Genomic DNA, 72,089 nt, shown 5'->3' with positions numbered 1-72,089 from the left:
AAACTCTTATTTTCATTCAAAAATTCAATATTTATACATTAAAAACGTCTACTGATGTAATGGGTACCTTGGTTGAGGTATTTTCATTCAAAGATTCAATCTTTAGTCATTAACACACTCTTCGGGTCTTCATAGGGAACTCGAATAAGTTAAACTCAATGCCATCATTTTCTTTCGTAGATTAAATCTTTATACATTAAAAAGTTCAAGGGAGATAATAGGTACCGTGAATGAGGTAATCACTTTCAAAGGTTCATCTTTACTCTTTAAAACACAGTTCTTGATGTCAAAGGAAACTCGAAAAAGTTGAACACAAAACACTAATGTTCTTCCAAAGATTCAATCTTTATAACTTAAAAAAGGTCTAGTGACATAATGGGTACCTTGATTGAGGTATTTTCATTCAAATATGCAATATTTTACTCATTAAAACATTCATCGTGACGTCAAAGGGAACTCGAATAGGTTTAACTCAAAACTCGTATTTTCTTTCAAAGATTTAATATTTATACATGAAAATGGTCTAGTGACATAATAGGTACCTTGATTGATGTATTTTCATTCAAAGATTCAATATTTTACTCATTAAAACACTCATTGTGACGTCAAAGGGAACTCGAATTGGTTTAACTCAAAACTCTCATTTTCTTTCAAAGATTTAATCTTTATGCATTAAAATGGTCTAGTGACAAAATAAGCACCTTTATTGAGGTATTTTTATTAAAATTTTCAATCGTTACTCATTAAAACACTCTTCGTAACATCAAAGGGAACTCGAATAAGTTTAAATAAAAACTCTTAAAAAATCTAGTGACATAATAGGTACCTTTATTGTGCTAATTTCATTCAAAGATTCAATCTGTACTCCTTAGAACACTCTTTGTGACTTTAAAGTGAATTTGAATAAGTTTAACTCAAGACTCTCATTATCTTTCAAAGATCTAATCTTTATACATTACCTTGATTGAGGTATTTTCATTCAAAGATTCAATCTTTAGTCATTAAAACACTCGACGTGACTTCATAGGGAACTCGAATAGGTTAAACTCAAAACTATCATTTTCTTTCAAAGATTTAATCTTTGTATATTAAAACGGTCTAGTGACATAGTAGGTACCTTTACTGAGATAATTTCATTCGAAGATTCAATTTTACTCATTGAAACACTCCCCGTGAGGTTAGGGCGAACTCGAATAAGTTTAACTAAAAACTCTCATTTTCTATCAAAGATTTAGTCTTTATACATTAAAATGCTCTAATGACAAAATAGGTACCTTAATTGAGGCATTTTCATCCAAGAATTCAATCTTTACTCATTAAAACACCATTCGGGACGTCAAAGGGAACATGAATAAGTAAAAGTCAAATCTCTCATTTTATTTCAAAGATTCAATCTTTATACATTAAAAACGTCTAGTGATATAATGGGTACCTTGATTGAAGTATTTTCGTTCAAATATTCAATCTTTAGTTGTTAAAACACTCTTCGGCACTTCATTGTGAACTCGAATAAGTTAAACTCAAAAACTCTCATTTTCTTTCAAAGATTCAATCTTTATAGATTAAAAAGGTCTATTAACATAATATGTACATTGATTTAGATAATTTCATTCAAAGATTCAATCTTTACTCTTTAAAACACTCATCGTGATGTCCAAGGGAACTCGAATAAGTTTAACTCAAAACACTCATTTTCTTTCAAAGATTTAATCTTTATACATTAAAATGGTCTAGTGACATAATAGGTACCCTTATTAAGTTAATTTCATTCAAAGATTCAATCTTACTCATTAACATACTCTTCGGGACGTCAAAGGGAACTCTAATAAGTTTACCTAAAAACTCTCATTTTCTTTCAAAGATTCAATCCTTAGTCATTAAAATACTCTTCGACACTTCATTGGGAAGTCGGATAAGTTAAACTCAAAACTCACATTTTCTTTCAAAGATTCAATCTTTAAACTTTGAAGAGATCTATTGACGTATAACAGGTACCTTGATTGAGGTAATTTCATTCAAAGATTCAATCTTTACTCATTAAAACACTTTTCGTGATGTCCTATGGAACTCGAATAAGTTTAACTCAAAAAGCTCATTTTCTTTCAAAGATTTAATTTTTATACATTAAAATGGTCAAGTGACATAGTAGGTACCTTTATTAAGTTAATTGCATTCAAATATCCAATCCTTAGTCATTAAAACACTCTACGCGACTTCATAGGGAATTCGAATAGGTTAAACTCAAAACTATCGTTTTCTTTCAAAGATTTAATCTTTAATATTAAAACGGTCTAGTGACATAGTAGGTACCTTGATTGAGATAATTTCATTCAAAGATTCAATTTTACTAACTGAAACACTCTTCGTGACGTCAATGGGAACTCGAATAAGTTTAACTCAAAACTCTCAATTTCTATCAAAGATTTAATCTTTTTACAGTAAAATGCTCTAGTGAGAAAATAGATACCTTAATTGAGACATTTTCATTAAAAATGATTCAATCTTTACTCATTAAAACACCCTTCGGGTTGTCAAATGGAACTTGAGTAAGTTTAAGTCGAAACTCTCATTTTATTTCAAAGATTCAATCTTTATAAATTAAAAACGTATAGTGACATAATCGGTACTTTGATTGAAGTATTTTCATTCAAAGATTCAATCCTCAGTTATTAAAACACTCTTTGACACTTCATTGGGAACTCGAATAAGTTAAACTCAAAACTCTTATTTTCTTCCAAAGATTCAATCTTTTTACATTAAAAAGGTTTATTAACATAATAGGTACCTTGATTGAGGTAATTTCATTCAAATATTCAATCTTTACTCATTAGAACACTTATCGTGATGTCTAAGGAAACTCGAATAAGTTTAACTCAAAACACTCATTTTATTTCAAAGATTTAATCTTTATACATTAAAATGGTCTAGTGATATAATAGGTACCTTTATTGAGTTAATTTCATTCAAAGATTCAATCTTACTCATTAACATACTCTTCGAGACGTCAAAGGGAACTCGTATAAGTTTAACTCAAAACTCTCACTTTCTTTCAAAGATTCAATCTTTATACATTAAAAAGGTCTAGTGACACAATCGATACCTTTATTGAGGAGATTTCATTCAAGGATTCTATCTTTACTCCTTAAAACACTCTTCGTAATGTGAAAGGGAACTCAAATAGGTTTAACTCAAAACTCGTATTTTCTTTCAAAGATTTAATCTTTATACATGAAAATGGTCTAGTGACATAATAGGTACCTTGATTGATGTATTTTCATTAAAAGATTCAATCTTTAGTCATTAAAACACTCTTCGGGTTTTCATAGGGAACTCGAATAAGTTAAACTCAATACCATCATTTTCTTTCGTAGATTAAATCTTTATATATTAAAAAGTTCAAGGGAGATAATAGGTACCGTGAATGAGGTAATCACTTTCAAAGATTCATCTTTACTCTTTAAAACATAGTTCGTGATGTCAAAGGAAACTCGAATAAATTGAGCACAAAACACTAATGTTCTTCCAAATATTGAATCTTTATAACTTAAAAAAGGTCTAGTGACATAATGGGTACCTTGATTGAGGTATTTTCATTCAAATATGCAATATTTTACTCATTAAAACATTCATCGTGACGTCAAAGGGAACTCGAATAGGTTTAACTCAAAACTCGTATTTTCTTTCAAAGATTTAATCTTTAAACATGAAAATGGTCTAGTGATATAATTGGTACCTTGATTGATGTATTTTCATTCAAAGATTCAATATTTTACTCATTAAAACACTCATCGTGACGTCAAAGGGAACTCGAATTGGTTTAACTCAAAACTCCCATTTTCTTTCAAAGATTTAATCTTTATGCGTTAAAATGGTCTAGTGACATAATAGTCACCTTTATTGAGGTATTTTTATTCAAATTTTCAATCGTTACTCATTAAAACACTCTTCGTAACGTCAAAGGGAACTCGAATAAGTTTAAATAAAAACTCTTAGAAAGATCTAGTGACATAATAGGTTCCTTTATTGTGCTAATTTCATTCAAAGATTCAATCTTTACTCCTTAGAACATTCTTTGTGACTTTAAAGTGAATTCGAATAAGTTTAACTCAAGACTCTCATTATCTTTCAAAGATTTAATCTTTTTACAATACATTGTTTGAGGTATTTTCATTCAAAGATTCAATCTTTAGTCATTAAAACACTCTACGTGATTTCATAGGGAACTCGAATAGGTTAAATTCAAAACTATCATTTTCTTTCAAAGATTTAATCTTTATATATTAAAACGGTCTAGTGACATAGTAGGTACCTTTATTGAGATAATTTCATTCAAAGATTCAATTTTACTCGTTGAAACACTCCCCGTGACGTCAGGGCGAACCCGAATAGGTTTAACTAAAAACTCTCATTTTCTATCAAAGATTTAATCTTTATACATTAAAATGCTCTAGTGACAAAATAGGTACCTTAATTGAATAAGTATAAGTCGACACTCTCATTTTATTTCAAAGATTCAATCTTTATACATTAAAAACGTCTAGTGACATAATGGGTACCTTGATTGAAGTATTTTCGTTCAAAGATTCAATCTTTAGTTTTTAAAACACTCTTCGGCACTTCATTGGGAACTCGAATAAGTTAAACTCAAAACTCTTATTTTCTTCCAAAGATTCATTCTTTTTACATTAAAAAGGTTTATTAACATAATAGGTACCTTGATTGAGGTAATTTCATTCAAAGATTCAATCTTTACTCATTAGAACACTCATCGTGATGTCTAAGGGAACTCGAATAAGTTTAACTCAAAACACTCATATTATTTCAAAGATTTAATCTTTATACATTAAAATGATCTAGTGACATAATAGGTACCTTTATTGAGTTAATTTCATTCAAAGATTCAATCTTACTCATTAACATACTCTTCGGGACGTCAAAGGGAACTCGAATAAGTTTAACTCAAAACTCTCATTTTCTTTCAAAGATTCAATCTTTATACATTAAAAAGGTCTAGTGACACAACCGATACCTTTATTGAGGAGATTTGATTCAAGGATTCTATCTTTACTCCTTAAAACACTCTTCGTGATGTGAAACGTAACTCGAATAAGTTTAACTCAAAACTCTCATTTTATTTTAAAGTTTAAATCTTTATATGTTTAAAAGGTCTAGTGACATAATAGATACCATTATTGAGGTATTTTCATTCAAAGATTCAATCTTTATACGTTAAAACATGCTACGCGACTTCATAGGGAACTCGAATAAGTTAAACTCAAAACTCACATTAAAGTATCTTTAGTCATTAAAAAACTCTTCGCGACTGCAGAGGGAACTCGAATAAATTAAACTCAAAACTCATATTTTCTTTCAAAGATGAAATCTTTATAAATTAAAAAGGCCAAGTGAAATAATGGGTATCTTGATTCAGGTAATTTCATTCATAGTTTCAATCTTTACTCATTAAAGTACTCTTCGTGACGTCAACGGGAACTCGAATAAGTTTAACTCAAAACTCTAAATTTCTTTCAAAGATACAATCTTTATACATTAAAGACATCTAGTGCAGTAATGGGTACCTTGATAAAGGTATTTTTATTCAAAGATTCAATCTTTAGTCATTAAAACACTCTTCGGGACTTCATAGGGAACTCGAATAAGTTAAACTCAAAACTCTCATTTTCTTAATCTTTATACATTAAAAAGGTCCAGTGACATACCAGGTATCGTGAATAAGGTAATTTCATTCAAAGATTCATCTTTACTCATATTTAAACACTTTTCGTGATGTCAAAGGAAACTCGAATAAGTAGATACCATGATTGAGGTATTTTCATTCAAAGATTCAATCTTTATCCATTAAAACACGCTACACGACTTCGTAGGGAACTCGAATAAGTTAAACTCAAAACTCTAATTTTCTTTAAAAGATTCAATCTTTATACGTTAAAAAGGTCATGTGACTTAATAGGTACTTGGATTGAGGTAATTTCATTTAAAGATTCCTTGTTTACTCATTAAAACAATCTTTGTGATGTCAACGGTAATTCTAATATGTTTAATACAAAACTCTCATTTTCTTTCAAAGATTTAATCGTTATACATTAAAATGGTCTAGTGAAATAATGGGTACTTTGATTGAGGTATTTTCGTACAAAGATTCAATCTTTAGGGAACTGGCATAAGTTAAACTCAAAACTCTCATTTTCTTTCGTAGATTCAAACTTTAAACATTAAAAAGGTCTAGTGACATAATAGGTACCGTGAATGAGGTAATTTCATTCAAAGATTCATCTTTACTCATTAAAACACTCTTCGTGATGTCAATGGGAATTCGAATAAGTTGCACCCAAAACACTCATTTTCCTCCAAAGATTCAATCTTTATACATTAAAAAAGGTCTAGTGACATAATGCGTACCTAGATTGAGGTATTTTCATTCAACGATGCAATATTTTACTCATTAAAACACTCATCGTGACGTCAAAGGGAACTCGAATAGGTTTAACTCAAAACTCTCATTTTCTTTCAAAAATTTAATCTTTATACATTAAAATGGTCTAGTGACATAATAGGTACCTTTATTAAGTTAATTTAATTCAAAGATTCAATCTTACTCATTAGCATACTCTTCGGGACGTCAAAGGGAACTCGAATAAGTTGAACTCAAAACTCTCATTTTCTTTCAAAGTTTCAATCTTTATACATTAAAAAGGCCAAGTGACACAATCGGTACCTTTATTGAGGAGATTTCACTCAAAGATTGTATCTTTACTCCTTAAAACACTCTTCGTGATGTCAAAGATAACTCGAATTAGTTTAACTTAAAACTCTCATTTTATTTGAAAGATTTAATCTTTATACGTTAGAAAGGTCTAGTGAAATAATACATACCATGATTGAGGTATTTTCATTCAAAGATTCAATCTTTATCCATTAAAACACGCTACGCGACTTCGTAGGGAACTCGAATAAGTTAAACTCTAAACTCTTATTTTCTTTAAAAGACTCAATCTTTATACATTAAAAAGATCAAGTGACTTAATAGGTACCTGGATTGAGGTAATTTCATTCCAAAATTCAATCTTTACTTATTAAAACACTCTTCGTGACGTCAAAGGGAACTCGAATAAGTTTAACTCAAAACTCTCATTTTCTTTCAGAGATTTGATCTTTATACATTAAAATGGTCTTGTGACCTAATCGGTACTTTGATTGAGGTATTTTCGTTCAAAGATTCAATCTTTTGTCATTAAAATACTCTTCGCGACTGCATAGGGAACTCAAATAAGTTAAATACAAAACTCATATTTTCTTTTAAAGATGCAATCTTTATAAGTTAAAAAAGGCCAAGTGACATAATAGGTATCTTGATTCAGGTAATTTCATTCAAAGATTCAATCTTTACTCATTAAACTATTCTTCGTGACGTCGAAGGAAACACGAATCAGTTTAACACAAAACTCTTATTTTCTTTCAAAGATTCAATATTTAGACATTAAGAACGTCTATTGATGTAATGGGTACCTTGATTGAAGTATTTTCATTCAAAGATTCAATCTTTAGTCATTAAAACACTCTTCGGGTCTTCATAGGGAACTCGAACAAGTTAAACTCAATACCATCATTTTCTTTCGTAAATTAAATCTTTATACAATAAAAAGTTCAAGGGAGATAATAGGTACCGTGAATGAGGTAATCACTTTCAAAGATTCATCTTTACTCTTTAAAACACAGTTCGTGATGTCAAAGGAAACTCGAATAAGTTGAACACAAAACACTAATGTTCTTCCAAAGATTCAATCTTTATAACTTAAAAAAGGTCTAGTGACATAATGGGTACTTTGATTGAGGTATTTTCATTCAAATATACAATATTTTACTCATTAAAGCATTCATCGTGACGTCAAAGGGAACTCGAGTAGGTTTCACTCAAAACTCGTATTTTCTTTCAAAGATTTAATCTTTATACATGAAAATAGTCTAGTGACATAATAGTTACCTTGATTGATGTATTTTCATTCAAAGATTGAATATTTTACTCATTAAAACACTCATCGTGAGGTCAAAGGGAACTCAAATTGGTTTAACTCAAAACTCTCATTTTCCTTCAAAGATTTAATCTTTATGTGTTAAAATGGACTAGTGACATAATAGGCACCTTTATTGAGGTATTTTTATTCAAATTTTCAATCGTTACTCATTAAAACACTCTTTGTAACGTCAAAGGAAACTCGAATAAGTTTAACTAAAAACTCTTAAAAAGATCTAGTGACATAATAGGTACCTTTATTCTGCTAATTTCATTCAAAGATTCAATCTTTACTCCTTAGAACACTCTTTGTGACTTTAAAGTGAATTTGAATAAGTTTAACTCAAGACTCTCATTATCTTTCAAAGATTTAATCTTTATACATTACCTTTATTGAGGTATTTTCATTCAAAGATTCAATCTTTAGTCCATAAAACACTGTACGCGACTTCATAGGGAACTCGAATAGGTTAAACTCAAAACTATCATTTTCTTTCAAAGATTTAATCTTTATATATTAAAATGGTCTAGTGACATAGTAGGTACCTTTATTGAGATAATTTCATTCAAAGATTCAATTTTACTCATTGAAACACTCCCCGTGACGTCAAGGCGAACTCGAATAAGTTTAACTAAAAACTCTCATTTTCTATCAAAGATTTAATCTTTATACATTAAAATGCTCTAGTGACAACATAGGTACCTTAATTGAGGCATTTTCATCCAAGGATTCAATCTTTACTCATTAAAACACCCTTCGGGACGTCAAAGGGAACTTGAATAAGTATAAGTCGAAACTCTCATTTTATTTCAAAGATACAATCTCTATACATTAAAAACGTCTAGTGACATAATGGGTACCTTGATTGAAGTATTTTCGTTCAAAGATTCAATCTTTACTTGTTAAAACACTCTTCGGCACATCATTGGGAACTCGAATAAGTTAAACTCAAAAACTCTCATTTTCTTTCAAAGATTCAATCTTTATAGATTAAAAAGGTCTATTAACATAATATGTAAATTGATTGAGATAATTTCATTCAAAGATTCAATCTTTGCTCATTAAAACACTCATCGTGATGTCCAATGGAACTCGAATAAGTTTAACTCAAAACACTCATTTTCTTTCAAAGATTTAATCTTTATACATTAAAATGGTCTAGTGACATAACAGGTACCCTTATTAAGTTAATTTCATTTAAAGATTCAATCTTACTCATTAACATACTCTTCGGGACGTCAAAGGGAACTCTAATAAGTTTACCTAAAAACTCTCATTTTCTTTCAAAGATTCAATCCTTAATCATTAAAACACTCTTCGACACTTCATTGAGAAGTCGGATAAGTTAAACTCCAAACTCACATTTTCTTTCAAAGATTCAATCTTTAAACTTTAAAAAGGTCTATTGACATGTAATAGGTACCTTGATTGAGGTAATTTCATTCAAAGATTCAATCTTTACTCATTAAAACACTCATCGTGACGTCAAAGGGAACTCAAATAGGTTTAACTCAAAACTCTCATTTTCTTTCAATGATTTAATCTTTATACATTAAAATGGTCAAATGACATAGTAGGTACCTTTATTAAGTAAATTTCATTCAAATATTCAATCCTTAGTCATTAAAATACTCTACGCGACTTCGTAGGGAATTCGAATAGGTTAAACTCAAAACTATCATTTTCTTTCAAAGATTTAATCTTTATATATTAAAACAGTCTAGTGACATAGTAGGTACCTTGATTGAGATATTTTCATTCAAAGATTCAATTTTACTAAGTGAAACACTCTTCGTGACGTCTATGGGAACTCGAATAAATTAAACTCAAAACTCACATTTTCTTTCAAAGATGCAATCTTTATAAATTAAAAAGGCCAAGTAACATAATGGGTAGCTTGATTCAAGTAATTTCATTCAAAGTTTCAATCTTTACTCATTAAAGTACTCTTCGTGACGTCAACGGGAACTCGAATAAGTTTAACTCAAAACTCTAATTTTCTTTCAAAGATACAATCTTTATACATTAAAAACATTTACTGTTGTAATGGGTGCCTTGATAGAGGTATTTTTATTCAAAGATTCAATCTTTAGTCATTAAAACACTCTTCGGGACTTCATAGGGAACTCGAATAAGTTAAATTCAAAACTCTCATTTTCTCAATCTTTATACATTAAAAAGGTCCAGTGACATAACAGGTATTGTGAATGAGGTAATTTCATTCAAAGATTCATCTTTACTCAAATTAAAACACTCTTCGTGATGTCGAAGGAAACTCGAATAAGTAGATACCATGATTGAGGTATTTTCATTCAAAGATTCAATCTTTATCCATTAAAACACGCTACGCGACTTCATAAGGAACTCGAATAAGTTAAACTCAAAACTCTAATTTTCTTTAAAAGATTCAATCTTGATACGTTAAAAAGGTCAAGTGACTTAATAGGTACTTAGATTGAGGTAATTTCATTCCAAAATTCAATCTTCACTCAATAAAACACTCTTCAGGACTTCAAAGGAAACTCAAATAAGTTGAACTAAAAATCTCGTCTTCTTTCAAAAATTCAATCTTTATGCATTAAAAAGGTCAAGTGATATAATTTGTACCTAGATTGAGGTATTTTGATTCAAAGATTCATTCTTTAGTCATTAAAACACTCTTCACGACTTCATAGGGAAATCGAATAAGTTAAACTCAAAATTCTTATTTTGTTTAAAGGATTCAATCTTTATTCATTAAAAAGATCTAGTGACATAATACGTTCCTTGATTGAGGTAATTTCATTCAAAGATTCCTTGTTTACTCATTAAAACACTCTTTGTGATGTCAACGGTAATTCGAATATGTTTAACACAAAACTCTCATTTTCTTTCAAAGATTTAATCGTTATACATTAAAATGGTCTAGTGACATAATAGGTACTTTGATTGAGGTATTTTCGTACAAAGATTCAATCTTTAGTCATTAACACACTCTTCACGACCGCTTAGGAAAATCGAATAACTTAAACTAAAAACTCACATATTCTTTCGAAGATGAAATCTTTATAAATTAAAAAGATCAACTGACATAATAGGTATCTTAATTCCGGTAAGTTCATTCAAAGATTCAATCTTTACTCACTAAAGTACTCTTATTGACGTCAAAGGAAACTTGAATAAGTTTAACTCAAAACTCTTATTTTCTTTTAAAAATTCAATCTTTATACGTTAAAAACGTCTAGTGATATAAAGGTACCTAGATTGAGGTATTTTCTTTCAAAGATTCAATCTTTAGTCATTAAAACACTCTTCGGGACTTCATAGGGAACTGGCATAAGTTAAACTCAAAACTCTCATTTTCTTTCGTAGATTCAAAGTTTAAACATTAAAAAAGTCTAGTGACATAATAGGTACCGTGAATGAGGTAATTTCATTCAAAGATTCATCTTTACTCATTAAAACACTCATCGTGACGTCAAAGGGAACTCGAATTGGTTTAACTCAAAACTCTCATTTTCTTTCAAAGATTTAATCTTTATGCGTTAAAATGGTCTAGTGACATAATAGGCACCTTTATTGAGGTATTTTTATTCAAATTTTCAATCGTTACTCTTTAAAACACTCTTCGTAACGTCAAAGGAAACTCGAATAAGTTTAAATAAAAACTCTTAAAAAGATCTAGTGACATAATAGGTACCTTTATTGTGCTAATTTCATTCAAAGATTCAATCTTTACTCCTTAGATCACTCTTTGTGACTTTAAAGTGAATTCGAATAAGTTTAACTCAAGACTCTCATTATCTTTCAAAGATCTAATCTTTATATATTACCATGATTGAGGTATTTTCATTTAAAGATTCAATCTTTAGTCATTAAAACACTCTACGCGACTTCATAGGGAACTCGAATAGGTTAGACTCAAAACTAACATTTTCTTTCAAAGATTTAATCTTTGTATATTAAAACGGTCTAGTGACATAGTAGGTACCTTTATTGAGATAATTTCATTCAAAGATTCAATTTTACTCACTGAAACACTCCCCGTGACGTAAGGGCGAACTCGAATAAGTTTAACTAAAAACTCTCATTTTCTATCAAAGATTTAATCTTTATACATTAAAATGCTCTAGTGACAAAACAGGTACCTTAATTGAGGCATTTTCATCCAAGGATTCAATCTTTACTCATTAAAACACCCTTCGGGACGTCAAAGGGAACATGAATAAGTATAAGTCTAAACTCCCATTTTATTTCAAAGATTCAATTTTTATACATTAAAAACGTATAGTGACATAATGGGTACCTAGATTGAAGTATTTTCGTTCAAAGATTCAATCTTTAGTTGTTAAAACACTCTTCGGCACTTCATTGGGAACTCGAATAAGTTAAACTCAAAAACTCTCATTTTCTTTCAAAGATTCAATCTTTATAGATTAAAAAGGTCTATTAACATAATATGTACATTGATTGAGATAATTTCATTCAAAGATTCAATCTTTACTCTTTAAAACACTCATCGTGATGTCCAAGGGAACTCGAATAAGTTTAACTCAAAACACTCATTTTCTTTCAAAGATTTAATCTTTATACATTAAAATGGTCTAGTGACATAACAGGTACCCTTATTAAGTTAATTTCATTCAAAGATTCAATCTTACTCATTAACATACTCTTCGGGACGTCAAAGGGAACTCTAATAAGTTTACCTAAAAACTCTCATTTTCTTTCAAAGATTCAATCCTTAGTCATTAAAACACTCTTCGACAGTTCATTGCGAAGTCGGATAAGTTAAACTCAAAACTCACATTTTCTTTCAAAGATTCACTCTTTAAACTTTAAAAAGATCTATTGACATATAATAGGTACCTTGATTGAGGTAATTTCATTCAAAGATTCAATCTTTACTCATTAAAACACTCGTCGAGATGTCCAATGGAACTCGAATAAGTTTAACTCAAAAAGCTCATTTTCTTTCAAAGATTTAATCTTTATACATTAAAATGGTCAAGTGACATAGTAAGTACCTTTATTAAGTTAATTTCGTTCAAATATTCAATCCTTAGTCATTAAAACACTCTACGCGACTTCATAGGGAATTCGAATAGGTTAAACTCAAAACTATCATTTTCTTTCAAAGATTTAATCTTTATATATTAAAACGGTCTAGTGACATAGTAGGTACCTTGATTGAGATAATTTCATTCAAAGATTCAATTTTACTAACTGAAATACTCTTCGTGACGTCAATGGGAACTCGAATAAGTTTAACTCAAAACTCTCAATTTCTATCAAAGATTTAATCTTTTTACAGTAAAATGCTCTAGTGTGAAAATAGGTACCATAATTGAGACATTTTCATCGAATGATTCAATCTTTACTCATTAAAACACCCTTCGGGTTGTCAAATGGAACTTGAATAAGTATAAGTCGAAACTCTCATTTTATTTCTAAGATTCAATCTTTATACATTAAAAACGTATTGTGACATAATGGGTACTTTGATTGAAGTATTTTCATTCAAAGATTCAATCCTTAGTCATTAAAACACTCTTCGACACTTCATTGGGAACTCGAATAAGTTAAACTCAAAACTCTTATTTTCTTCCAAAGATTCAATCTTTTTACATTAAAAAGGTTTATTAACATAATATGTACCTTGATTGAGGTAATTTCATTCAAAGATTCAATCTTTACTCATTAGAACACCCATCGTGATGTCTTAGGAAACTCGAATAAGTTTAACTCAAAACACTCATTTTATTTCAAAGATTTAATCTTTATACATTAAAATGGTCTAGTGACATAATAGGTAACTTTATTGAGTTAATTTCATTCAAAGATTCAATCTTACTCATTAACATACTCTTAGGGACGTCAAAGGGAACTCGAATAAATTTAACTCAAAACTCTCATATTCTTTCAAAGATTCAATCTTTATACATTAAAAAGGTCTAGTGACACAATCGATACCTTTATTGAGGAGATTTCATTCAAGGATTCTATCTTTACTCCTTAAAACACTCTTCGTGATGTGAAAGGGAACTCGAATAGGTTTAACTCAAAACTCGTATTTTCTTTCAAAGATTTAATCTTTATACATGAAAATGGTCTAATGACATAATAGGTACCTTGATTGATGTATTTTCATTCAAAGATTCAATATTTTACTCATTAAAACACTCATCGTGATGTCAAAGGGAACTCGAATTAGTTTAACTCAAAACTCTCATTTTCTTTCAAAGATTTAATCTTTATGCATTAAAATGGTCTAGTGACATAATAGGCACCTTTATTGAGGTATTTTTATTCAAATTTTCAATCCTTACTCATTAAAACACTCTTCGTAACGTCAAAGGGAACTCGAATAAGTTTAAATAAAAACTCTTAAAAAGATCTAGTGACATAATAGGTACCTTTATTGTGCTAATTTCATTCAAAGATTCAATCTTTACTCCTTAGAACACTCTTTGTGACTTTAAAGTGAATTCGAATAAGTTGAACTGAAGACTCTCATTATCTTTCAAAGATTTAATCTTTATAATTTACCTTGATTGAAGTATTTTCATTCAAAGATTCAATCTTTAGTCATTAAAACACTCTACGCGACTTCATAGGGAACTCGGATAGGTTAAACTCAAAACTATCATTTTCTTTCAAAGATTTAATCTTTATATATTAAAACGGTCTATTGACATAGTAGGTACCTTTGTTGAGATAATTTCATTTAAAGATTCAATTTTACTCATTGAAACATTTCCCGTGACGTCAGGGCGAACTTGAATAAGTTTAACTAAAAACTCTCATTTTCTATCAAAGATTTAATCTTTATACATTAAAATGCTCTAGTGACAAAATAGGTACCTTAATTGAGGCATTTTCATCCAATGATTCAATCTTTACTCATTAAAACACCCTTCGGGACGTCAAAGGGAACTTGAATAAGTATAAGTCGAAACTCTCATTTTATTTCAAAGATTCAATCTTTATACATTAAAAACGTCTACTGACAAAATGGGTACCTTGATTGAAGTATTTTCGTTCAAAGATTCAATCTTTAGTTGTTAAAACACTCTTTGGCACTTCATTGGGAACTTGAATAAGTTAAACTCAAAACTCTTATTTTCTTCCAAAGATTCAGTCTTTTTACATTTAAAAGGTTTATTAACATAATAGGTACCTTGATTGAGGTAATTTCATTCAAAGATTTAATCTTTACTCATTAGAACACTTATCGTGAGGTCTAAGGGAACTCGAATCAGTTTAACTCAAAACACTCATTTTATTTTAAAGATTTAATCTTTATACATTAAAATGGTCTAGTGACATAATAGGTACCTTTATTGAGTTAATTTCATTCAAAGATTCAATCTTACTCATTAACATACTCTTCGGAACGTCAAAGGGAACTCGAATAAGTTTAACTCAAAACTCTCATTTTCTTTCAACGATTCAATCTTTATACATTAAAAAGGTCTAGTGACATAATCGATACCTTTATTGAGGAGATTTCATTCAAGGATTCTATCTTTACTCCTTAAAACACTCTTCGTGATGTGAAAGGTAACTCGAATAAGTTTAACTCAAAACTCTCATTTTATTTTAAAGCTTAAATCTTTATATGTTTAAAAGGTCTAGTGACATAATAGATACCATGATTGAGGTATTTTCATTCAAAGATTCAATCTTTATCCATTAAAACACACTACGCGACTTTGTAGGGAACTCGAATAAGTTAAACTCAAAACTCACATTAAAGTATCTTTAGTCATTAAAAAACTCTTCGCGACTGCAGAGGGAACTCGAATAAATTAAACTCAAAACTCACATTTTCTTTCAAAGATGCAATCTTTATAAATTTAAAAGGCCAAGTGACATAATGGGTGTCTTGATTCAGGTAATTTCATTCAAAGTTTCAATCTTTACTCATTAAAGTACTCTTCGTGACGTCAACGGGAACTCGAATAAGTTTAACTCAAAACTCTAATTTTCTTTCAAAGATACAATCTTTATACATTAAAAACATCTACTGCTGTAATGGGTACCTTGATAAAGGTATGCTTATTCAAAGATTCAATCTTTAGTCATTAAAACACTCTTCGGGACTTCATACGGAACTCGAATAAGTTAAACTTAAAACTCTCATTTTCTCAATCTTTATACATTAAAAAGGTCTAGTGACATAACAGGTATCGTGAATGAGGTAATTTCATTCAAAGATTCATCTTTACTCATATTAAAACACTCTTCGTGATGTCAAAGGAAACTCGAATAAGTAGATACCATGATTGAGGTATTTTCATTCAAAGATTCAATCTTTATCCATTAAAACACGCTACGCGTCTTTGTAGGGAACTCGAATAAGTTAAACTCAAAACTCTAATTCTCTTTAAAAGATTCTATCTTTATACGTTAGAAAGGTCAAGTGACTTAATAGGTACTTGGATTGAGGTAATTTCATTCCAAAATTCAATCTTTACTCAATAAAACACTCTTCTTGGCTTCAAAGGAAACTCGAATAAGTTGAACTCAAAACTCTCATCTTCTTTCAAAGATTCAATCTTTATGCATTAAAAAGGTCAAGTGACATAATTGGTACCTAGATTGAGGTATTTTGATTCAAAGATTCATTCTTTAGTCATTAAAACACTCTTCATGACTTCATAGGGAAATCGAATAAGTTAAACTCAAAATTCTTATTTTGTTTAAATGATTCAATCTTTATTCATTAAAAAGATCTAGTGACATAATAGGTTCCTTGATTGAGGTAATTTCATTTAAAGATTCCTTGTTTACTCATTAAAACACTCTTTGTGATGTCAGTGGTAATTCTAATATGTTTAACACAAAACTCTCATTTTCTTTCAAAGATTTAATCGTTATACATTAAAATGGTCTAGTGACATAATAGGTACTTTGATTGAGGTATTTTCGTACAAAGATTCAATCTTTAGTCATTAAAACACTCTTCGCGACCGCTTAGGAAAATCGAATAACTTAAACTAAAAACTCACATATTCTTTCGAAGATGCAATCTTTATAAATTAAAAAGATCAACTGGCATAATAGGTATCTTAATTCTGGTAAGTTCATTCAAAGATTCAATCTTTACTCACTAAAGTACTCTTCGTGACGTCAAAGGAAACTGGAATAAGTTTAACTCAAAACTCTTATTTTCTTTCAAAGATTCAATCTTTATACGTTAAAAACGTCTAGTGATATAAAGGTACCTAGATTGAGGTATTTTCTTTCAAAGATTCAATCTTTAGTCATTAAAACACTCTTCGGGACTTCATAGGGAACTGGCATAAGTTAAACTCAAAACTCTCATTTTGACGTTAAAGGGAACTCGAATAGGTTTAACCCAAAACTCTCATTTTGTTTCAAAGATTTAATCTTTATACATTAAAATGGTCTTGTGACATACTAGGTACCTTTATTAAGTTAATTTCATTCAAAGATTCAATCTTACTTATTAGCATAGTCTTCGGGATGTCAAAGGGAACTCGAATAAGTTGAACTCAAAACCCTCATTTTCTTTCAAAGATTCAATCTTTATACATTAAAAAGGCCAAGTGACACAATCGGTACCTTTATTGGGGAGATTTCACTCAAACATTGTATCTTTACTCCTTAAAACACTCTTCGTGATGTCAAAGATAACTCGAATTAGTTTAACTTAAAACTCTCATTTTATTTGAAAGATTTAATCTTTATACGTTAAAAAGGTCTTGTGAAATAATACATACCATGATTGAGGTATTTTCATTCAAAGATTCAATCTTTATCCCTTAAAATACGGTATGTGACTTTGTAGGGAACTCGAATAAGTTAAACTCAACACTCTCATTTTCTTTAAAATATTCCATCTTTATATATTAAAAAGGTCAAGTGACTTAATAGGTACCTAGATTAAGGTAATTTCATTCCAAAATTCAATCTTTACCTATTAAAACACTCTTCGTGACGTCAAAGGGAACTCGAATAAGTTTAACTCAAAACTCTCATTTTCTTTCAGAGATTTGATCTTTATACATTAAAATGGTCTTGTGACCTAATCGGTACTTTGATTGAGGTATTTTCGTTCAAAGATTCAATCTTTAGTCATTAAAATACTCTTCACGACTGCATAGGGAACTCAAATAAGTTAAATACAAAACTCATATTTTCTTTAAAAGATGCAATCTTTATAAATTAAAAAAGGCCAAGTGACATAATAGGTATCTTGATTCAGGTAATTTCATTCAAAGATTCAATCTTTACTCATTAAAGTATTCTTCGTGACGTCAAAGGAAACACGAATCAGTTTAACGCAAAACTCTTATTTTCATTCAAAAATTCATTATTTATACATTAAAAACGTCTACTGATGTAATGGGTACCTTGGTTGAGGTATTTTCATTCAAAGATTCAATCTTTAGTCATTAAAACACTCTTCGGGTCTTCATAGGGAACTCGAATAAGTTAAACTCAATACCATCATTTTCTTTCGTAGATTAAATCTTTATACATTAAAAATTTCAAGGGAGATAATAGGTACCGTGAATAAGGTAATCACTTTCAAAGATTCATCTTTACTCTTTAAAACACAGTTCATGATGTCAAAGGAAACTCGAATAAGTTGAACACAAAACACTAATGTTCTTCCAAAGATTCAATCTTTATAACTTAAAAAAGGTCTAGTGACATAATGGGTACCTTGATTGAGGTATTTTCATTCAAATATGCAATATTTTACTCATTAAAACATTCATCGTGACGTCAAAGGGAACTCGAATAGGTTTAACTCAAAACTCGTATTTTCTTTCATAGATTTAATCTTTATACATGAAAATGTTCTAGTGACATAATAAGCACCTTTATTGAGGTATTTTTATTCAAATTTTCAATCGTTACTCATTAAAACACTCTTCGTAACGTCAAAGGGAACTCGAATAAGTTTAAATAAAAACTCTTAAAAAGATCTAGTGATATAATAGGTACCTTTATTGTACTAATCTCATTCAAAGATTCAATCTTTTCTCCTTAGAACACTCTTTGTGACTTTAAAGTGAATTCGAATAAGTTTAACTAAAGACTCTCACTATCTTTCAAAGATCAAATCTTTATACATTACCTTGATTGAGGTATTTTCATTCAAAGATTCAATCTTTAGTCATTAAAACACTCGACGCGACTTCATAGGGAACTCGAATAGGTTAAACTCAAAACTATCATTTTCTTTCAAAGATTTAATCTTTATACATTAAAATGCTCTAGTGACAAAATAGGTACCTTAATTGAGGGATTTTCATCCAAGGATTCAATCTTTACTCATTAAAACACCCTTCGGGACGTCAAAGGGAACATGAATAAGTATAAGTAAAAACTCTCATTTTATTTCAAAGATTCAATCTTTATACATTAAAAACATCTTGTGACATAATGGGTACCTTGATTGAAGTATTTTCGTTTAAAGATTCAATCTTTAGTTGTTAAAACACTCTTCGGCACTTCATTGGGAACTCGAATAAGTTAAACTCAAAAACTCTCATTTTCTTTCAAAGATTTAATCTTTATAGATTAAAAAGGTCTATTAACATAATATGTACATTGATTGAGATAATTTCATTCAAAGATTCAATCTTTACTCTTTAAAACACTCATCGTGATGTCCAAGGGAACTCGAATAAGTTTAACTCAAAACACTCATTTTCTTTCAAAGATTTAATCTTTATACATTAAAATGGTCTAGTGACATAACAGGTACCCTTATTAAGTTAATTTCATTCACAGATTCAATCTTACTCATTAACATACTCTTCGGGACGTCAAAGGGAACTCTAATAAGTTTACCTAAAAACTCTCATTTTCTTTCAAAGATTCAATCCTTAGTCATTAAAACACTCTTCGACACTTCATTGGGAAGTCGGATAAGTTAAACTCAAAACTCACATTTTCTTTCAAAGATTCAATCTTTAAACTTTAAAAAGATCTATTGACATATAATAGGTACCTTGATTGAGGTAATTTCATTCAAAGATTCAATCTTTACTCATTAAAACACTCGTCGTGATGTCCAATGGAACTCGAATAAGTTTAACTCAAAAAGCTCATTTTCTTTCAAAGATTTAATCTTTATACATTAAAATGGTCAAGTGACATAGTAGGTACCTTTATTAAGTTAATTTCAATCAAATATTCAATCCTTAGTCATTAAAACACTCCACGCGACTTCATAGGGAATTCGAATTGGTTAAACTCAAAACTATCATTTTCTTTCAAAGATTTAATCTTTATATATTAAAACGGTTTAGTGACATAGTAGGTACCTTGATTGAGATAATTTCATTCAAAGATTCAATTTTACTAACTGAAACACTCTTCGTGACGTCAATGTGAACTCGAATAAGTTTAACTTAAAACTCTCAATTTCTATCAAAGATTTAATCTTTTTACAGTAAAATGCTCTAGTGTGAAAATAGGTACCTTAATTGAGACATTTTCATCCAATGATTCAATATTTACTCATTAAAATACCCTTCGGGTTGTCTAATGGAACTTGAATAAGTTTAAGTCGAAACTCTCATTTTATTTCAAAGATTCAATCTTTATACATTAAAAACGTATAGTGACATAATGGGTACTTTGATTGAAGTATTTTCATTCAAAGATTCAATCCTTAGTCATCAAAACACTTAATAGGTACCTTGATTGAGGTAATTTCATTCAAAGATTCAATCTTTACTCATTAGAACATTCATCGTGATGTCTAAGGAAATTCGAATAAGTTTAACTCAAAACACTCATTTTATTTCAAAGATTTAATCTTTATACATTAAAATGGTCTAGTGACATAATAGGTACCTTTATTGAGTTAATTTCATTCAAAGATTCAATCTTACTCATTAACATACTCTTCAGGACGTCAAAGGGAACTCGAATAAGTTTAAGTCAAAACTCTCATTTTCTTTCAAAGATTCAATCTTTATACATTAAAAAGGTCTAGTAACACAATCGATACCTTTATTGAGGAGATTTCATTCAAGGATTCTATCTTTTCTCCTTAAAACACTCTTCATGATGTGAAAGGGAACTCGAATAGGTTTAACTCAAAACTCGTATTTTCTTTCAAAGATTTAATCTTTATACATGAAAATGGTCTAGTGACATAATAGGTACCTTGATTGATGTATTTTCATTCAAAGATTCAATATTTTACTCATTAAAACACTCACCGTGACGTCAAAGGGAACTCGAATTAGTTTAACTCAAAACTCTCATTTTTTTTCAAAGATTTAATCTTTATGCATTAAAATAGTCTAGTGACATAATAGGCACCTTTATTGAGGTATTTTTATTCAAATTTTCAATCGTTACTCATTGAAACACTCTTCGTAACGTCAAAGGGAACTCGAATAAGTTTAAATAAAAACTCTTAAAAAGATCTAGTGACATAATAGGTACCTTTATTGTGCTAATTTCATTCAAAGACTCAATCTTTACTCCTTAGAACACTCTTTGTGACTTTAAAGTGAATTCGAATAAGTTTAACTCAAGACTCTCATTATCTTTCAAAGATTTAATCTTTATACATTACCTTGATTGAGGTATTTTCATTCAAAGATTCAATCTTTAGTCATTAAAACACTCTACGCAACTTCATAGGGAAGTCGGATAGGTTAAACTCAAAACTATCATTTTCTTTCAAAGATTTAATCTTTATATATTAAAACGGTCTAGTGACATAGTAGGTACCTTTATTGAGATAATTTCATTACTGATTGAAACATTCCCCGTGACGTCAGGGCGAACTCGAATAAGTTTAACTAAAAACTCTCATTTTCTATCAAAGATTTAATCTTTATACATTAAAATGCTCTAATGACAAAGTAGGTACCTTAATTGAGGCATTTTCATCCAAGGATTCAATCTTTACTCATTAAAACACCATTCGGGACGTCAAAGGGAACTTGAATAAGTATAAGTCGAAACTCTCATTTTATTTCAAAGATTCAATCTTTATACATTAAAAACGTCTAGTGACATAATGGGTACCTTGATTGAAGTATTTTCATTCAAAGATTCAATCTTTAGTTGTTAAAACACTCTTCAGCACTTCATTGGGAACTTGAATAAGTTAAACTCAAAAATCTTATTTTCTTCCAAAGATTCAACCTTGTTACATTTAAAAGGTTAATTAACATAATAGGTACCTTGATTAAGGTAATTTCATTCAAAGATTTAATCTTTACTAATTAGAACACTTTTCGTGAGGTCTAAGGGAACTCGAATAAGTTTAACTCAAAACACTCATTTTATTTTAAAGATTTAATCTTTATACATTAAAATGGTCTAGTGACATAATAGGTACATTTATTGAGTTAATTTCATTCAAAGAGTTAATCTTACTCATTAACATACTCTTCAGAACGTCAAAGGGAACTCGAATAAGTTTAACTCAAAATTCTCATTTTCTTTCAAAGATTCAATCTTTATACATTCAAAAGGTCTACTGACACAATCGATTCCTTTATTGAGGAGATTTCATTCAAGGATTCTATCTTTACTCCTTAAAACACTCTTCGTGATGTGAAAGGTAACTCGAATAAGTTTAACTCAAAACTCTCATTTTATTTTAAAGCTTAAATCTTTATATGTTTAAAAGGTCTAGTGACATAATAGATACCATAATTGAGGTATTTTCATTCAAAGATTCAATCTTTATCCATTAAAACACACTACGCGACTTTGTAGCGAACTCGAATAAGTTAAACTCAAAACTCACATTAAAGTATCTTCAGTAATTAAAAAACTCTTCGTGACTGCAGAGGGAACTCGAATAAATTAAACTCAAAACTCACATTTTCTTTCAAAGATGCAATCTTTATAAATTTAAAAGGCCAAGTGATATAATGGGTATCTTGATTCAGGTAATTTCATTCAAAGTTTCAATCTTTACTCATTAAAGTACTCTTCGTGACGTCAACGGGAACTCGAATAAGTTTAACTCAAAACTCTAATTTTCTTTCAAAGATACAATCTTTATACATTAAAAACATCTACTGCTGTAATGGGTACCTTGATAAAGGTATTTTTATTCAAAGATTCAATCTTTAGTGATTAAAACACTCTTCAGGACTTCATACGGAACTCGAATAAGTTAAACTCAAAACTCTCATTTTCTCAATCTTTATACATTAAAAAGGTCCCGTGACATAACAGGTATCGTGAATGAGGTAATTTCATTCAAAGATTCATCTTTACTGATATTAAAACACTCTTTGTGATGTCAAAGGAAACTCGAATAAGTAGATACCATGATTGAGGTATTTTCATTCAAAGATTCAATCTTTATCCATTAAAACATGCTACGCGACTTCGTAGGGAACTCGAATAAGTTAAACTCAAAACTCTAATTTTCTTTAAAAGATTCAATCTTTATACGTTAAAAAGGTCAAGTGACTTAATAGGTACTTGGATTGAGGTAATTTCATTCCAAAATTCAATCTTTACTCAATAAAACACTCTTCATGGCTTCAAAGGAAACTCGAATAAGTTGAACTCAAAACTCTCATCTTCTTTCAAAGATTCAATCTTTATGCATTAAAAAGGTCAAGTGACATAATTGGTACCTAGATTGAGGTATTTTGATTCAAAGATTCATTCTTTAGTCATTAAAACACTCTTCACGACTTCATAGGGAAATCGAATAAGTGAAACTCAAAATTCTTATTTTTTTTTAAATGATTCAATCTTTATTCATTAAAAAGATCTAGTGACATAATAGGTTCCTTGATTGAGGTAATTTCATTCAAAGATTCCTTGTTTACTCATTAAAACACTCTTTGTGATGTCAGCGGTAATTCTAATATGTTTAACACAAAACTCTCATTTTCTTTCAAAGATTTAATCGTTATACATTAAAATGGTCTAGTGACATAATAGGTACTTTGATTGAGGTATTTTCTTTCAAAGATTCAATCTTTAGTCATTAAAACACTCTTCGGGACTTCATAGGGAACTGGCATAAGTTAAACTCAAAACTCTCATTTTCTTTCGTAGATTCAAACTTTAAACATTAAAAAGGTCTAGTGACATAATAGGTACCGTGAATGAGGTAATTTCATTCAAAGATTCATCTTTACTTATTAAAACACTGTTCGTGATGTCAAAGGAAACTCGAATAAGTTGAACCCAAAACACTAATTTTCCACCAAAGATTCAATCTTTCAACATAAAAAATGGTCTAGTGACATAATGCATACCTAGATTGAGGTATTTTCATTCAAAGATGCAATATTTTACTCATTAAAACACTCATCGTGACGTCAAAGGGAACTCGAATAGGTTTAACCCAAAACTTTCATTTTCTTTCAAAAATTTAATGTTTATACATTAAAATGGTCTAGTGACATAATAGGTACCTTTATTAAGTTAATTTCATTCAAAGATTCAATCTTACTCATTAGCATACTCTTCGGACGTCAAAGGGAACTCGAATAAGTTGAACTCAAAACCCTCATTTTCTTTCAAAGATTCAATCTTTATACATTAAAAAGGCCAAGTGACACAATCGGTACCTTTATTGGGGAGATTTCACTCAAAGATTGTATCTTTACTCCTTAAAACACTCTTCGTGATGTCAAAGATAACTCGAATTAGTTTAACTTAAAACTCTCATTTTATTTGAAAGATTTAATCTTTATACGTTAAAAAGCTCTTGTGAAATAATACATACCATGATTGAGGTATTTTCATTCAAAGATTCAATCTTTATCCATTAAAACACGGTACGCGACTTCGTAGGGAACTCGAATAAGTTAAACTCAAAACTCTCATTTTCTTTAAAATATTCAATCTTTATACATTAAAAAGGTCAAGTGACTTAATAGGTACCTGGATTAAGGTAATTTCATTCCAAAATTCAATCTTTACCTATTAAAACACTCTTCGTTACGTCAAAGGGAACTCGAATAAGTTTAACTCAAAACTCTCATTTTCTTTCAGAGATTTGATCTTTATACATTAAAATGGTCTTGTGACCTAATCGGTACTTTGATTGAGGTATTTTCGTTCAAAGATTCAATCTTTAGTCATTAAAATACTCTTCGCGACTGCATAGGGAACTCAAATAAGTTAAATACAAAACTTATATTTTCTTTAAAAGATGCAATCTTTATAAATTAAAAAGCCAAGTGACATAATAGGTATCTTGATTTAGGTAATTTCATTCAAAGATTCAATCTTTACTCATTAAAGTATTCTTCGTGACGTCAAAGGAAACACGAATCAGTTTAACGCAAAACTCTTATTTGCATTAAAAAATTCAATATTTATACATTAAAAACGTCTACTGATGTAATGGGTACCTTGGTTGAGGTATTTTCATTCAAAGATTCAATCTTTAGTCATTAAAACACTCTTCGGGTCTTCATAGGGAACTCGAATAAGTTAAACTCAATACCATCATTTTCTTTCGTAGATTCAATCTTTATACATTAAAAAGTTCAAGGGAGATAATAGGTACCGTGAATGAGGTAATCACTTTCAAAGATTCATCTTTACTCTTTAAAACACAGTTCATGATGTCAAAGGAAACTCGAATAAGTTGAATACAAAACACTAATGTTCTTCCAAAGATTCAATCTTTATAACTTAAAAAAGGTCTAGTGACATAATGGGTACCTTGATTGAGGTATTTTCATTCAAATATGCAATATTTTACTCATTAAAACATTCATCGTGACGTCAAAGGGAACTCAAATAGGTTTAACTCAAAACTCGTATTTTCTTTCAATTATTTAATCTTTATACATGAAAATGGTCTAGTGACATAATAGGTACCTTGATTGATGTATTTTCATTCAAAGATTCAATATTTTACTCATTAAAATACTCATTGTGACGTCAAAGGGAACTCGAATTGCTTTAACTCAAAACTCTCATTTTCTTTCAAAGATTTAATGTTTATGCATTAAAATGGTCTAGTGACAGAATAAGCACCTTTATTGAGGTATTTTTATTCAAATTTTCAATCGTTACTCATTAAAACACTCTTCGTAACGTCAAAGGGAACTCGAATAAGTTTAAATAAAAACTCTTAAAAAGATCTAGTGACATAATAGGTACCTTTATTGTGCTAATTTCATTCAAAGATTCAATCTTTACTCCTTAGAACACTCTTTGTGACTTTAAAGTGAATTCGAATAAGTTTAACTCAAGACTCTCATTATCTTTCAAAGATCTAATCTTTATACATTACCTTGATTGAGGTATTTTCATTCAAAGATTCAATCTTTAGTCATTAAAACACTCGATGCGACTTCATAGGGAACTCGAATAGGTTAAACTCAAAACTATCATTTTCTTTCAAAGATTTAATCTTTGTATATTAAAACGGTCTAGTGACATAGTAGGTACCTTTATTGAGATAATTTCATTCAAAGATTCAATTTTACTCATTGAAACACTCCCCGTGACGTCAGGGCGAACTCGAATAAGTTTAACTAAAATCTCTCATTTTCTATCAAAGATTTAATCTTTATACATTAAAATGCTCTACTGACAAAATAGATACCTTAATTGAGGCATTTTCATCCAAGGATTCAATCTTTACTCATTAAAACACCATTCGGGACGTCAAAGGGAACATGAATAAGTATAAGTCAAAACTCTCATTTTATTTCAAAGATTCAATCTTTATACATTAAAAACGTCTAGTGACATAATGGGTACCTTGATTGAAGTATTTTCATTCAAAGATTCAATCTTTAGTTGTTAAAACACTCTTCGGCACTTCATTGGGAACTCGATTATGTTAAACTCAAAAACTCTCATTTTCTTCCAAAGATTCAATCTTTATAGATTAAAAAGGTATATTAACATAATATGTACATTTATTGAGATAATTTCATTCAAAGATTCAATCTTTACTCTTTAAAACACTCATCGTGATGTCCAAGGGAACTCGAATAAGTTTAACTCAAAACACTCATTTTCTTTGAAAGATTTAATCTTTATACATTAAAATGGTCTAGTGACATAACAGGTACCCTTATTAAGTTAATTTCATTCAAAGATTCAATCTTACTCATTAACATACTCTTCGGGACGTCAAAGGGAACTCTAATAAGTTTACCTAAAAACTCTCATTTTCTTTCAAAGATTCAATCCTTAGTCATTAAAACACTCTTCGACACTTCATTGGGAAGTCGGATAAGTTAAACTCAAAACTCACATTTTCTTTGAAAGATTCAATCTTTAAACTTTAAAAAGATCTATTGACATATAATAGGTACCTTGATTGAGGTAATTTCATTCAAATATTCAATCTTTACTCATTAAAACACTCGTCGTGATGTCCAATGGAACTCGAATAAGTTTAACTTAAAAAGCTCATTTTCTTTCAAAGATTTAATCTTTATACATTAAAATGGTCAAGTGACATAGTAGGTACCTTTGTTAAGTTAATTTCATAAAAAGATTCAATCTTTAGTCATTAAAACACTCTACGCGATTTCATAGGGAACTCGAATAAGTTGAACTCAAAACTATCATTTTCTTTCAAAGATTTAATCTTTATATATTAAAATGGTCTAGTGACATAGTAGGTACCTTTATTGAGATAATTTCATTCAAAGATTCAATTTTACTCATTGAAACACTCCCCGTGACGTCAGGGCGAACTCCAATAAGTTTAACTAAAAACTCTCTTTTTCTATCAAAGATTTAATCTTTATACATTAAAATGCTATAGTGACAAAATAGGTACCTTAATTGAGGCATTTTCATCCAAGGATTCAATCTTTATTCATTAAAACACCCTTCGGGACGTCAAAGGGAACATGAATAAGTATAAGTCAAAACTCTCATTTTATTTCAAAGATTCAATCTTTATACATTAAAAACGTCTTGTGACATAATGGATACCTTGATTGAAGTATTTTCGTTCAAAGATTCAATCTTTAGTTGTTAAAACACTCTTCGGCACTTCATTGGGAACTCGAATAAGTTAAACTCAAAACTCTTATTTTCTTCCAAAGATTCAATCTTTTTACATTAAAAAGGTTTATTAATATAATAGGTACCTTGATTGAGGTAATTTCATTCAAAGATTCAATCTTTACTCATTAAAACACTCATCGTGATGTATAAGGGAACTCGAATAAGTTTAACTCAAAACACTCATTTTAGTTCAAAGATTTAATCTTTATACATTAAAATGGTCTAGTGACATAATAGGTACCTTTATTGAGTTAATTTCACTCAAAGATTCAATCTTACTCATTAACATACTCTTCGGAACGTCAAAGGGAACTCGAATAAGTTTAACTCAAAACTCTCATTTTCTTTCAAAGATTCAATCTTTATACATTAAAAAGGTCTAGTGACACAATCGATACCTTTATTGAGGAGATTTCATTCAAGGATTCTATCTTTACTCCTTAAAACACTCTTCGTGATGTGAAAGGGAACACGAATAGGTTTAACTCAAAACTCGTATTTTCTTTCAAAGATTTAATCTTTATACATGAAAATGGTCTAGTGACATAATAGGTACCTTGATTGATGTATTTTCATTCAAAGATTCAATATTTTACTCATTAAAACACTCATCGTGACGTCAAAGGGAACTCGAATTAGTTTAACTCAAAACTCTCATTTTCTTTCAAAGATTTAATCTTTATGCATTAACATGGTCTAGTGACATAATAGGCACCTTTATTGAGGTATTTTTATTCAAATTTTCAATCGTTACTCATTAAAACACTCTTCGTAACGTCAAAGGGAACTCGGATAAGTTTAAATAAATACTCTAAAAAAGGTCTAGTGACATAATAGGTACCTTTATTGTGCTAATTTCATTCAAAGATTTAATCTTTACTCCTTAGAACACTCTTTGTGACTTTAAAGTGAATTCGAATAAGTTTAACTCAAGACTCTCATTATCTTTCAAAGATTTAATCTTTATACATTACCTTGATTGAGGTATTTTCATTCAAAGATTCAATCTTTAGTCATTAAAACACTCTACGCGACTTCATAGGGAACTCGGATAGGTTAAACTCAAAACTATCATTTTCTTTTAAAGATTTAATCTTTATATATTAAAACGGTCTAGTGACATAGTAGGTACCTTTATTGAGATAATTTCATTCAAAGATTCAATTTTACTCATTGAAACATTCCCCGTGACGTTTGGGCGAACTCGAATAAGTTTAACTAAAAACTCTCATTTTCTATCAAAGATTTAATCTTTATACATTAAAATGCTCTAGTGACAAAGTAGGTACCTTAATTGAGGCATTTTCATCCAAGGATTCAATCTTTACTCATTAAAACACCATTCGGGACGTCAAAGGGAACTTGAATAAGTATAAGTCGAAACTCTCATTTTATTTCAAAGATTCAATCTTTATACATTAAAAAAGTCTAGTGACATAATGGGTACCTTGATTGAAGTGTTTTCGTTCAAAGATTCAATCTTTAGTTGTTAAAACACTCTTCGGCACTTCATTGGGAACTTGAATAAGTTAAACTCAAAAATCTTATTTTCTTCCAAATATTCAACCTTTTTACATTTCAAAGGTTTATTAACATAATAGGTACCTTGATTAAGGTAATTTCATTCAAAGATTTAATCTTTACTCATTAGAACACTTATCGTGAGGTCTAAGGGAACTCGAATAAGTTTAACTCAAAACACTCATTTTATTTTAAATATTTAATCTTTATATATTAAAATGGTCTACTGACATAATAGGTACATTTATTGAGTTAATTTAATTCAAAGATTCAATCTTACTCATTAACATACTCTTCGGAACGTCAAAGGGAACTCGAATAAGTTTAACTCAAAACTCTCATTTTCTTTCAAAGATTCAATCTTTATACGTTAAAAAGGTCTAGTGACACAATCGATACCTTTATTGAGGAGATTTCATTCAAGGATTCTATCTTTACTCCTTAAAACACTCTTCATGATGTGAAAGGTAACTCGAATAAGTTTAACTCAAAACTCTCATTTTATTTTAAAGCTTAAATCTTTATATGTTTAAAAGGTCTAGTGACATAATAGATACCATGATTGAGGTATTTTAATTCAAAGATTCAATATTTATCCATTAAAACACACTACGCGACTTTGTAGGGAACTCGAATAAGTTAAACTCAAAACTCACATTAAAGTATCTTTAGTCATTAAAAAACTCTTCGTGACTGCAGAGGGAACTCGAATAAATTAAACTCAAAACTCATATTTTCTTTCAAAGATGCAATCTTTATAAATTTAAAAGGCCAAGTGACATAATGGGTATCTTGATTCAGGTAATTTCATTCAAAGTTTCAATCTTTACACATTAAAGTACTCTTCGTGATGTCAACGGGAACTCGAATAAGTTTAACTCAAAATTCTAATTTTCTTTCAAAGATACAATCTTTATACATTAAAAACATCTACTGCTGTAATGTGTACCTTGATAAAGGTATTTTTATTCAAAGATTCAATCTTTAGTCATTAAAATACTCTTCGGGACTTCATACGGAACTCGAATAAGTTAAATTCAAAACACTCATTTTCTCAATCTTTATACATTAAAAAGGTCCAGTGACATAACAGGTATCGTGAATGAGGTAATTTCATTCAAAGATTCATCTTTACTCATATTAAAACATTCTTCGTGATGTCAAAGGAAACTCGAATAAGTAGATACCATGATTGAGGTATTTTCATTCAAAGATTCAATCTTTATCCATTAAAACACGCTACGCGACTTCGTAGGGAACTCGAATAAGTTAAACTCAAAACTCTAATTTTCTTTAAAAGATTCAATCTTTATACGTTAAAAAGGTCAAGTGACTTAATAGGTACTTGGATTGAGGTAATTTCATTCCAAAATTCAATCTTTACTCAATAAAACACTCTTCATGGCTTCAAAGGAAACTCGAATAAGTTGAACTCAAAACTTTCATCTTCTTTCAAGGATTCAATCTTTATGCATTAAAAAGGTCAAGTGACATAATTTGTACCTAGATTGAGGTATTTTGATTCAAAGATTCTTTCTTTAGTCATTAAAACACTCTTCACGACTTCATAGGGAAATCGAATAAGTTAAACTCAAAATTCTTATTTTGTTTAAAGGATTCAATCTTTATTCATTAAAAAGATCTAGTGACATAATACGTTCCTTGATTGAGGTAATTTCATTCAAAGATTCCTTGTTTACTCATTAAAACACTCTTTGTGATATCAATGGTAATTCTAATATGTTTAACACAAAACTCTCATTTTCTTTTAAAGATTTAATCATTATACATTAAAAATGTCTAGTGACATAATAGGTACTTTGATTGAGGTATTTTCATACAAAGATTCAATCTTTAGTCATTAAAACACTCTTCGCGACCGCTTAGGAAAATCGAATAACTCAAACTAAAAACTCACATATTCTTTCGAACATGCAATCTTTATAAATTAAAAAGATCAACTGACATAATAGGTATCTTAATTCTGGTAAGTTCATTCAAAGATTCAATCTTTACTCACTAAAGTACTCTTCGTGACGTCAAAGGAAACTGGAATAAGTTTAACTCAAAACTCTTATTTTCTTTCAATGATTCAATCTTTATACGTCAAAAACGGCTAGTGATATAAAGGTACCTAGATTGAGGTATTTTCTTTCAAAGATTCAATCTTTAGTCATTAAAACACTCTTCGGGACTTCATAGGGAACTGGCATAAGTTAAACTCAAAACTGTCATTTTCTTTCATAGATTCAAACTTTAAACATTAAAAAGGTCTAGTGACATAATATGTACCGTGAATGAGGTAATTTCATTCAAAGATTCATCTTTACTCATTAAATCACTCTTCGTGATGTCAAAGGGAACTCGAATAAGTTTAACCCAAAACACTAATTTTCCTCCAAAGATTTAAACTTTATACATTAAAAAAGGTCTAGTGACATAATGCATACCTAGATTGAGGTATTTTCATTCAAAGATGCAATATTTTACTCATTAAAACACTCATCGTGACGTTAAAGGGAACTCGAATAGGTTTAACTCAAAACTCTCATTTTCTTTCAAAAGTTTAATCTTTATACATTCAAATGGTCTAGTGACATAATAGGTACCTTTATTAAGTTAATTTCATTCAAAGATTCAATCTTACTCATTAGCAACCTCTTCGGGACGTCAAAGGGAACTCGAATAAGTCGAACTCCAAACTCTCATTTTCTTTCAAAGATTCAATATTATACATTAAAAAGGCCAAGTGACACAATCGTTACCTTTATTGAGGAGATTTCACTCAAAGATTGTATCTTTACTCCTTAAAACACTCTTCGTGATGTCAAAGATAACTCGAATTAGTTTAACTTAAAACTCTCATTTTATTTGAAAGATTTAATCTTTAGACGTTAAAAAGGTCTAGTGAAATAATACATATCATGATTGAGGTATTTTCATTCAAAGATTCAATCTTTATCCATTAAAACACGCTACGCGACTTCGTAGGGAAGTCGAATAAGTTAAACTTAAAACTCTCATTTTCTTTAAAAGACTCAATCTTTATACATTAAAAAGGTCAAGTGACTTAATAGGTACCTGGATTGAGGTAATTTCATTCCAAAATTTAATCTTTACTTATTAAAACACTCTTCATGACGTCAAAGGGAACTCGAATAAGTTTAACTCAAAACTCTCATTTTCTTTCAAAAATTTGATATTTATACATTAAAATGGTCTTGTGACCTAATCGGTACTTTGATTGAGGTATTTTCGTTCAAAGATTCAATCTTTAGGCATTAAAATACTCTTCGCAACTGCATAGGGAACTCAAATAAGTTAAATACAAAACTCATATTTTCTTTCAAAGATGCAATCTTTATAAATTAAAAAATGCCAAGTGACATAATATGTGTCTTGATTCAGGTAATTTCATTCAAAGATTCAATCTTTACTCATTAAAGTATTCTTCGTTACGTCAAAGGAAACACGAATCAGTTTAACGCAAAACTCTTATTTTCTTTCAAAGATTCAATATTTATACATTAAAAACGTTTACTGATGTAATGAGTACCTTGATTGAGGTATTTTCATTCAAAGATTCAATCTTTAGTCATTAAAACACTCTTCGGGTCTTCATAGGGAACTCGAATAAGTTAAACTCAATACCATCATTTTCTTTCGTAGATTAAATTTTTATATATTAAAAAGTTCAAGGGAGATAATAGGTACCGTGAATGAGGTAATCACTTTCAAAGATTCATCTTTACTCTTTAAAACACAGTTCGTGATGCCAAAGGAAACTCGAATAAGTTGAACACAAAACACTAATGTTCTTCTAAAGATTCAGTCTTTATAACCTAAAAAAGGTCTAGTGACATAATGTGTACCTTGATTGAGGTATTTTCATTCAAATATGCAATATTTTATTCATTAAAACGTTCATCGTGACGTCAAAGGGAACTCGAATAGGTTTAACTCAAAACTCGTATTTTCTTTCAAAGATTTAATCTTTATACATGAAAATGGTCTAGTGATATAATAGGTACCTTGATTGATGTATTTTCATTCAAAGATTCAATATTTTACTCATTAAAACACTCATCGTGACGTCAAAGGGAACTCGAATTCGTTTAACTCAAAACTCTCATTTTCTTTCAAAGATTTAATCTTTATGCTTTAAAATGGTCTAGTGACATAATAGGCACCTTTATTGAGGTATTTTTAATCAAATTTTCAATCGTTACTCATTAAAACACTCTTCGTAACGTCAAAGGGAACTCGAATAAGTTTAAATAAAAACTCTTAAAAAGATCTAGTAACATAATAGGTACCTTTATTGTGCTAATTTCATTCAAAGATTCAATCTTTACTCCTTAGAACACTCTTTGTGACTTTAAAGTGAATTCGAATAAGTTTAACTCAAGACTCTCATTATCTTTCAAAGATTTAATCTTTATACATTACCTTGATTGAGGTATTTTCAATCAAAGATTCAATCTTTAGTCATTAAAGTACTCTACGCGATTTCATAGGAAACTCGGATAGGTTAAACTCAAAACTATCATTTTCTTTCAAAGATTTAATCTTTATATATTAAAATGGTCTAGTGACATAGTAGGTACCTTTATTGAGATAATTTCATTCAAAGATTCAATTTTACTCATTGAAACACTCCCCGTGACGTCAGGGCGAACTCGAATAAGTTTAACTAAAAACTCTCATTTTTTATCAAAGATTTAATCTTTATACATTAAAATGCTCTAGTGACAAAATAGGTACCTTAATTGAGGCATTTTCATCCAAGGATTCAATCTTTACTCATTAAAACACCCTTCGGGACGTCAAAGGGAACATGAATAAGTATAAGTCAAAACTCTCATTTTATTTCAAAGATTCAATCTTTATACATTAAAAACGTCTTGTGACATAATGGGTACCTTGATTGAAGTATTTTCGTTCAAAGATTCAATCTTTAGTTGTTAAAACACTCTTCGGCACTTCATTGGGAACTCGAATAAGTTAAACTCAAAACTCTTATTTTTTTCCAAAGATTCAATCTTTTTACATTAAAAAGGTTTATTAACATAATAGGTACCTTGATTGAGGTAATTTCATTCAAAGATTCAATCTTTACTCATTAGAACACTCATCGTGATGTATAAGGGGACTCGAATAAGTTTAACTCAAAACACTCATTTTAGTTCAAAGATTTAATCTTTATACATTAAAATGGTCTAGTGACATAATAGGTACCTTTATTGAGTTAATTTCATTCAAAGATTCAATCTTACTGATTAACATACTCTTCGGGACGTCAAAGGGAACTCGAATAAGTTTAACTCAAAACTCTCATTTTCTTTCAAAGATTCAATCTTTATACATTAAAAAGGTCTAGTGACACAATCGATACCTTTATTGAGGAGATTTCATTCAAGGATTCTATCTTTACTCCTTAAAACACTCTTCGTGATGTGAAAGGGAACTCGAATAGGTTTAACTCAAAACTCGTATTTTCTTTCAAAGATTTAATCTTTATACATGAAAATGGTCTAGTGACATAATAGGTACCTTGATTGATGTATTTTCATTCAAAGATTCAATATTTTACTCATTAAAACACTCATCGTGACGTCAAAGGGAACTCGAATTAGTTTAACTCAAAACTCTCATTTTCTTTCAAAGATTTAATCTTTATGCATTAAAATGGTCTAGTGACATAATAGGCACCTTTATTGAGGTATTTTTATTCAAAATTTCAATCGTTACTCATTAAAACACTCTTCGTAACGTCAAAGGGAACTCGAATAAGTTTAAATAAAAACTCTTAAAAAGATCTAGTGACATAATAGGTACCTTTATTGTGCTAATTTCATTCAAAGATTCAATCTTTACTCCTTAGAACACTCTTTGTGACTTTAAAGTGAATTCGAATAAGTTGAACTCAAGACTCTCATTATCTTTCAAAGATTTAATCTTTATACATTACCTTGATTGAGGTATTTTCATTCAAAGATTCAATCTTTAGTCGTTAAAAAACTCTACGCGACTTCATAGGGAACTCGGATAGGTTAAACTCAAAACTATCATTTTCTTTCAAAGATTTAATCTTTATATATTAAAACGGTCTAGTGACATAGTAGGTACCTTTATTGAGATAATTTCATTCAAAGATTCAATTTTACTCTTTGAAACATTCCCCGTGACGTCAGGGTGAACTCGAATAAGTTTAACTAAAAACTCTCATTTTCTATCAAAAATTTAATCTTTATACATTAAAATGCTCTAGTGACAAAGTAGGTACCTTAATTGAGGCATTTTCATCCAAGGATTCAATCTTTACTCATTAAAACACCATTCGGGACGTCAAAGAGAACTTGAATAAGTATAAGTCGAAACTCCCATTTTATTTCAAAGATTCAATCTTTATACATTAAAAACGTCTAGTGACATAATGGGCACCTTGATTGAAGTATTTTCGTTCAAAGATTCAATCTTTAGTTGTTAAAACACTCATCGGCACTTCATTGGGAACTTGAATAAGTTAAACTCAAAAATCTTATTTTCTTCCAAAGATTCAATCTTTTTACATTTAAAAGATTTATTAATATAATAGGTACCTTGATTGAGGTAATTTCATTCAAAAATTTAATCTTTACTCATTAGAACACTTATCGTGAGGTCTAAGGGAACTCGAATAAGTTTAACTCAAAACACTCATTTTATTTTAAAGATTTAATCTTTATACATTAAAATGGTCTAGTGACATAATAGGTACCTTTATTGAGTTAATTTCTTTCAAAGATTCAATCTTACTCATTAACATACTCTTCGGAACGTCAAAGGGAACTCGAATAAGTTTAACTCAAAACTCTCATTTTCTTTCAAAGATTCAATCTTTATAGGTTAAAAAGGTCTAGTGACACAATCGATACCTTTATTGAGGACATTTCATTCAAGGATTCTATCTTTACTCCTTAAAACACTCTTCGGGATGTGAAAGATAGCTCGAATAAATTTAATTCAAAACTTTCATTTTATTTTAAAGCTTAAAGGTCTAGTGACATAATAGATACCATGATTGAGGTATTTTCATTCAAAGATTCAATCTTTATCCATTAAAACACACTACGCGACTTTGTAGGGAACTCGAATAAGTTAAACTCAAAACTCACATTAAAGTATCTTTAGTCATTAAAAAACTCTTCGCGACTGCAGAGGGAACTCGAATAAATTAAACTCAAAACTCACATTTTCTTTCAAAGATGCAATCTTTTTAAATTTAAAAGGCCAAGTGACATAATGGGTATCTTGATTCAGGTAATTTCATTCAAAGTTTCAATCTTTACTCATTAAAGTACTCTTCGTGACGTCAACGGGAACTCGAATAAGTTTAACTCAAAACTCTAATTTTCTTTCAAAGATACAATCTTTACACATTAAAAACTTCTACTACTGTAATGGGTACCTTAATAGAGGTATTTTTATTCAAAGATTCAATCTTTAGTTATTAAAACACTCTTCGGGACTTCATAGGGAACTCGAATAAGTTAAACTCAAAACTCTCATTTTCTCAATCTTTATACATTAAAAAGGTCCAGTGACATAACAGGTATCGTGAATGAGGTAATTTCATTCAAACATTCATCTTTACTCATATTAAAACACTCTTCGTGATGTCAAAGGAAACTCGAATAAGTAGATACCATGATTGAGGTATTTTCATTCAAAGATTCAATCTTTATCCATTAAAACACGCTACGCGACTTCGTAGGGAACTCGAATAAGTTAAACTCAAAACTCTAATTTTCTTTAAAAGATTCAATCTTAATACGTTAAAAAGGTCAAGTGACTTAATAGGTACTTGGATTGAGGTAATTTCATTTCAAAATTCAATCTTTACTCAATAAAACACTCTTCATGGCTTCAAAGGAAACTCGAATAAGTTGAACTCAAAACTCTCATCTTCTTTCAAAGATTCAATCTTTATGCATTCAAAAGGTCAAGCGACATAATTTGTACCTAGATTGAGGTATTTTGATTCAAAGATTCTTTCTTTAGTCATTAAAACACTCTTCACGACTTCATAGGGAAATCGAATAAGTTAAACTCAAAATTCTTATTTTGTTTAAAGGATTCAATCTTTATTCATTAAAAAGATCTAGTGACATAATACGTTCCTTGATTGAGGTAATTTCATTCAAAGATTCCTTGTTTACTCATTAAAACACTCTTTGTGATATCAATGGTAATTCTAATATGTTAAATACAAAACTCTCATTTTCTTTTAAAGATTTAATCGTTATACATTAAAATGGTCTAGTGACATAATTGGTACTTTGATTGAGGTATTTTCGTGCAAAGATTCAATCTTTAGTCATTAAAACACTCTTCGCGACCGCTTAGGAAAATCGAATAACTTAAACTAAAAACTCACATATTCTTTCGAAGATGCAATCTTTATAAATTAAAAAGATCAACTGACATAATAGGTATCTTAATTCTGGTAGGTTCATTCAAAGATTCAATCTTTACTCACTAAAGTACTCCTCGTGACGTCAACGGAAACTGGAATAAGTTTAACTCAAAACTCTTATTTTCTTTCAAAGATTCAATCTTTATACGTTAAAAACGTCTAGTGATATAAAGGTACCTAGATTGAGGTATTTTCTTTCAAAGATTCAATCTTTAGTCATTAAAACACTCTTCGGGACTTCATAGGGAAGTGGCATAAGTTAAACTCAAAACTCTCATTTTCTTTCGTAGATTCAAACTTTAAACATTAAAAAGGTCTAGTGACATAAAATGTACCGTGAATGAGATAATTTCATTCAAAGATTCATCTTTACTCATTAAAACACTCTTCGTGATGTCAAAGGGAACTCGAATAAGTTGAACCCAAAACACTAATTTTCCTCCAAAGATTCAATCTTTATACATTAAAAAAGGTCTAGTGACATAATGCATACCTAGATTGAGGTATTTTCATTCAAAGATGCAATATTTTACTCATTAAAACACTCATCGTGACGTTAAAGGGAACTCGAATAGGTTTAACTCAAAACTCTCATTTTCTTTCAAAAGTTTAATCTTTATACATTAAAATGGTCTAGTGATATAATAGGTACCTTTATTAAGTTAATTTCATTCAAAGATTCAATCTTACTCATTAGCATACTCTTCAGGACGTCAAAGGGAACTCGAATAAGTCGAACTCAAAACTCTCATTTTCTTTCAAAGATTCAATATTTATACATTAAAAAGGCCAAGTGACACAATCGGTACCTTTATTGAGGAGATTTCACTCAAAGATTGTAACTTTACTCCTTAAAACACTCTTCGTAATGTCAAAGATAACTCGAATTAGTTTAACTTAAAACTCTCATTTTATTTGATAGATTTAATCTTTATACGTTAAAAAGGTCTAGTGAAATAATACATACCATGATTGAGGTATTTTCATTCAAAGATTCAATCTTTATCCATTAAAACACGCTACGCGACTTCGTAGGGAACTCGAATAAGTTAAACTTAAAACTCTCATTTTCTTTAAAAGACTCAACCTTTATACATTAAAAAGGTCAAGTGACTTAATAGGTACCTGGATTGAGGTAATTTCATTCCAAAATTTAATCTTTACTTATTAAAACACTCTTCGTGACGTCAAAGGGAACTCGAATAAGTTTAACTCAAAACTTTCATTTTCTTTCAAAGATTTGATCTTTATACATTAAAATGGTCTTGTGACCTAATCGGTACTTTGATTGAGGTATTTTCGTTCAAAGATTCAATCTTTAGTCATTAAAATACTCCTCGCAACTGTATAGGGAACTCAAATAAGTTAAATACAAAACTCATATTTTCGTTCAAAGATGCAATCTTTATAAATTAAAAAAGGCCAAGTGACATAATATGTGTCTTGATTCAGGTAATTTTATTCAAAGATTCAATCTTTACTCATTAAAGTATTCTTCGTGACGTCAAAGGAAACACAAATCAGTTTAACGCAAAACTCTTATTTTCTTTCAAATATTCAATATTTATACATTAAAAATGTCTACTGATGTAATGGGTACCTTGATTGAGGTATTTTCATTCAAAGATTCAATCTTTAGTCATTAAAACACTCTTCGGGTCTTCATAGAGAACTCGAATAAGTTAAACTCAATACCATCATTTTCTTTCGTAGATTAAATCTTTATATATTAAAAAGTTCAAGGGAGATAATAGGTACCGTGAATGAGGTAATCACTTTCAAAGATTCATCTTTACTCTTTAAAACACAGTTCGTGATGTCAAAGGAAACTCGAACAAGTTGAACACAAAATACTAATGTTCTTCTAAAGATTCAATCTTTATAACTTAAAAAAGGTCTAGTGACTTAATGGGTACCTTGATTGAGGTATTTTCATTCAAATATGCAATATTTTACTCATTAAAACATTCATCATGACGTCAAAGGGAACTCGAATAGGTTTAACTCAAAACTCGTATTTTCTTTCAAAGATTTAATCTTTATACATGAAAATGGTCTAGTGATTTAATAGGTACTTGATTGATGTATTTTCATTCAAAGATTCTATATTTTACTCACTAAAACACTCATCGTGACGTCAAAGAGAACTCGAATTGGTTTAACTCAAAACTCTCATTTTCTTTCAAAGATTTAATCTTTATGCTTTAAAATGGTCTAGTGACATAATAGGCACCTTTATTGAGGTAATTTTAATCAAATTTTCAATCGTTACTCATTAAAACACTCTTCATAACGTCAAAGGGAACTCGAATAAGTTTAAATAAAAACTCTTAAAAAGATCTAGTGACATAATAGGTACCTTTATTGTGCTAATTTCATTCAAAGATTCAATCTTTACTCCTTAGAACACTCTTTGTGACTTTAAAGTGAATTCAAATAAGTTTAACTCAAGACTCTCATTATCTTTCAAAGATTTAATCTTTATACATTACCTTGATTGAGGTATTTTCATTCAAAGATTCAATCTTTAGTCATTAAAACACTCTACGCGATTTCATAGGGTACTCGAATAGGTTAAACTCAAAACTATCATTTTCTTTCAAAGATTTAATCTTTATATATTAAAATGGTCTAGTGACATAGTAGGTACCTTTATTGAGATAATTTCATTCAAAAATTTAATTTTACTCATTGAAACACTCCCCGTGACGTCAGGGCGAACTCGAATAAGTTTAACTAAAAACTCTCATTTTCTATCAAAGATTTAATCTTTATACATTAAAATGCTCTAGTGACAAAATAGGTTCCTTAATTGAGGCATTTTCATCCAAGGATTCAATCTTACTCATTAAAACACCCTTCAGGACGTCAAAGGGAACATGAATAAGTATAAGTCAAAACTCTCATTTTATTTCAAAGATTCAATCTTTATACATTAAAAATGTCTTGTGACATAATGGGTACCTTGATTGAAGTATTTTCGTTCAAAAATTCAATCTTTAATTGTTAAAACACTCTTCGGCACTTCATTGTGAACTCGAATAAGTTAAACTCAAAACTCTTATTTTCTTCCAAAGATTCAATCTTTTTACATTAAAAAGGTTTATTAACATAATAGGTACTTTGATTGAGGTAATTTCATTCAAAGATTCAATCTTTACTCATTAGAACACTCATCGTGATGTATAAGGGAACTCGAATAAGTTTAACTCAAAACACTCATTTTAGTTCAAAGATTTAATCTTTATACATTAAAATGTTCTAGTGACATAATAGGTACCTTTATTGAGTTAATTTCATTCAAAGATTCAATCTTACTCATTAACATACTCTTCGGGACGTCAAAGGGAACTCGAATAAGTTTAACTCAAAACTCTCATTTTTTTTCAAAGATTCAATCTTTACTACTTAAAACACTCTTCGTGATATGAAAGGGAACTCGAATAGGTTTAACTCAAAACTCGTATTTTCTTTCAAAGATTTAAACTTTATTCATGAAAATGGTCTAGTGACATAATAGGCATCTTGATTGATGTATTTTCATTCAAAGATTCAATATTTTACTCATTAAAACACTCATCGTGACGTCAAAGGGAATTCGAATTAGTTTAACTCAAAACTCTCATTTTCTTTCAAAGATAAAATCTTTATGCAATAAAATGGTCTAGTGACATAATAGGCACCTTTATTGAGGTATTTTTATTCAAATTTTCAATCGTTGCTCATTAAAACACTCTTCGTAACGTCAAAGGGAACTCGAATAAGTTTAAATAAAAACTCTTAAAAAGATTTAGTGACATAATAGGTACCTTTATTGTGCTAATTTCATTCAAAGATTCAATCTTTACTCCTTAGAACACTCTTTGTGACTTTAAAGTGAATTCGAATAAGTTGAACTCAAGACTCTCATTATCTTTCAAAAATTTAATCTTTATACATTACCTTGATTGAGGTATTTTTATTCAAAGATTCAATCTTTAGTCACTAAAACACTCTACGTGACTTCATATGGAACTCGGATAGGTTAAACTCAAAACTATCATTTTCTTTCAAAGATTTAATCTTTATATATTAAAACGGTCTAGTGACATAGTAGATACCTTTATTGAGATAATTTCATTCAAAGATTCAATTTTACTCATTGAAACATTCCCCGTGACGTCAGGGCGAACTCGAATAAGTTTAACTAAAAACTCTCATTTTCTATCACACATTTAATCTTTATACATTAAAATGCTCTAGTGACAAAGTAGGTACCTTAATTGAGGCATTTTCTTCCAAGGATTCAATCTTTACTCATTAAAACACCATTCGGGACGTCAAAGAGAACTTGAATAAGTATAAGTCGAAACTCTCATTTTATTTCGAAGATTCAATCTTTATACATTAAAAACGTCTAGTGACATAATGGGTACCTTGATTGAAGTATTTTCGTTTAAAGATTCAATCTTTAGTTGTTAAAACACTCTTCGGCACTTCATTGGGAACTTGAATAAGTTAAACTCAAAAATCTTATTTTCTTTCAAAGATTCAATCTTTTTACATTTAAATGGTTTATTAACATAATAAGTACCTTGATTGAGGTAATTTCATTCAAAGATTTAATCTTTACTCATTCGAACACTTATCGTGAGGTCTAAGGGAACTCGAATAAGTTTAACTCAAAGCACTCATTTTATTTTAAAGATTTAATCTTTGTACATTAAAATGGTCTTGTAACATAATAGGTACCTTTATTGAGTTAATTTCATTCAAAGATTCAATCTTACTCATTAACATACTCTTCGGAACGTCAAAGGGAACTCGAATAAGTTTAACTCAAAACTCTCATTTTCTTTCAAAGATTCAATCTTTATACATTAAAAAGGTCTAGTGACACAATCGATACCTTTATTAAGGAGATTTCATTCAAGGATTCGATCTTTACTCCTTAAAACACTCTTCGTGATGTGAAAGGTAACTCGAATAAATTTAACTCAAAACTCTCATTTTATTTTAAAGCTTAAATCTTTATATGTTTAAAAGGTCTAGTGACATAATAGATACCATGATTGAGGTATTTTCATTCAAAGATTCAATCTTTATCCATTAAAACACACTACGCGACTTTGTAGGGAACTCGAATAAGTTAAACTCAAAACTCATATTAAAGTATCTTTAGTCATTAAAAAACTCTTCGCGACTGCAGAGGAAACTCGAATAAATTAAACTCAAAACTCACATTTTCTTTCAAAGATACAATCTTTTTAAATTTAAAAGGCCAAGTGACATAATGGGTATCTTGATTCAGGTAATTTCATTCAAAGTTTCAATCTTTACTCATTAAAGTACTCTTCGTGACGTCATCGGGAACTCGAATAAGTTTAACTCAAAACTCTAATTTTCTTTCAAAGATACAAACTTTACACATTAAAAACATCTACTGCTGTAATGGGTACCTTGATAGAGGTATTTTTATTCAAAGATTCAATCTTTAGTCATTAAAACACTCTTCGGGACTTCATAGGGAACTCGAATAAGTTAAACTCAAAACTCTCATTTTCTCAATCTTTTTACATTAAAAAGGTCCAGTGACATAACAGGTATCGTGAATGAGGTAATTTCATTCAAAGATTCATCTTTACTCATATTAAAACACTCTTCGTGATGCAAAGGAAACTCGAATAAGTAGATACCATAATTGAGGTATTTTCATTCAAAGATTAAATCTTTATCCATTAAAACACGCTACGCGACTTCGTAGGCAACTCGAATAAGTTAAACTCAAAACTCTAATTTTCTTTAAAAGATTCAATCTTTATACGTTATAAAGGTCAAGTGACTTAATAGGTACGTCGATTGATGTAATTTAATTCCAAAATTCAATCTTTACTCAATAAAACACTCTTCATGGCTTCAAAGAAAACTCGAATAAGTTGAACTCAAAACTCTCATCTTCTTTCAAAGATTCAATCTTTATGCATTAAAAAGGTCAAGTGACATAATTTGTATCTAAATTGAGGTATTTTGATTCAAAGATTATTTCTTTAGTCATTAAAACACTCTTCACGACTTCATAGGGAAATCGAATAAGTTAAACTCAAAATTCTTATTTTGTTTAAAGGATTTAATCTTTATTCATTAAAAAGATCAAGTGACATAATACGTTCCTTGATTGAGGTAATTTCATTCAAAGATTCCTTGTTTACTCATTAAAACACTCTTTGTGATGTCAACGGTAATTCTAACATGTTTAACACAAAACTCTCATTTTCTTTCAAAGATTTAATCGTTATACATTAAAATGGTCTAGTGACATAATAGGTACTTTGATTGAGGTATTTTCATACAAAGATTCAATCTTTAGTCATTAAAACACTCTTCGCGACCGCTTAGGAAAATCGAATAACTTAAACTAAAAACTCACATATTCTTTCGAAGATGCAATCTTTATAAATTAAAAAGATCAACTGACATAATAGGTATCTTAATTCTGGTAAGTTCATTCAAAGATTCAATCTTTACTCACTAAAGTACTCTTCGTGACGTCAAAGGAAACTGGAATAAGTTTAACTCAAAACTCTTATTTTCTTTCAAAGATTCAATCTTTATACGTTAAAAACGTCTAGTGATATAAAGGTACCTAGATTGAGGTATTTTCTTTCAAAGATTCAATCTTTAGTCATTAAAACACTCTTCGGGACTTCATAGGGAACTGGCATAAGTTAATCAAAAATCTCATTTTGTTTCGTAGATTCAAACTTTAAACATTTAAAAGGTCTAGTGACATAATAGATACCGTGAATGAGGTAATTTCATTCAAAGATTCATCTTTACTCATTAAAACACTCTTCGTGATGTCAAAGGGAACTCGAATAAGTTGAACCCAAAACACTAATTTTCCTCCAAAGATTCAATCTTTATACATTAAAAAAGGCCTAGCGACATAATGCATACCTAGATTGAGGTATTTTCATTCAAAGATGCAATATTTTACTCATTAAAACACTCATCGTGACGTCAAAGGGAACTCGAATAGGTTTAATTCAAAACTCTCATTTTCGTTTAAAAATTTAATCTTTATACATTAAAATGGTCTAGTGACACCATAGGTACCTTTATTAAGTTAATTTCATTCAAAGATTCAATCTTACTCATTAGCATACTCTTCGGGACGTCAAAGGGAACTCGAATAAGTTGAACTCAAAACTCTCATTTTCTTTCAAAGATTCAATCTTTATACATTAAAAAGGCCAAGTGACACAATCGGTACCTTTATTGAGGAGATTTCACTCAAAGATTGTATCTTTACTCCTTAAAACACTCTTCGTGATGTCAAAGATAACTCGAATTAGTTTAACTTAAAACTCTCATTTTATTTGAAAGATTTAATCTTTATACGTTAAAAAGGTCTAGTGAAATAATACATACCATGATTGAGGTATTTTCATTCAAGGATTCAATCTTTATCCATTAAAACACGCTACGCGACTTCGTAGGGAACTCGAATAAGTTAAACTCAAAACTCTCATTTTCTTTAAAAGACTCAATCTTTATACATTAAAAAGTTCAATTGACTTAATAGGTACCTGGATTGAGGTAATTTCATTCCAAAATTTAATCTTTACTTATTAAAACACTCTTCGTGACGTCAAAGGGAACTCGTATAAGTTTAACTCAAAACTCTCATTTTCTTTCAGAGATTTGATTTTTATACATTAAAATGGTCTTGTGACTTAATCGGTACTTTGATTGAGGTATTTTCGTTCAAAGATTCAATCTTTAGTCATTAAAATATTCTTCGCGACTGCATAGGGAACTCAAATAAGTTAAATACAAAACTCATATTTTCTTTCAAAGATGCAATCTTTATAAATTAAAAAGGGCCAAGTAACATAATAGGTATCTTGATTCAGGTAATTTCATTCAAAGATTCAATCTTTACTCATTAAAGTATTCTTCGTGACGTTAAAGGAAACACGAATCAGTTTAACGCAAAACTCTTATTTTCTTTTAAAGATTCAATATTTATACATTAAAAACGTCTACTGATGTAATGGGTACCTTGATTGAGGTATTTTCATTCAAAGATTCAATCTTTAGTCATTAAAACACTCTTCTGGTCTTCATAGGGAACTCGAATAAGTTAAACTCAATACCATCATTTTCTTTCGTAGATTAAATCTTTATACATTAAAAAGTTCAAGGGAGATAATAGGTACCGTGAATGAGGTAATCACTTTCAAAGATTCATCTTTACTCTTTAAAACACAGTTCGTGATGTCAAAGGAAACTCGAATAAGTTGAACACAAAACACTAATGTTCTTCCAAAGATTCAATCTTTATAACTTAAAAAAGGTCTAGTGACATAATGGGTACCTTGATTGAGGTATTTTCATTCAAATATATAATATTTTACTCATTAAAACATTCATCGTGACGTCAAAGGGAACTCGAATAGGTTTAACTCAAAACTCGTATTTTCTTTCAAAGATTTAATTTTTATACATGAAAATGGTTTAGTGACATAATAAGTACCTTGATTGATGTATTTTTATTCAAAGATTCAATATTTTACTCATTAAAACACTCATCGTGATGTCAAAGGGAACCCAAATTGGTTTAACTCAAAACTCTCATTTTCTTTCAAAGATTTAATCTTTATGCGTTAAAATGGTCTAGTGACATAATAGGCACCTTTATTGAGGTATTTTTATTCAAATTTTCAATCGTTACTCATTAAAACACTCTTCGTAACGTCAAAGGGAACTCGAATAAGTTTAAATAAAAACTCTTAAAAAGATCTAGTGACACAATAGGTACCTTTATTGTGCTAATTTCATTCAAAGATTCAATCTTTACTCCTTAGAACACTCTTTGTGACTTTAAAGTGAATTCGAATAAGTTTAACTCAAGACTCTCATTATCTTTCAAAGATTTAATCTTTATACATTACCTTGATTGAGGTATTTTCATTCAAAGATTCAATCTTTAGTCATTAAAACACTCTACGCGACTTTATAGGGAACTCGAATAGGTTAAAACTATCATTTTCTTTCAAAGATTTAATCTTTATATATTAAAACGGTCTATTGACATAGTAGGTACATTTATTGAGATAATTTCATTCAAAGATTCAATTTTACTCATTGAAACACTCCCCGTGACGTCAGGGCGAACTCGAATAAGTTTAACTAAAAACTCTCATTTTCTATCAAAGATTTAATCTTTATACATTAAAATGCTCTAGTGACAAAATAGGTACCTTAATTGAGGCATTTTCATCCAAGGATTCAATCTTTACTCATTAAAACACCCTTCGGGACGTCAAAGCGAACTTGAATAAGTATAAGTCGAAACTCTCATTTTATTTCAAAGATTCAATCTTTATACATTAAAAACGTCTAGTGACATAATGGGTACCTTGATTGAAGTAGTTTCGTTCAAAGATTCAATCTTTAGTTGTTAAAACACTCTTCGGCACTTCATTCGGAACTCGAATAAGTTAAACTCAAAAACTCTCATTTTCTTTCAAAGATTCAATCTTTATCGATTATAAAGGTCTATTAACATAATATGTACATTGATTGAGATAATTTCATTCAAAGATTCAATCTTTACTCATTAAAACACTCATCGTGATGTCCAAGGGAACTCAAATAAGTTTAACTCAAAACACTCATTTTCTTTCAAAGATTTAATCTTTATACATTAAAATGGTCTAGTGACATAACAGGTACCCTTATTAAGTTAATTTCATTCAAAGATTCAGTCTTACTCATTAACATACTCTTCGGGACGTCAATGGGAACTCTAATAAGTTTACCTAAAAACTTTCATTTTCTTTCAAAGATTCAATCCATAGTCATTAAAACACTCTTCGACACTTCGTTGGGAAGTCGGATAAGTTAAACTCAAAACTCACATTTTCTTTCAAAGATTCAATCTTTAAACTTTAAAAAGGTCTATTGACATATAATAGGTACCTTGATTGAGGTAATTTCATTCAAAGATTCAATCTTTACTCATTAAAACACTCGTCGTGATGTCCAATGGAACTCGAATAAGTTTAACTCAAAATGCTCATTTTCTTTCAAAGATTTAATCTTTATACATTAAAATGGTCAAATGACATAGTAGGTACCTTTATTAAGTTAATTTCATTCAAATATTCAATCCTTAGTCATTAAAACACTCTACGCGACTTCATAGGGAATTCGAATAGGTTAAACTCAAAACTATCATTTTCTTTCAAAGATTTAATCTTTATATATTAAAACGGTCTAGTGACATAGTAGGTACCTTGATTGAGATAATTTCATTGAAAGATTCAATTTTACTAACTGAAACACTCTTCGTGACGTCAATGGGAATTCAAATAAGTTTAACTCAAAACTCTCAATTTCTATCAAAGATTTAATCTTTTTACAGTAAAATGCTGTAGTGTCAATATAGGTACCTTAATTGAGACTTTTTCATCCAATGATTCAATCATTACTCATTAAAACACCCTTCGGGTTGTCAAATGGAACTTGAATAAGTTTAAGTCGAAACTCTCATTTTATTTCAAAGATTCAATCTTTATACATTAAAAATGTAAAGAGACATAATGGGTACCTTGATTGAAGTATTTTCATTCAAAGATTCAATCCTTAGTCATTAAAACACTCTTCGACACTTCATTGGGAACTCGAATAAGTTAAACTCAAAAATCTTATTTTCTTCCAAAGATTCAATCTTTTTACATTAAAAAATGTTTACTAATATAATAGGTACCTTGATTGAGGTAATTTCATTCAAAGATTCAATCTTTACTCATTAGAACACTCATCGTGATGTCTAAGGGAACTCGAATAAGTTTAACTCAAAACACTCATTTTATTTCAATGATTTAATCTTTATACATTAAAATGGTCTAGTGACATAATAGGTACCTTTATTGAGTTAATTTCATTCAAAGATTCAATCTTACTCATTAACATACTCTTCGGAACGTCAAAGGGAACTCGAATAAGTTTAACTGAAAACTCTCATTTTCTTTCAAAGATTCAATCTTTATACATTAAAAAGGTCTAGCGACACAATCGATACCTTTATTGAGGAGATTTCATTCAAGGATTCTATCTTTACTCCTTAAAACACTCTTCGTGATGTGAAAGGTAACTCGTATAAGTTTAACTCAAAACTCTCATTTTATTTTAAAGCTTAAATCTTTATATGTTTAAAAGGTCTAATGACATAATAGATACCATGATTGAGGTATTTTCATTCAAAGATTCAATCTTTATCCGTTAAAAGACGCTACTCGACTTCGTAGGGAACTCGAATAAGTTAAACTCAAAACTCACATTAAAGTATCTTTAGTCATTAAAAAACTCTTCGCGACTGCAGAGGGAACTCGAATAAATTAAACTCAAAACTCACATTTTCTTTCAAAGATGCAATCTTTATAAATTAAAAAGGCCAAGTGACATAATGGGTATCTTGATTCAGGAAATTTCATTCAAAGTTTCAATCTTTACTCATTAAAGTACTCTTCGTGACGTCAACGGGAACTCGAATAAGTTTAACTCAAAACTCTAATTTTCTTTCAAAGATACAATCTTTATACATTAAAACCATCTACTGCTGTAATGGGTACCTTGATAGAGGTATTTTTATTCAAAGATTTAATCTTTAGTCATTAAAACACTCTTCGGGACTTCATAGGGGAATCGAATAAGTTAAACTCAAAACTCTCATTTTCTCAATCTTTATACATTAAAAAGGTCCAGTAACATAACAGGTATCGTGAATGAGGTAATTTCATTCAAAGATTCATCTTTACTCATATGAAAACACTCTTCGTGATGTCAAAGGAAACTCGAATAAGTAGATACCATGATTGAGGTATTTTCATTCAAAGATTCAATCTTTATCCATTAAAACACGCTACGCGACTTCGTAGGGAACTCGAATAAGTTAAACTCAAAACTCTAATTTTCTTTAAAAGATTCAATCTTTATACGTTAAAAAGGTCAAGTGACTTAATAGGTACTTGGATTGAGGCAATTTCATTCCAAAATTCAATCTTTACTCAATAAAACACCCTTCATGGCTTCAAAGGAAACTCGAATAAGTTGAATTGAAAACTATCATCCTCTTTCAAAGATTCAATTTTTATGCATTAAAAAGGTCAAGTGACATAATTTGTACCTAGATTGAGGTATTTTGATTCAAAGATTCATTCCTTTGTCATTAAAACACTCTTCACGACTTCATAGGGAAATCGAATAAGTTAAACTCAAAATTCTTATTTTGTTTAAATGATTCAATCTTTATTCATTAAAAAGATCTAGTGACATAATACGTTCCTTGATTGAGGTAATTTCATTCAAAGATTCCTTGTTTACTCATTAAAACACTCTTTGTGATGTCAACTGTAATTCTAATATGTTTAACACAAAACTCTTATTTTCTTTCAAAGATTTAATCGTTATACCTTAAAATGGTCTAGTGACATAATAGGTACTTTGATTGAGGTGTTTTCGTACAAAGATTCAATCTTTAGTCATTAAAACACTCTTCGTGACCGCTTAGGAAAATCGAATAACTTAAACTAAAAACTCGCATATTCTTTCGAAGATGCAATCTTTATAAACTAAAAAGATCAACTAACATAATAGGTATGTTAATTCTGGTAAGTTCAATCAAAGATTCAATCTTTACTCACTAAAGTACTCTTCGTGACATCAAAGGAAACTGGAATAAGTTTAACTCAAAACTCTTATTTTCTTTTAAAGATTCAATCTTTATACGTTAAAAACGTCTAGTGATATAAAGGTACCTAGATTGAGGTATTTTCTTTCAAAGATTCAATCTTTAGTCATTAAAACACTCTTCGGGACTTCATAGGGAACTGGCATAAGTTAAACTCAAAACTCTCATTTTCTTTCGTAGATTCAAACTTCAAACATTAAAAAGGTCTAGTGACATAATAGGTGCCGTGAATGAGGTAATTTCATTCAAAGATTCATCTTTACTCATTAAAACACTCTTCGTAATGTCAAAGGGAACTAGAATAAGTTGAACCCAAAACACTAATTTTCCTCCAAAGATTCAATCTTTATACAGTAAAAAAGGTCTGGTGACATAATGCATACCTAGATTGAGGTATTTTCATTCAAGGATGCAATATTTACTCATTAGAACACTCATCGTGACGTCAAAGGGAACTCGAAAAGGTTTAACTCAAAACTCTCATTTTTTTTCAAAAATTTAATCTTTATACATTAAAATGGTCTAGTGACATAATAGGTACCTTTATTAAGTTAATTTCATTCAAAGATTCAATCTTACTCATTAGCATACTCTTCGGGACGTCAAAGGGAACTCAAATATGTCGAACTCAAAACTCTCATTTTCTTTCAAAGATTCAATCTTTATACATTAAAAAGGCCAAGTGACACAATCGGTACCTTTATTGAGGAGATTTCACTCAAATATTGTATCTTTACTCCTTAAAACACTCTTCGTGATGTCAAAGATAACTCAAATTAGTTTAACTTAAAACTCTCATTTTATTTGAAAGATTTAATCTTTATACACTAAAAAGGTCTAGTGAAATAATACATACCATGATTGAGGTATTTTCATTCAAAGATTCAATCTTTATCCATTAAAACACGCTACGCGACTTCGTAGGGAACTCGAATAAGTTAAACCCAAAACTCTCATTTTCTTTAAAAGACTCAATCTTTATACATTAAAAAGGTCAAGTGACTTAATATGTACCTGGATTGAGGTAATTTCATTCCAAAATTCAATCTTTAGTTATTAAAACTCTCTTCGTGACGTCAAAGGGAACTCGAATAAGTTTAACTCAAAACTCTTATTTTCTTTCAGAGATTTGATCTTTATACATTAAAATGGTCTTGTGACCTGATCGGTACTTTGATTGAGGTATTTTCGTTTAAAGATTCAATCTTTAGTCATTAAAATACTCTTCGCGACTGCATAGGGAACTCAAATAAGTTAAATACAAAACTCATATTTTCTTTCAAAGATGCAATCTTTATAAATTAAAAAAGGCCAAGTGACATAATAGGTATCTTGATTCAGATAATTTCAATCAAAGATTCAATCTTTACTTATTAAAGTATTCTTCGTGACGTCAAAGGAAACACGAATCAGTTTAAGACAAAACTCTTATTTTCTTTCAAAGATTCAATATTTATACATTAAAAACGAATGCTGATGTAATGGGCACCTTGATTGAGGTATTTTCATTCAAAGATTCAATCTTTAGTCATTAAAACACTCTTCGGGTCTCATAGGGAACTCGAATAAGTTAAACTCAATACCATCATTTTCTTTCGTAGATTAAATCTTTATACATTAAAAAGTTCAAGGGAGATAATAGGTACCGTGAATGAGGTAATCACTTTCAAAGATTCATCTTTACTCTTTAAAACACAGTTCGTGATGTCAAAGGAAACTCGAATAAGTTGAACACAAAACACTAATGTTCTTCCAAAGATTCAATCTTTATAACTTAAAAAAGGTCTAGTGACATAATGGGTACCTTGATTGAGGTATTTTTATTCAAATACGCAATATTTTACTCATTAAAACATTCATCGTGACGTCAAATGGAACTTGAATAGGTTTAACTCAAAACTCGTATTTTCTTTCAAAGATTTAATCTTTATACAAGAAAATGGTCTAGTGACATAATAGATACCTTGATTGATGTATTTTCATTCAAAGATTCAATATTTTACTCATTAAAATACTCATCGTGACGTCAAAGGAAACTCAAATTGGTTTAACTCAAAACTCTCATTTTCTTTCAAAGATTTAATCTTTATGCGTTAAAATGGTCTAGTGACATAATAGGCACCTTTATTAAGGTATTTTTATTCAGAATTTCAATCGTTACTCCTTAAAACACTCTTCGTAACGTCAAAGGGAACTCGAATAAGTTTAGACAAAAATTCTTAAAAAGATCTAGTGACATAATAGGTACCTTTTTTGTGCTAATTTCGTTCAAAGATTCAATCTTTACTCCTTAGAACACTCTTTGTGACTTTAAAGTGAATTCGAATAAGTTTAACTCAAGACTCTCATTATCTTTCAAAGATTTAGCCTTTATACATTACCTTGATTGAGGTAATTTCATTCAAAGATTCAATCTTTAGTCATTAAAAACCTATACGCGACTTCATAGGGAACTCGAATAGGTTAAACTCAAAACTATTATTTTCTTTTAAAGATTTAATCTTTATATATTAAAATGGTCTAGTGACATAGTAGGTCCCTTTATTGAGATAATTTCATTCAAAGATTCAATTTTACTAATTGACACACTCCCCGTGACGTCAGGGCAAACTCGAATAAGTTTAACTAAAAACTCTCATTTTGTACCAAAGATTATATCTTTATACATTAAAATGGTCTAGTGACATAACAGGTACCCTTATTAAGTTAATTTCATTCAAAGATTCAATCTTACTCATTAACATACTCTTCGGGACGTCAAAGGGAACTCTAATAAGTTTACCTAAAAACTCTCATTTTCTTTCAAAGATTCAATCCTTAGTCATTAAAACAGTCTTCGACACTTCACTGGGAAGTCGGATAAATTAAACTCAAACCTCACATTTTCTTTCAAAGATTCAATCTTTAAACTTTAAAAAGGTCTATTGACATATAATAGGTACCTTGATTGAGGTAATTTCATTCAAAGATTCAATCTTTACTCATTAAAACACTCGTCGTGATGTCCAATGGAACTCGAATAAGTTTAACTCAAAACGCTCATTTTCTTTCAAAGATTTAGTCTTTATACATTAAAATGGTCAAGTGACATAGTAGGTACCTTTATTAAGTTAATTTCACTCAAATATTCAATCCTTAGTCATTAAAACACTCTGCGCGACTTCATAGGGAATTCGAATAGGTTAAACTCAAAACTATCATTTTCTTTCAAAGATTTAATCTTTATATATTAAAACGGTCTAGTGACATTGTAGGTACCTTGATTGAGATAATTTCATTCAAAGATTCAATTTTACTAACTGAAACACTCTTCGGGACGTCAATGGGAACTCGAATAAGTTTAACTCAAAACTCTCAATTTCTATCAAAGATTTAATCTTTTTACAGTAAAATGCTCTAGTGTCAAAATATGTACCTTAATTGAGACATTTTCATCCAATGATTCAATCTTTACTTATTAAAACACCCTTCGGGTTGTCAAATGGAACTTGAATAAGTTTAAGTCGAAACTCTCATTTTATTTCAAAGATTCAATCTTTATACATTAAAAACGTATAGTGACATAATGGGTACCTTGATTGAAGTATTTTCATTCAAAGATTCAATCCTTAGTCATTAAAACACTCTTCGACACTTCATTGGGAACTCGAATAAATTAAACTTAAAACTCTTATTTTCTTCCAAAGATTCAATCTTTTTACATTAAAAAGGTTTATTAACATAATAGGTACCTTGATTGAGGTAATTTCATTTAAAGATTCAATCTTTACTCATTAGAACACTCATCGTGATGTCTAAGGGAACTCGAATAAGTTTAACTCAAAACACTCATTTTATTTCAAAGATTTAATCTTTATACATTAAAATGGTCTAGTGACATAATAGGTACCTTTATTGAGTTAATTTCATTCAAAGATTCAATCTTACTCATTAACATACTCTTCGGGACGTCAAAGGGAACTCGAATAAGTTTAACTCAAAACTCTCATTTTCTTTCAAAGATTCAATCTTTAAAATGGTCTTGTGATATAATCAGTACTTTGATTGAGGTATTTTCGTTCAAAGATTCAATCTTTAGTCATTAAAATACTCTTCGCGACTGCAATCGGAACTCAAATAAGTTAAATACAAAACTCATATTTTCTTTCAAAGATGCAATCTTTATAAATTAAAAAAGGCCAAGTGACATAATAGGTATCTTGAATCAGGTAATTTCATTCAAAGATTCAATCTTTACTTATTAAAGTATTCTTCGTGACGTCAAAGGAAACACGAATCAGTTTAACTCAAAACTCTTATTTTCTTTCAAAGATTCAATATTTATACATTAAAAACGTCTACTGATGTAATAGGTACCTTGATTGAGATATTTTCATTCAAAGATTCAATCTTTAGTAATTAAAACACTCTTCGGGTCTCCATAAGGAACTCGAATAAGTTAAACTCAATACCATCATTTTCTTTCGTAGATTAAATCTTTATACATTAAAAAGTTCAAGGGAGATAATAGGTACCGTGAATAAGGTAGTCTCTTTCAAAGATTCACTTTACTCTTTAAAACACAGTTCGTGATGTCAAAGGAAACTCGAATAAGTTGAACACAAAACACTAATGTTCTTCCAAAGATTCAATCTTTATAACTTAAAAAAGGTCTAGTGACATAATGGGTACCTTGATTGAGGTATTTTCATTCAAATATGAAATATTTTACTCATTAAAACATTCATCGTGACGTCAAAGGGAACTCGAATAGGTTTAACTCAAAACTCGTATTTTCTTTCAAAGATTTAATCTTTATACATGAAAATGGTCTAGTGACATAATAGGTACCTTGATTGATGTATTTTCATTCAAAGATTCAATATTTTATTCATTAAAACACTCATCGTGACATCAATGGGAACTCGAATTGGTTTAACTCAAAACTCTCATTTTCTTTCAAAGATTTAATCTTTATGCGTTAAAATGGTCTAGTGACATAATAGGCACCTTTATTGAGGTATTTTTATTCAAAATTTCAATCGTTACTCATTAAAACACTCTTCGTAACGTCAAAGGGAACTCGAATAAGTTTAACTAAAAACTCTTTAAAAGATCTAGTGACATAATAGGTACCTTTATTGTGCTAATTTCATTCAAAGATTCAATCTTTACTCCTTAGAACACTCTTTGTGGCTTTAAAGTGAATTCGAATAAGTTTAACTCAAGACTCTCATTATCTTTCAAAGATTTAATCTTTATACATTACCTTAATTGAGGTATTTTCATTCAAAGATTCAATCTTTAGTCATTAAAACACTCTACGCGCTTTCATTGGGAACTCGAATAGGTTAAACTCAAAACTATCATTTTCTTTCAAAGATTTAATCTTTATATAGTAAAACGGTCTAGTGACATAGTAAGTACCTTTATTGAGATAATTTCATTCAAAGATTTAATTTTACTTATTGAAACACTCCCCGTGACGTCAGGCTGAACTCAAATAAGTTTAACTAAAAACTCTCATTTTCTATCAAAGATTTAATCTTTATACATTAAAATGCTCTAGTGACAAAATAGGTAACTTAATTGAGACATTTTCATCCAAGGATTCAATCTTTACTCATTAAAACACCCTTCGGAACGTCAAAGGGAACTTGAATAAGTATAAGTCGAAACTCTCATTTTATTTCGAAGATTCAATCTTTATACATTAAAAACATCTAGTGATATAATGGGTACCTTGATTGAAGTATTTTCGTTCAAAGATTCAATCTTTATTTGTTAAAACACTCTTTGGCACTTTATTGGGAACTCGAATAAGTTAAACTCAATCTTTATGCATTAAAAAGGTCAAGTGACATAATTTGTACCTAGATTGAGGTATTTTGATTCAAAGATTCATTCTTTAGTCATTAAAACACTCTTCACGACTTCATAGGGAAATCGAATAAGTTAAACTCAAAATTCTTATTTTGTTTAAAGGATTCAATCTTTATTCATTAAAAAGATCTAGTGACATAATACGTTCCTTGATTGAGGTAATTTCATTCAAAGATTCCTTGTTTACTCATTAAAACACTCTTTGTGATGTCAACGGTAATTCTAACATGTTTAATACAAAACTCTCATTTTCTTTCAAAGATTTAATCGTTATACATTAAAATGGTCTAGCGACATAATAGGTACTTTGATTGAGGTATTTTCGTAAAAAGATTCAATCTTTAGTCATTAAAACACTCTTCGCGACCGCTTAGGAAAATCAAATAACTTAAACTAAAAACTCACATATTCTTTCGAAGATGCAATCTTTATAAATTAAAAAGATCAACTAACATAATAGGTATCTTAATTCTGGTAAGTTCATTCAAAGATTCAATCTTTACTCACTAAAGTACTATTCGTGACGTCAAAGGAAACTGGAATAAGTTTAACTCAAAACTCTTATTTTCTTTCTAAGATTCAATCTTTATACGTTAAAAACGTCTAGTGATATAAAGGTACCTAGATTGAGATATTTTCTTTCAAAGATTCAATCTTTAGTCATTAAAACGCTCTTCGGGACTTCATAGGGAACTGGTATAAGTTAAACTCAAAACTCTCATTTTCTTTTGTAGATTCAAACTTTAAACATTAAAAAGGTCTAGTGACATAATAGGTACCGTGAATGAGATAATTTCATTCAAAGATTCATCTTTATTCATTAAAACACTCTTCGTGATGTCAAAGGGAACTCGAATAAGTTGAACCCAAAACAATAATTTTCCTCCAAAGATTCAATCTTTATACATTAAAAAAGGTCTAGTGACATAATGCATACCTAGATTGAGGTATTTTCATTCAAAGATGCAATATTTTACTCTTTAAAATACTCATCGTGACGTCAAAGGGAACTCGAATAGGTTTAACTCAAAACTCTCATTTTCTTTCAAAAATTTAATCTTTATACATTAAAATGGTCTAGTGACATAATAGGTATCTTTATTAAGTTAATTTCATTCAAAGATTCAATCTTACTCATTAGCATACTCTTCGGGACGTCAAAGAGAACTCGAATAAGTTGAACTCAAAACTCTCATTTTCTTTCAAAGACTCATTTTATTTCAAAGATTTAATTGTCAAACGTTAAAAAGGTCTAGTGACATAATAGATACCATGATTGAGGTATTTTCATTCAAAGATTTAATCTTTATCAATTAAAACTAGAATAAGTTAAATTCAAAACTCTCATTTTCTTTAAAAGATTCGATCTTGATACATTAAAAAGGTCAAGTAACTTAATGGGTACCTGGATTGAGGTAATTTCATTCCAAAATTCAATCTTTACTCATTAAAACACTTTTTGTGACGTCATAGGGAACTCGAATAAGTTTAACTCAAAACTCTCATCTTCTTTCAAAGATTCAATCTTTATGCATTAAAAAGGTCAAGTGACATAATTTGTACCTCGATCGAGGTATTTTGATTCAAAGATTCATTCTTTAGTTATTAAAACACTATTCGCGACTTCATAGGGAAATCGAATAAGTTAAATTCAAAATTCTCATTTTTTTTCAAAGATTCAATCTTTATTCACTAAAAAGGTCTAGTGATATAATAGGTTCCTTGATTGAGTTAATTTCATTCGAAGATTCCATCTTTACTCATTAAAACACTCTTTGTGATGTCGAAGTTAACTCGAATAAGTTTAATTCAAAACTCTCATTTTTTTCGAAGATTTAATCTTTATACATTAAAATGGTTTAGTGACATAACAGGTACTTTGATTGAGGTATTTTCGTTCAAAGATTCAATCTTTAGTCGTTAAAACACTCTTCGCGACTGTATAGGGAACTCGCGTAAGTTAAACTCAAAACTCACATTTTCCTTCAAAGATGCAATCTTTATAAATTAAAAATGTCAAGTGACATAATAGGTATGTTGATTCAGGTAATTTCATTCAAAGATTCAATCTTTACTCAATAAAGTACTCTTCGGGACGACAAAGTGGACTTGAATAAGTTTAACTCAAAACTCTTATATTCTTTCAAAGATTCAACCTTTATACATTAAAAACGTCTACTAATGTAATGGTACCTTGATTGAGGTATTTTCATTCAAAGATTTAATATTTAGTCATTAAAATACTTTTCGGGACTTCATAGGAAACTCGAATAAGTTAAACTCAAAACTCTCATTTTCTTTCGTAGATTCAATCTTTATACATTAAAATGATCTAGTGACATAATAGGTACCGTGAATGAAGTATTTTCATTCAAAGATTCAATCTTTACTCATTAAAACACTCATTGTGATATCCAAGTGAACTCGAATAAGTTTAACTCAAAACACTCATTTTCTTTAAAAGATTTAATTTTTATATATTAAAATGGTTTAGTGACATAATATGTACCTTTGTTGAGTTAATTTCATTCAAAGATTCAATCTTACTCATTAACATACTCTTCAGGACGTCAAAGAAAACTCAAATAAGTTTAACTCAAAATTCTCATTTTGTTTCAAATATTCAATCTTTATACATTAAAAAGAACTAGTGACACAATCGGCACCTTTATTAGGGAGATTTCATTCAAAGATTTTATCTTTACTCCTTAAAACATTTTTCGTGATGTCAAAGGTAACTCGAATAAGTTTAACTCAAAACGCTCATTTTATTTCAAAGATTTAATTGTCAAACGTTAAAAAGGTCTAGTGACATAATAGATACAATGATTGAGGTATTTTCATTCAAAGATTTAATCTTTATCAATTAAAACTCGAATAAGTTAAATTCAAAACTCTCATTTTCTTTAAAAGATTCAATCTTGATACATTAAAAAGGTCAAGTGACTTAATGGGTACCTGGATTGAGGTAATTTCATTCCAAAATTCAATCTTTACTCATTAAAACACTATTCATGACGTCAAAGGGAACTCGAATAAGTTTAACTCAAAACTCTCATCTTCTTTCAAACAGTCAATCTTAATGCATTAAAAAGGTCAAGTGACATAATTTGTACCTCGATCGAGGCATTTTGATTCAAAGATTCATCCTTTAGTTATTAAAACACTATTCGCGACTTCATAGGGAAATCGAATAAGTTAAACTCAAAATTCTCATTTTGTTTCAAGGATTCAACCTTTATTCATTAAAAAGGTCTAGTGACATTATAGGATCCTTGATTGAGCTAATTTCATTCCAAGATTCCATCTTTACTCATTAAAACACTCATTGTGATGTTAAAGGTAACTCGAATAAGTTTAACTCAAAACTCTAATTTTCTTTCAAAGATTTAATCTTTATACATTAAAATGGTCTAGTGACATAATGAGTACTTTGATTGAGGGATTTTCGTTCAAAGATTCAATCTTTAGTCATTAAAACACTTTTCGCGACTGCATAGGGAACTCGTATAAGGTAAACTAAAAACTCACATTTTCTTTCAAAGATGCAGTCTTTATAAATTAAAAAGGTCAAGTGACATAATAGTTATGTTGATTCAGGTAATTTCATTCAAAGATTCAATCTTTACTCATTAAAGTACTCTTCGTGACGTCAAAGGGAAATTGAATAAGTTAAACTCAAAACTCTCATTTTCTTTCACAGATTCGATCTTTATACATTAAAAAGGTCAACTGACTTAATAGGTACCTGGATTTAGGTAATTTCTTTCCAAAATTCAATCGTTACTCATTAAAACGCTTTTCGTGACGTCAAAGGGAACTCGAATAAGTTTAACTCAAAACTCTCGTCTTCTTTCAAAAATTCAATCTTTATGCATTAAAAAGTTCAAGTGACACAATTTGGACCACGATCGAGGTATTTTCATTCAAAGATTCATTCTTTAGCCATTGAAACACTCTTCGCGACTTTATAGGGAAATCGAATAAGTTAAACTTAAAATTCTCATTTTGTTTCAAGGATTCAATCTTTATTAATTAAAAAGGTCTAGTGACATAATACGTTCCTTCATTGAGGTAATTTTATTCGCAGATTCCATCTTTACTCATTAAAAAACTCTTTGTGATGTCAAAAGTAACTGGAATAAGTTTAACTCAAAACTCTCATTTTCTTTTAAAAATTTAATTTTTATACATTAAAATGGTTTAGTGACAAAATAGGTACTTTGATTGAGGTATTTTTGTTCAAAGATTCAATCTTTAGTCATTAAAATACTCTTCGCGACTGCATAGGGAACTCGCATAAGTTAAACTCAAAACTCACATTTTCTTTCAAAGATGCAATCTTTATAAATTAAAAAGCTCAAGTGACATAATAGTTATGTTGATTCAGGTAATTTCATTCAAAGATTCAATCTTTACTCATTAAAGTACTCTTCGTGACGTCAAAGGGAACTTGAATAAGTTTAACTCAAAACTCCTATTTTCTTTCAAAGATTCAATCTTTATACATTAAAAACGTCTACTGATGTAATGGTACCTTGATTGAGGTATTTTCATTCAAAAATTTAATTTTTAGTCATTAAAACACTTTTTGGGACTTCATAGGAAACTCAAATAAGTTAAACTCAAAACTCTCATTTTCTTTCGTAGATTCAATCTTTATACATTAAAAAGGTCTAGTGACATAATAGGTACCGTGACTGAGGTAATTCATTCAAAGATTCATCTTTAGTCATTAAAACACTCTTCGTGATGTCAAAGGGAACTCGAATAAGTTAAACACAAAACACTAATTTTCTTCCAAAGATTTAATCTTTATACATTAAAAAAGGTCTAGTGACATAATGGGTACCTTAATTGAGGTATTTTCCATCAAAGATGCAATACATTACTCATTAAAACACTCATCGTGATGTCAAAGGGAACTCGAATATGTTTAACTCAAAACTCTCATTTTCTTTCAAAGATTTAATCTTTATACATTAAAATGGTCTAGTCATATAATAGGTACCTTGATTGAGGTATTGTCATTCAAATATTAAATCATTACTTATTAAAACACTCTTCGTAATGGCAAATGGAACTCGAAAAAGTTTAACTCAAAACTCTTAAAAAGATCTAGTGACATAATAGGTACCTTTATTGTGGTAATTTCATTTAAAGATTCAATCTTTACTCCTTAGAACACTATTCGTGATTTTAAAGAGAATTCGAATAAGTTTAACTCAAAACTCTCATTATCTTTTAAAGATTTAATCTTTATATATTAAAAAGGTCTAGTGACATAGTAGGTACCTTGATTGAGGCATGTTCATTCAAAGATTCAATCTTTTGTCATTTAAACACTCAACGCGACTTCATAGGAAACTCGAATAGGTTAAACTCAAAACTATCATTTTCTTTCAAATATTTAATCTTTATATATTAAAACGGTTTGAAATAGTAGGCACCTTGATTGAGGTAATTTCATTCAAAGATTCAATTTTACTCATTAAAACACTCTTCGTGACATCAAGGGGAACTCAATTAAGTTTAACTCAAAACTTTCATTTTCTATTAAAGATTTAATCTTTATACATTAAAATGCTCTAGTGACAAAATAGGAACCTTAATTAAGGCATTTGCAACCAATGATTCAATCTTTACTCAATAAAACACCCTTCGGGACGTCAAAGGGAACTTGAGTAAGTTTAAAGGAAAACTCTCATTTTATTTCTAAGATTCAGTATTTATACATTAAAAACGTTTAGTGACATAATGGGTACCTTGATTGAAGTATTTTCATTCAAAGATTCAATCCTTAGTCATTAAAAGACTCTTTGACACTTCATTGGGAACTCGAATAATTTAAACTCAAAACTCTAATTTTCTTTCAAAGATTTAATCTTTTACATCAAAAAGGTTGAGGTAATTTCATTCAACGATTCAATCTTTACTCATTAAAACACTCATCGTGATGTTCAAGGAACTTGATTAAGTTTAACTCAAACCACTCATTTTCTTTCAAAGATTTAATCTTTTTACATTAAAATGGTCTAGTGATATAATAGGAACCTTTATTGAGTTAATTTCATTCAACGATTCAATCTTAGTCGTTAACGTACTCTTCGGGACGTCAAATGGAACTCGAATAAGTTTAACTCAAAATTCTCATTTTGTTTCAAGGATTCAACCTTTATTCATTAAAAAGGTCTAGTGACATTATAGGATCCTTGATTGAGCTAATTTCATTCCAAGATTCCATCTTTACTCATTAAAACACTCATTGTGATGTTAAAGGTAACTCGAATAAGTTTAACTCAAAACTCTAATTTTCTTTCAAAGATTTAATCTTTATACATTAAAATGGTCTAGTGACATAATGAGTACTTTGATTGAGGGATTTTCGTTCAAAGATTCAATCTTTAGTCATTAAAACACTTTTCGCGACTGCATAGGGAACTCGTATAAGGTAAACTAAAAACTCACATTTTCTTTCAAAGATGCAGTCTTTATAAATTAAAAAGGTCAAGTGACATAATAGTTATGTTGATTCAGGTAATTTCATTCAAAGATTCAATCTTTACTCATTAAAGTACTCTTCGTGACGTCAAAGGGAAATTGAATAAGTTAAACTCAAAACTCTCATTTTCTTTCAAAGATTCGATCTTTATACATTAAAAAGGTCAACTGACTTAATAGGTACCTGGATTTAGGTAATTTCTTTCCAAAATTCAATCGTTACTCATTAAAACGCTTTTCGTGACGTCAAAGGGAACTCGAATAAGTTTAACTCAAAACTCTCGTCTTCTTTCAAAAATTCAATCTTTATGCATTAAAAAGTTCAAGTGACACAATTTGGACCACGATCGAGGTATTTTCATTCAAAGATTCATTCTTTAGCCATTGAAACACTCTTCGCGACTTTATAGGGAAATCGAATAAGTTAAACTTAAAATTCTCATTTTGTTTCAAGGATTCAATCTTTATTAATTAAAAAGGTCTAGTGACATAATACGTTCCTTCATTGAGGTAATTTTATTCGCAGATTCCATCTTTACTCATTAAAAAACTCTTTGTGATGTCAAAAGTAACTGGAATAAGTTTAACTCAAAACTCTCATTTTCTTTTAAAAATTTAATTTTTATACATTAAAATGGTTTAGTGACAAAATAGGTACTTTGATTGAGGTATTTTTGTTCAAAGATTCAATCTTTAGTCATTAAAATACTCTTCGCGACTGCATAGGGAACTCGCATAAGTTAAACTCAAAACTCACATTTTCTTTCAAAGATGCAATCTTTATAAATTAAAAAGCTCAAGTGACATAATAGTTATGTTGATTCAGGTAATTTCATTCAAAGATTCAATCTTTACTCATTAAAGTACTCTTCGTGACGTCAAAGGGAACTTGAATAAGTTTAACTCAAAACTCCTATTTTCTTTCAAAGATTCAATCTTTATACATTAAAAACGTCTACTGATGTAATGGTACCTTGATTGAGGTATTTTCATTCAAAAATTTAATTTTTAGTCATTAAAACACTTTTTGGGACTTCATAGGAAACTCAAATAAGTTAAACTCAAAACTCTCATTTTCTTTCGTAGATTCAATCTTTATACATTAAAAAGGTCTAGTGACATAATAGGTACCGTGACTGAGGTAATTCATTCAAAGATTCATCTTTAGTCATTAAAACACTCTTCGTGATGTCAAAGGGAACTCGAATAAGTTAAACACAAAACACTAATTTTCTTCCAAAGATTTAATCTTTATACATTAAAAAAGGTCTAGTGACATAATGGGTACCTTAATTGAGGTATTTTCCATCAAAGATGCAATACATTACTCATTAAAACACTCATCGTGATGTCAAAGGGAACTCGAATATGTTTAACTCAAAACTCTCATTTTCTTTCAAAGATTTAATCTTTATACATTAAAATGGTCTAGTCATATAATAGGTACCTTGATTGAGGTATTGTCATTCAAATATTAAATCATTACTTATTAAAACACTCTTCGTAATGGCAAATGGAACTCGAAAAAGTTTAACTCAAAACTCTTAAAAAGATCTAGTGACATAATAGGTACCTTTATTGTGGTAATTTCATTTAAAGATTCAATCTTTACTCCTTAGAACACTATTCGTGATTTTAAAGAGAATTCGAATAAGTTTAACTCAAAACTCTCATTATCTTTTAAAGATTTAATCTTTATATATTAAAAAGGTCTAGTGACATAGTAGGTACCTTGATTGAGACATGTTCATTCAAAGATTCAATCTTTTGTCATTTAAACACTCAACGCGACTTCATAGGAAACTCGAATAGGTTAAACTCAAAACTATCATTTTCTTTCAAATATTTAATCTTTATATATTAAAACGGTTTGAAATAGTAGGCACCTTGATTGAGGTAATTTCATTCAAAGATTCAATTTTACTCATTAAAACACTCTTCGTGACATCAAGGGGAACTCAATTAAGTTTAACTCAAAACTTTCATTTTCTATTAAAGATTTAATCTTTATACATTAAAATGCTCTAGTGACAAAATAGGAACCTTAATTAAGGCATTTGCAACCAATGATTCAATCTTTACTCAATAAAACACCCTTCGGGACGTCAAAGGGAACTTGAGTAAGTTTAAAGGAAAACTCTCATTTTATTTCTAAGATTCAGTATTTATACATTAAAAACGTTTAGTGACATAATGGGTACCTTGATTGAAGTATTTTCATTCAAAGATTCAATCCTTAGTCATTAAAAGACTCTTTGACACTTCATTGGGAACTCGAATAATTTAAACTCAAAACTCTAATTTTCTTTCAAAGATTTAATCTTTTACATCAAAAAGGTTGAGGTAATTTCATTCAACGATTCAATCTTTACTCATTAAAACACTCATCGTGATGTTCAAGGAACTTGATTAAGTTTAACTCAAACCACTCATTTTCTTTCAAAGATTTAATCTTTTTACATTAAAATGGTCTAGTGATATAATAGGAACCTTTATTGAGTTAATTTCATTCAACGATTCAATCTTAGTCGTTAACGTACTCTTCGGGACGTCAAATGGAACTCGAATAAGTTTAACTCAAAATTCTCATTTTGTTTCAAGGATTCAACCTTTATTCATTAAAAAGGTCTAGTGACATTATAGGATCCTTGATTGAGCTAATTTCATTCCAAGATTCCATCTTTACTCATTAAAACACTCATTGTGATGTTAAAGGTAACTCGAATAAGTTTAACTCAAAACTCTAATTTTCTTTCAAAGATTTAATCTTTATACATTAAAATGGTCTAGTGACATAATGAGTACTTTGATTGAGGGATTTTCGTTCAAAGATTCAATCTTTAGTCATTAAAACACTTTTCGCGACTGCATAGGGAACTCGTATAAGGTAAACTAAAAACTCACATTTTCTTTCAAAGATGCAGTCTTTATAAATTAAAAAGGTCAAGTGACATAATAGTTATGTTGATTCAGGTAATTTCATTCAAAGATTCAATCTTTACTCATTAAAGTACTCTTCGTGACGTCAAAGGGAAATTGAATAAGTTAAACTCAAAACTCTCATTTTCTTTCAAAGATTCGATCTTTATACATTAAAAAGGTCAACTGACTTAATAGGTACCTGGATTTAGGTAATTTCTTTCCAAAATTCAATCGTTACTCATTAAAACGCTTTTCGTGACGTCAAAGGGAACTCGAATAAGTTTAACTCAAAACTCTCGTCTTCTTTCAAAAATTCAATCTTTATGCATTAAAAAGTTCAAGTGACACAATTTGGACCACGATCGAGGTATTTTCATTCAAAGATTCATTCTTTAGCCATTGAAACACTCTTCGCGACTTTATAGGGAAATCGAATAAGTTAAACTTAAAATTCTCATTTTGTTTCAAGGATTCAATCTTTATTAATTAAAAAGGTCTAGTGACATAATACGTTCCTTCATTGAGGTAATTTTATTCGCAGATTCCATCTTTACTCATTAAAAAACTCTTTGTGATGTCAAAAGTAACTGGAATAAGTTTAACTCAAAACTCTCATTTTCTTTTAAAAATTTAATTTTTATACATTAAAATGGTTTAGTGACAAAATAGGTACTTTGATTGAGGTATTTTTGTTCAAAGATTCAATCTTTAGTCATTAAAATACTCTTCGCGACTGCATAGGGAACTCGCATAAGTTAAACTCAAAACTCACATTTTCTTTCAAAGATGCAATCTTTATAAATTAAAAAGCTCAAGTGACATAATAGTTATGTTGATTCAGGTAATTTCATTCAAAGATTCAATCTTTACTCATTAAAGTACTCTTCGTGACGTCAAAGGGAACTTGAATAAGTTTAACTCAAAACTCCTATTTTCTTTCAAAGATTCAATCTTTATACATTAAAAACGTCTACTGATGTAATGGTACCTTGATTGAGGTATTTTCATTCAAAAATTTAATTTTTAGTCATTAAAACACTTTTTGGGACTTCATAGGAAACTCAAATAAGTTAAACTCAAAACTCTCATTTTCTTTCGTAGATTCAATCTTTATACATTAAAAAGGTCTAGTGACATAATAGGTACCGTGACTGAGGTAATTCATTCAAAGATTCATCTTTAGTCATTAAAACACTCTTCGTGATGTCAAAGGGAACTCGAATAAGTTAAACACAAAACACTAATTTTCTTCCAAAGATTTAATCTTTATACATTAAAAAAGGTCTAGTGACATAATGGGTACCTTAATTGAGGTATTTTCCATCAAAGATGCAATACATTACTCATTAAAACACTCATCGTGATGTCAAAGGGAACTCGAATATGTTTAACTCAAAACTCTCATTTTCTTTCAAAGATTTAATCTTTATACATTAAAATGGTCTAGTCATATAATAGGTACCTTGATTGAGGTATTGTCATTCAAATATTAAATCATTACTTATTAAAACACTCTTCGTAATGGCAAATGGAACTCGAAAAAGTTTAACTCAAAACTCTTAAAAAGATCTAGTGACATAATAGGTACCTTTATTGTGGTAATTTCATTTAAAGATTCAATCTTTACTCCTTAGAACACTATTCGTGATTTTAAAGAGAATTCGAATAAGTTTAACTCAAAACTCTCATTATCTTTTAAAGATTTAATCTTTATATATTAAAAAGGTCTAGTGACATAGTAGGTACCTTGATTGAGGCATGTTCATTCAAAGATTCAATCTTTTGTCATTTAAACACTCAACGCGACTTCATAGGAAACTCGAATAGGTTAAACTCAAAACTATCATTTTCTTTCAAATATTTAATCTTTATATATTAAAACGGTTTGAAATAGTAGGCACCTTGATTGAGGTAATTTCATTCAAAGATTCAATTTTACTCATTAAAACACTCTTCGTGACATCAAGGGGAACTCAATTAAGTTTAACTCAAAACTTTCATTTTCTATTAAAGATTTAATCTTTATACATTAAAATGCTCTAATGACAAAATAGGAACCTTAATTAAGGCATTTGCAACCAATGATTCAATCTTTACTCAATAAAACACCCTTCGGGACGTCAAAGGGAACTTGAGTAAGTTTAAAGGAAAACTCTCATTTTATTTCTAAGATTCAGTATTTATACATTAAAAACGTTTAGTGACATAATGGGTACCTTGATTGAAGTATTTTCATTCAAAGATTCAATCCTTAGTCATTAAAAGACTCTTTGACACTTCATTGGGAACTCGAATAATTTAAACTCAAAACTCTAATTTTCTTTCAAAGATTCAATCTTTTACATCAAAAAGGTCTATTGACATAATAGGTACCTTGATTGAGGTAATTTCATTCAACGATTCAATCTTTACTCATTAAAACACTCATCGTGATGTTCAAGGAACTTGATTAAGTTTAACTCAAACCACTCATTTTCTTTCAAAGATTTAATCTTTTTACATTAAAATGGTCTAGTGATATAATAGGAACCTTTATTGAGTTAATTTCATTCAACGATTCAATCTTAGTCGTTAACGTACTCTTCGGGACGTCAAATGGAACTCGAATAAGTTTAACTCAAAACTCTTATTTTATTTCAAATATTCAATCTTTATCCATTAAAAAGGTCTAGCGACACAATTGATACCTTTATTGAGGAGATTTCATTCAAAGATTCTATCTTTACTCCTTGAAACACTCTTCGTGATGTCAAGGTAACTCGAATAAGATTAAGTCAAAACTCTCATTTTATTTCAAAGATTTAATCTTTATATGTTAAAAAGGTCTAGTGACATAATAGATACCATGATTGACGTATTTTCATTCAAAGATTCAATCTTTATCCATTAAAACACGCTACGTGACTTCGTAGGAACTCGAATAAGTTAAACTGAAAACTCTCATTTTCTTTAAAAGATTCGATCTTTATACATTAAAAAGGTCAAGTGACATAATAGGTACCTGGATTGAGGTAATTTCATTCCAAAATTCAATCTTTACTCATTAAAACTCTCTTCGGGACTTCAAAGGGAACTCGAATAAGTTTAACTCGAAAATCTCATCTTCTTTCAAAGAGTCAATCTTAATGCATTAAAAAGGTTAAGTGACATAATTTGTACCTCGATCGAGGTATTTTGATTCAAAGATTCATTCTTTAGTTATTAAAATACTCTTCGCGACTTCATAGGGAAATCGAATAAGTTAAACTCAATATTCTCATTTTGTTTCAAGGATTCAATCTTTATTCATTAAAAAGGTCTAGTGACAAAATATGATCCTTGATTGAGGTAATTTTATTCAAAGATTCCATTTTTACTCATTAAAATACTCTTTGTGATGTCAAAGGTAACTCGAATATGTTTAACTCAAAACTCTCATTTTCTTTCAAATATTTAATCTTTATACATTAAAATCGTCTAGTGACATAATGGGTACTTTAATTGAGGTATTTTCATTCAAAGATTCAATCTTTAGTTATTAAAACACTCTTCACGATTGCATAGGGAACTCGCATAGGTTAAACTCAAAACTCACATTTTCTTTCAAAGATGCAATCTTTATAAATTAAAAAGGTCAAGTGACATAATAGATGTGTTGATTCAAGTAATATCATTCAAAGATTCAATCTTTACTCATTAAAGTACTCTTCGTGACGTCAAAGGGAACTTGAAAAAGTTTAACTCAAAACTCTTATTTTCTTTCAAAGATTCAATCTTTAAATATTTGATGGAATTGGTACCTTGATTGAGGTATTTTCATTCAAAGATTCAATCTTTAGTCATTAAAACACTCTTCAGGACTTCATAGGGAACTCGAATAAGTTATACTCAAAACTCTCATTTTCTTTCGTCGATTCAATCTTTATACATTAAAAACATCTAGTGACATAATAGGTACCGTGAATGAGGTAATTTCATTCAAAGATTTATCTTTACTCATTAAAACACTCTTCGTGATGTTAAAGGAACACAAAACACTAATTTTCTTCCAAAGATTCATTCTTTATACATTAAAAAAGGTCTAGAGATATAATGGGTACCTTGATTAAGGTATTTTCTTTCAAAGAAGCAATATTTTATTTATTAATACACTTATCGTGACGTCAAAGGATACTCGAATAGGTTTAACTCAAAACTCTCATTTTCTTCCAAAGATTTAATCTTTTTACATTAAAATGGTCTAGTGACATAGTAGGTACCTTGATTGAGGTATTTTCATTCAAATATTCAATCGTTATTTATTAAAACACTCTTCATAACGTCAAAGGGAACTCGAATAAGTTTAACTCAAAACTCTTAAAAAGATCTAATGACATAATAGGTACCGTTATTGTGGTAGTTTCGTTCAAATATTCAATATTTACTCCTTAGAACACTTTTCGTGACTTTAAAGGGAATTCGAATAAGTTTAACTCAAAACTCTCATTATCATTCAAAGATTTAATCTTTATACATTAAAAAGATCTAGTAACATAGTAGGTACAATGATTGTGGTATTTTCATTCAAAGATTCAATCTTTATATATTAAAATGGTCTAGTGATATAATGGGTACCTTGATTGAGGTATTTTCATTCAAAGATTCAATCTTTAGTCATCAAAACACTCTTCGGGACTTCATAGGGAAATCGAATAAGTTAAACTCAAAACTATCTTTTTCCTTCTTAGATTCAATCTTTATACATTAAAAAGGTCTAGTGGCATAATAGGTACCGTGAATGTGGTAATTTCATTCAAAGATTCAATCCTTACTCATTAAAACAATTTTCGTGATGTCAAAGGGAACTCGAATAAGTTGAACACAAAATACTAATTTTCTTCTAAAGATTCAATCTTTATACGTTAAAAAGGTTTAGGGACAAAATGGGTGCCTTGATTGAGGTATTTTCATTCAAAGATGCAATATTTTACTCAATAAAACACTTATCGTGACATCAAGGAGAACTCGAATAGGTTTAACTCAAAACTCTCATTTTCTTTCAAAGATTTAATCTTTATACTTTAAAATGGTCTAGTGACATAATAGGTATCTTGATTTAGGTATTTTCATTCAAATATTTATTCGTTACTTATTAAAACACACTTCGTATCATCAAAGGGAACTCAAATAAGTTTAACTCAAAACTCTTAAAAAGATCTAGTGACGTAATAGATACTTTTATTGTGGTAATTTCATTTAAAGATTCAATCTTTACTCCTTAGAACACTCTTCGTGACTTTAAAGGGAATTCGAATAAGTTTAACTCAAAACTCTCATTTTCTTTCAAAGATTTAATCTTTGTACATTAAAAAGGTCTAGTGACATAATAGGTACCGTGAATTAAGTAATTTCATTCAAAGATACAATCCTTACATAGTAAAACACTCTTCGTGATGTCAATGGGAACTCGAATAAGTTGAACACAATACACTAAATTTCTTCCAAAGATTCAATCTTTATACATTAAAAAAGGTCTAGTGACATAATGGATACCTAAATTGAGGTATTTTCATTCAAAGATTCAATCTTTACTCCTTAGAACACTTTTCATGACTTTAAAGGGAACTCGAATAAGTTGAACTGAAAACTCTCATCTTCTTTCAAAGATTTAATCTTTATACACTAAAAAGGTCGAGTAACATAATAGGTACCGTGAATGATGTAATTTCATTCAAAGATTCAGTCCTTACTCGTCAAAACACTCTTCGTGATGTCAAAGTGAACTTGAATAAGTTGAACACAAAACACTAATTTTCTTCCAAAAATTCAATCTTTATACATTAAAATAGGTCTAGTGACTTTATAGGTACCTGGATTAAGGTAATTTCATTCCAAGATTCAATCTTTACTCCTTAGAACACTCTTCGTGACTTTAAAGGGAACTCAAATATGTTGAACTCAAAACTCTCATCTTCTTTCAAACATTTAATCCTTATACATTAAAAAGGTTTAGTAACATAGTAGGTACCTTGATTGAGGTATTTTGATTCAAATATTCATTCTTTAGTCATTAAAACACTCTTCGCAACTTCATAGGGAAATCGAATAAGTTAAACTCAAAATTTTCATT

This window comes from Cornus florida, unplaced genomic scaffold (assembly GCF_030987335.1).
Source record: "Cornus florida cultivar Cherokee Brave unplaced genomic scaffold, ASM3098733v1 CherokeeBrave_3.0.0_Hap2_Chr10, whole genome shotgun sequence".
Taxonomy (NCBI): domain Eukaryota; kingdom Viridiplantae; phylum Streptophyta; class Magnoliopsida; order Cornales; family Cornaceae; genus Cornus; species Cornus florida.
Note: the sequence above shows the minus strand (reverse complement) of the source record.